Below are 68156 nucleotides of genomic sequence, written 5' to 3' on the forward strand. Positions count from 1 at the left end.
TAGTGGGTTCGATCCCCGGGACCACACATACGTAAAAATGTATGCACACATGATTGTAAGTCGCTTTGGATAAAAGCGTCTGCTAAATGACTTATTATTATTAAAATGTGTCAAAGGCAGTTGTGAAAAAAAAAATATATATATATAATGAAATTTGTGTGAATCTGCTTTCACCATTCATGGCAACTCAGAAGAAGTAGACCTCCAGGGTTGTGGGTTCGATTCCCACGGGGGGGCAGTATGAAAATTTATGCACTCACTAAAAAACTGTAAATCGCTCTGGATAAGAGCGTCTGCTAAATGACTAAAATGTAAATGTTTAGTCTAGACAAGAGGGCTATAAATTAAACCAGGCTGGGCACGCCCCTTTCCTCATCAACGGGGCTGCCATGGAGACGGTCAAAAACGTCAAATTCCTCAGACCTCCGAGGAGCTGAAATGGTCAAACCACACGGACACCGTGGTGAAGAAGTCAGGACAGGACCAACTTTGGGAAACCCTGCACTAAGGAACAGGGTGCCATTTGGGACCCTTATTTACTGATGAGTCAATGTGGGAAGTCACTTGTGCTCTGGATGGGCTTCACAGGGTTAATGCAGCGTTCAAAACAACTGGGGTCTCGGAAAAATACGACGTCAAATCATGAAGTCAGTGATCTTCAGGTTGGAAAGTCGAAGCTCTAGAAAGAGGCACGAGTTCCCGAGTTGGAATTCAAATCGATGTTTCGATTTCCCAGTCGGAGGTCGTTTTTTTTTCCGAGTTCCCAGTTGATGTGAACACGGCATACATCCTTGAGGAATTTCTGCTGCGGGTCTGTCATTCGCAATCTCACCCTTTGATCTCACCACGCCCGCGAGTTCTTTTCACTTCGCTCAGACTACCCTTTTAGCTCTACCATCTATCCGGTCACCGCGTGAAGCTCTCCCTGCAAATAGAGAGAGACACTGTTATGAGAAGAAAAACAGCAAAATAGTCACCTGTATTCTTTCCTATCAAGGTATGTAGCCTATGTATATATTCTGTACGTTTTGTTTATCCCATATGTAACTCTGTGTTGTTTTTATCGCATTGCTTTGCTTTATCTTGGCCAGGTCGCAGTTGTAAATGAGAACTTGTTCTCAACTGGCTTACCTGGTTAAATAAAGGTTAAATAAATAAAATAAAATAAATGCACAATAAGAAGTGTGTGTGATGGCCATGTTCACAGCTCAAAATGAAATGTTCCATTGCGGCTTTTAGTTTATTCAGCCTGTTTTCTTTACTACATTGACGATTGACACTCTTTGTATGATTTACTTCCCTTGCCTTGTTCAGTGATGTTTGTTTGGAATTTGCTTTGGAGAGTCTTGTTCTTTTTATTGTATTGTGATCCATGGCGTCTGGTCGCTTGCGTGCGAGCCTCCCTGTCTCGTGCAAGGAGAGGGGTGGGTTGTGAGTATGTGCATATTGTTTTGTGTCGGACTCGCTTTTCCTGTTAACACAGTGATCCGCACTATCGGCGTTAAAGGCGGTCAAGAACGTGATTTTTCTGTGTTTTATGTATATTTGAAGAGTTTAATTCCAAAACGCTATATATCCATGTTCAGAAATGTTGGTAAATTAGCTTTTTCACTATCTAATCATGGCATGGGGTTGTTCAATGACAGACATGTATTTGTTTAAAATCACTTGATGGTTTCATTTCAGAGACAAATATACAGTTGAAGTTGGAAGTTTACATACACTTAGGTCGGAATCATTAAAACTAGTTTTTCAACCACTCCACAAATTTCTTTTTTAACAAGCTATAGTTTTGGCAAGTCGGTTAGGACATCTACTTTGTGCATGACACAAGTAACTTTTCCAACAATTGTTTACAGACAGATTATTTCACTTATAATTCACTGTATCACAATTCCAGTGGGTCGGAAGTTTACATACAAAGTTGACTGTGCCTTTAAACAGCTTGGAAAATTCCAGAAAATGATGTCATGGCTTTAGAAGCTTCTGAGAGGCTAATTGACATCATTTGAGTCAATTGGAGGTGTACCTGTGGATGTATTTCAAGGCCTACATTCAAACTCAGTGCTTCTTTGTTTGACATCATGGGAAAATCAAAATAAATCAGCCAAGACCACAGACAAAAATGTGTAGACCTCCACAAGTCTGGTTCATCCTTGAGAGCAATTTCGAAATGCCTGAAGGTACCACGTTCATCTGTACAAACAATAGTACGCAAGTATAAACACAATGGGACCACGCAGCAGTCATACCGCTCAGGAAGGAGACACGTTCTGTCTCCTAGAGATGAACGTACTTTGGTGCTAAAAAGTGCAAATCAATCCAAGAACAACAGCAAAGGACCTTGTGAAAATGCTGGAGGAAAACGGGTACAAAAGTATCTATATCCACAGAAAAACGAGTCCTATATCGACATAACCTGAAAGGCCGCTCAGCAAGGAAGAAGCCACTGCTCCAAAACGGCCATAAAAAAGCCAGACTACGGTTTGCAACTGCACATGGGGACAAAGATCGTACTTTTTGGAGAAAGGTCCTCTGGTCTGATGAAACAAAAATAGAACTGTTTGGCCATAATGACCATCGTTATGTTTGGAGGAAGAAAGGGGTGGCTTGCAAGCCGAAGAACACCATCCCAACCACGGGGGTGGCAGCATCATGCTGTGGGGGTGCTTTGCTGCAGGAGGGACTGGTGCACTTCACAAAATAGATGGCATCATGAGGAAGGAAAATTATGTGGATATATTGAAGCAACATCTCAAGACATCAGTCAGGAAGTTAAAGCTTGGTCGCAAATGGGTCTTCCAAATGGACAATGACCCCAAGCATACTTCCAAAGTTGTGGCAAAATGGCTTAAGGACAACAAAGTAAATGTATTGGAGTGGCCATCACAAAGCCCTGACCTCAATCCTATAGAAAATGTGTGGGCAGAACTGAAAAAGCATGTGCGAGCAAGGAGGCCTTTGAACCTGACTCAGTTACTGTCAGGACCCGGTGCGAGAAACAGTCACTAATAATAGTCAGAACCCAGAAGATGAGGCAGACACAGCAGTACTAGAGATGGTGGTTTAATAAAGAACAAAAATCCTCAGGCAAAGAAACTAAATCCACAATGTCCAAAAATAAAGCCAAGAGGCACAAAGAGGAAAACCTCCAAAAAACAAAGAAACTCCACAAAGTGGTAAAAATCCCACCAGATAAATATCCATATAACACAAGGCTTGGGCTGGGGCTGGGTGCTAACTTACAAACACTGAGCAAGGAACTGAGGAACACACAGGGTTTAAATACTAACAGGGGAATGACCTACAGGTGCAAACAATAATTAGATCAAGAAAAAACAAAAGGTACAAAAAAGGTGCAATGGGGACATCTAGTGACCAAAACCCGAACAGTCATGGCCAAAACCTGACAGAATCCCCCTCCTAGGAACGGCTCCTGACGTTCCTACCAGCCTTCTCAGGGTGGAGGGCCCTGAACTGACGAATGAGGTCAGGGTCCAGTATGTCCTTGGCAGGAACCCAGGAGCGCTCCTCGGGACCGTAGCCTTCCCAGTCCACCAGATACTGCCAGGACCGCTGCACCCGGCGGGAATCCAGTATCCGGTGGACGGTATAAGCCGACTGGCCACCGATGACACGGGGCGGAGGGGGAGGTCTGCCTGCCGGAATAAGGGGAGAAAAAACAACAGGTTTTAATAAAGAAATGTGAAATGTTGGATTGATCTTAAGGGATCTGGGTAAGTGCAGGCGAAAAGTAACGGGATTGACTCTCCTGGCAATCTTAAAGGGACCGATGAACCTCTGGGACAGCTTGCGAGACTCCACCCGTAGCGGTAGGTTCTTAGTTGAGAGCCATACTCTCTGGCCGGGGTACAGGGTAGGACCGGGACGGCGACCTCTGTTGGCTTGTCGTTGGTACTGCTGAGAGGAACGCAGAAGATTAAGACGTGCCTTCTTCCACGTAAGCCGACAGCGTCTGATGAACCTCGAGGCTGAAGGCACTCTGACTTCTGCCTCCTGGTCCGGGAACAATAGAGGTGCATAGCCAAACTGACACTCATGCGGGGACATACCAGTGGAGGAGGAGCACAAGGTGTTGTGCGCGTACTCGGCCCAAACAATGAAGGATGACCAAGTGGACGGGTTGTTGGAAACCATGCATCTGAGGGTGGTTTCCAGCTCCTGATTCATCCTCTCAGTTTGGCCATTGGACTCCGGATGGTACCCGGAAGATAAACTGGCCGTGGCCCCTATGAGTTGGCAGAAGGCCTTCCAAAACCTTGAGGCGAACTGGGGACCTCTGTCGGAAACCATATCTTGCGGGATCCCAAAGACTCGGAACACATGGTTAATCACCAACTCAGCTGTTTCCTTGGCAGAAGGTAATTTGGTCAAAGGAACAAACCTGGCCGCCTTAGAAAACCTGTCGATGATGACTAGGATCGTAGTATTACCATGGGACGGAGGAAGGCCAGTGATAAAGTCCAATGAGATATGGGACCAGGGTCGGTGGGGAATAGATAGAGGGTGAAGGAGTCCTTGAGGGCGAAGGTGAGAAGATTTGCCCTGGCAGCACACGGAACAGGCCTTGATGAAAGTGGCAACGTCTTCCTTCATGGTGGGCCACCAGAACTTACGCTGGATGAACTCCAAGGTGCGGCCTATGCCCGGGTGACAGGTGAGGCGAGAGGAGTGCCCCCACCGAAGGACTTGGGACCTTGCTGCCTTGGGAACAAACAACCGATTAGCAGGACCTCCACCAGGGCCCGGTTCGATGGCTTGAGCTTGTTTCACGGTATCCTCCACTTGCCACGAGATCGGAGCCACGATCTTAGCGGCCGGAAGGACAGTCATGTCAGTATCTTCTCGAATGGCAGGAGAGTAGATTCGTGACAAGGCGTCCGGTTTGAGATTCTTCGACCCGGGTCTATAGGTGAGGATAAACTGAAATCGGCTGAAGAAAAGAGACCATCGAGCTTGTCTGGCGTTCAACCGCTTCGCCTGCTGGATATACTCCAGATTCTTGTGGTCCGTAAGCACTTGAAACGGTTGAGAAGCCCCCTCGAGCCAGTGTCTCCATTCCTTCAATGCCATCTTAACCGCTAGGAGTTCACGGTCCCCCACATCGTAATTCCTCTCGGCCGGGGTAAGCCGGTGAGAGAAGAAGGCGCAAGGATGAAGCTTCTTGTCTTCACCCCTCTGAGACAGGACAGCTCCAACCCCAACCTCTGATGCGTCTACCTCCACCACAAAAGGTTCCTCCGCCGTTGGTAGTGTCAGGATGGGAGCAGAGAGGATGCGCTGCTTGAGTCCTTGGAAGGCCGTCTCAGCTTCTCTTCCCCACAGAAACCTTGTGTTGCCACCCTTGGTTACCGCCGAGAGAGGGGCTGCCACCGAGCTGAAGTTCTTGATGAACTTGCGGTAAAAGTTGGTGAAGCCCAGGAAACGTTGAACTTCCTTAACGGACTTGGGGGTGGGCCAATCCGCTACCGCCTCTACCTTCTTGGGGTCCATCTGGACTCGTCCGGGTTCCACTATAAATCCCAGGAATTGTACTCGAGAGGAATGGAATTCACACTTCTCCGGCTTAACGTACAAATGGCTGTCTAGGAGGCGTTTGAGCACTTGTCTGACATGCTTAGTGTGTTCTTGAAGGGAGCTCGAAAAGATGAGGATGTCATCCAAGTACACAAACACGAAGATGTTAAGCATATCCCTAAGCACATCGTTTATGAGCGCTTGGAACACAGCCGGAGCGTTGGTCAGGCCGAAGGGCATCACCGAGTATTCGTAGTGACCAGTAGGCGTGTTGAAAGCGGTCTTCCACTCGTCCCCGGGTTTGATCCGCACAAGATGGTATGCGTTCCGCAGGTCAAGCTAGTGAAGACAACTGCTTCCTGGAGCAGCTCAAAGGCTGTGGCCATAAGAGGTAGCGGGTAGCGGTTACGGACGGTTATGGCATTGAGTCCCCGGTAGTCGATGCAAGGTCGTAATCCGCCGTCTTTCTTGGCCACAAAGAAAAACCCTGCTCCCGCCGGCGAGGTAGATGGACGCATGAGGCCTGCTGTCAGAGCGTCCTTGATGTAGGTATCCATAGCAGCTCGTTCGGGAGGAGAAAGGGAAAAGATCCGACCCCTGGGAGGGCAGGTCCCCGGCAACAGGTCGATGGTGCAATCGTAAGGTCTATGGGGTGGTAGTTTGGTGGCCCTCTGTTTGCTAAATACCAGTTTGAGGTCATGGTAACACTCGGGAACTCGGGACAAGTCGATGGATTCTAGAGACTCGGAAGGAGAACTCTGGGAACTCGGGAAGATACAAGTGGCTTGGCACGTGGGACCCCACTGCTTGATAGTGCCCACAGACCAGCCGATGTGAGGGTTATGGCTGTGAAGCCAGGGATAGCCAAGGACGAGAGGAAACTCGGAACAGGCGATCAGATGAAAGTTCATCACTTCCTTGTGTTGGGAAACTGAAAGTCGTAAGGGGGTAGTGGCACGAGTGACAAGTCCAGATCCCAAAGGACTTCCATCCAACGTAGCAACCCTTATGGGGTCACTTAGAGGTTCAGAAGGAACGCCATTCTCCTTCGCCCAGATCCCATCCATGAAGTTACCTGCGGCTCCAGAGTCTACCAAGGCTTGAAGAGAAACCTCGTGGTCGTCCCAGGAAAGGGTAACAGGAATGAGCAGGCGGGAGTTGGATAGATGGGAGGAGGTTATGTTTCCCGTTACAGTCCTCCCAGGCCTGCACGGGAGAGTGCGTTTCCCTGGAGCCCGGGACACGTGGAGCGGAAATGGCCCGGTTTGCCGCAATATAGACAGCATCGCTCCCTCATTCGGCGGTCTCTCTCAGCCTGGGAGATGCGTCCAACCTGCATGGGTTCTGGTGGAGCCAGCGAGGATAAAGGTGGAGACTCGGAGTTGGAACCGATAGGAACTAGGGTGAGCGGTCTATGGTTTTGTTCTCTCTCTCTCAGACGCTGGTCTATGCGTGAAGCCAACTTGATAAGGGACTCGAGGTTGTCCGGTGGTTCCCGAGTGGCCAGTTCATCTTGGATGGTGTCAGAAAGACCCTTCAAAAAACACACTGTGAGCGCCTCGTCGTTCCAGCCACTTGCTGCTGCCACAGTGCGGAACTGGATGGCATAGTCCGTCACGCTGCGCCGACCTTGGCGGAGAGTCAGGAGCTGTTTGGCTGAGTCAGGGCCGTTGGTAGGACCTTGAAACACTCGCTTGAATTCTTCAGCAAAGGTAGAGTAGCTGGCACAGCAGGGACTTTGGGCATCCCACACAGCAGTAGCCCAGGCTAGAGCCTTTTCCGACAGCAGGGTGATGATATATGCTATCTTGGACCGGTCGGTGGGAAACGACGATGGTTGCAGCTCAAAGGAGAGAGAACATTGGGTGAAAAACCCCTTACAAACACTTGGGTCCCCTGAGAACCGTTGAGGAGGCGGCAGACGAGGTTCCGCCAGGGGATTAACTGCCAGGAGCCCTTGAATCGGATGAACTGGAGCAGAAGCGGTTGCCGGGGAAAGTCGATCCGAAATCTGCTTTATGGAAGTCAGCATCTCTGACAGAAGTTGAGAATGTCTAGCCATTAAGGCCTCTTGCTGAACCAGAGCAGCTTCGTGGCGTTGGACAGTCCCCTCATGGTGGGACAGCATGGAAAAGAAATCCTGGGTACTGGCTGCCTCTGGGTTCATAATAATGGCTCAGTGTTTCTGTCAGGACCCGGTGCGAGAAACAGTCACTAATAATAGTCAGAACCCAGAAGATGAGGCAGACACAGCAGTACTAGAGATGGTGGTTTAATAAAGAACAAAAATCCTCAGGCAAAGAAACTAAATCCACAATGTCCAAAAATAAAGCCAAGAGGCACAAAGAGGAAAACCTCCAAAAAACAAAGAAACTCCACAAAGTGGTAAAAATCCCACCAGATAAATATCCATATAACACAAGGCTTGGGCTGGGGCTGGGTGCTAACTTACAAACACTGAGCAAGGAACTGAGGAACACACAGGGTTTAAATACTAACAGGGGAATGACCTACAGGTGCAAACAATAATTAGATCAAGAAAAAACAAAAGGTACAAAAAAGGTGCAATGGGGACATCTAGTGACCAAAACCCGAACAGTCATGGCCAAAACCTGACAGTTACACAAGCTCTGTCAGGAGGAATGGGCCAAAATTCACCCAACTTATTGTGGGAAGCTTGTGGAAGGCTACCCGAAACATTTGACCCAAGTTAAACAATTTAAAGGCAATGCTACAAAATACGAATTGAGTGTTTGTAAACTTCTGACCCACTGGGAATGTGATGAAAGAAATCAAAGCTGAAATAAATCATTCTCTCTACTATTATTCTGACATTTCACATTCTTAAAATAAAGTGGTGATCCTAACTGACCTAAGACAGGGAATTTTTACTAGGATTAAATGTCAGGAATTGTGAAACTGAGTTAAAATGTATTTGGCTAAGGTGTATGTAAACTTCCGACTTCAACTGTATTTTTTGTAATACTATAGGCTATATCCGCCTCACACTCAAATAAATAAGTAGTACTGCTAGGTTTTACACAGTCAAATGTAACAAATAACTACATTTTTTATAAATAACTGTACAAATGATACATTTGTGACATTGAATATTAAAAAATGTTTTACAAAAATAATTCAATACAGTAATATGAGATCTGTATGCAAACATTTACATTTGACATTTTAGTCATTTAGCAGATGCTCTTATCCAGAGCGACTTACAGTAAGTGCATTGATCTTAAGATAGCTAGGTGAGACAACCACATATCACAGTCAAATATACAGGATATGAACATTCCATTCCAGCTAAACAATGAATATATAGCGTTTTTTTATACACATCTATGAATTATTAATCTGAGAACAATAATATAATAAACACACATGAAGGTACCCATAATCGAGAATTTCTGATGAAAAAACATAAATATGAAAAATCGGTGGATCTAGTATTTTGGAAATAAACTCTTAATTTCCACACTAGGAGGTTGGAATATTACTGTGAAAATGATAATGCCCTTTTTAGTGTAAGAGCTATTTGAAAAAAGAGCCTGAAATTTTAGCCTGTTTTGGTGGGATGGAGTTTTGGCCTGCTTCGTGACATCACCACACAGCACATTAGTTTATAGACCAATGAGAGAGATCTATTAACTAATCTTTCCCTCCCTTCCCCGTCCTCTCCAAACCTCTCTGCCAATAACAGCTAGTTTTCAGTTTTCCCCTCCCCACTCAGACCACTCCCAGACAGTCCTAACAAAATTATTGCTTGAGAAATTGCTCTTTGCTAAGAAGCTATTTAATTTAAAAAATGTAACATTTAAATTGAAAACAATAACAGTAAGGTACCTAATTGTTACCCAGAAATGATTTGACATTGAGATAAAAACGTGAACCTTTAAAGAAAATATCAAATAGTCGATTTATTTCATTCCTATAAATCTGCTTGATGTGGTTCTGATTCATCCTTGTTTGTTCTTTTTAAAATTTGTTTGCTGAAATGCCATCGTCCCACTCCCAAAGGAAAAGCGTCACTCTTCGTAGATTATACAGCCCCATGTGAACTGCCAGTTCTCTGCCTGAGAGATGCCAATGAATAGGCTATATGGCTGGCAGATTTTTTTCTGAATAATAAATTATAATAAATCATTTATAAACATTTTTCATATTATAAATTGCATGCTATGGGCTACAGGCCTGTTGTGGAATGGTTGATGTAGCCTACGCATAGAAATGATCAGTGTCATCATAGCCTCTCTGTAATCATTTCAAGTGCCTATGATTAAATTGCTCACCTTCTGTGTGACAATTATTAAAATAAAGTTTCAGAGATTGTTTTAGATTAGGCTACACAAAGTTATAGAACTATTATAGCCTATCACATAGCCAGATTGCCAGAGGATCACGAAATGCAATGCATCGCATTCCACACTGTGGCTCCCACACTTCTGAAGCGCGTAAATTCCAGAGAATTTTTCCACGGTGACTGTGCTGTGTGGGAGAGGAACATAAAAATATACATTACCAGTCAAAAGGTTGGACACACCTACTCATTCCAGGGTTGTACATTGTAGAATAATAGTGAAGAGATCAAAGCTATGAAATAACACATATGGAATCATGTAGTAACCAAAAAAGTGTTAAACAAATCAAAATATATTTTATATTTGAGATTCTTCAAATAGCCACCCTTTACCAGCTTCGCACGCTGTTGAGATTGCATAGAATACATTTTTGTTGTAGTTGTACTGTTTAAATGATCAGTGTCAATGTAAATTGTTAATTTATGACATTTTTATTACATTTGTATTTATTTATTCAACATTTAGTTACTTTGTTGTTTATTATTTGGTGTGTGTCTGTCTTATACCCCCCAAGCTGTTCATAATGCCATTTATCATATTTTCTGTATGAGACTATGTCTATGCCAATACTGTCTATGCCAATACAGATGATGTGGAGTCTTTGGATCCTGCTGGGCACTGCTCTCAGTGTGGGTGAGTTGGAGCTTACTTTGTATTCCCTCTTTTTTTAAAGGACAGAAAAGACAGTTTAGAAATGACAAAAGGATACAGGGGTGGAGAGGGGAGAAAGCTGGAATGAATGACAATGATTTAACCCGGTCTCCAGCCGGGATTTGCATGTGTGTTGCGAGCAGGGAGTGTCACCACTACACCAAGGCTCTTCCACTGTATTAGCGCTTTACATTCCATTGAAAAGTCATCTAGAAACAAAAACGTGTGAAAACACATTTATGAACAAATGAAATCCTGGAGGAGGATTCAGTTGACATTTCAAGATGAATGGACGGCGTTGTTCAAAAGTAAACTGCTGTGTAGGTAGGGCATACTACTGCCAGTACTCCTTTACCATTATTGTACCTGTAACAGCTCATGCACCATATCTTCCTACACCTTCCAGCATTAGTCAACAGCAGAAACCTAGGGCCCATCCCTAATGGCACCCTATTCCCCATATAGGGCGTTACATTTGACCAGGGCCCATAGTGCACTTTATAGTGAAGATAAGATGCCATTTGGGACAGCAGATGTCAAGGATTTATAAAAGTTGTTAAAAGGGTTTCAATCTACATTATCCGTATGTACCACTGCTTCAGATAATGTGGAATGAAATGTGTTAATCCTCTCTCTCTCACTCACTCACTCACTCAGATGGCTACGTGGTGCCCGACCTGCACAAGCGTCTGTCCCACGGGCGACAGCTGAAGATCGACCTCCCAAAGAGTGCTGAGAAGCTGGAGTTCACCCCCGCTGCAGAGCCCCTGAAGACCTACCTGTACTGGGACCGTGGCGTCCGGACCACCAAGGGAAAGGTGTCTGGGACAGGAACCGACAGGAGCTGGTATCTGGACAAAGTGAGTGACTGTCTCTTTAATTGTCCAAGTCAAATTTCCCCTCAGGGATAATAAAGTATATCAAATCATATCACACCACCAGATGTCATCGAGGGGGGATTTGACAAAGAACACTACTTGGTTTTGACCGTTACTATTAATATTACTTAACACCCGTCCCGTCCCACCGATGCACCTACCATCCTCTCTTTCATTTAATTGTATTTTTTTTTTGTGTGAAGAGAGTTTAAAGCTTGATTTGATTTGATCGTCCCTGTTAAGTGTTTGAGCTTTGCTCCCTGAAGGTGACTTACGAGGACCAGGGGACCTATGTCCAGAGAGACTACTGGAACAAGGAGATCTCCTCGCTCAAAGTGGCCGTGACCAGTGAGTGCTTTCATGTTATTTAAAGGCATAGTTCGGGATTTTGGCAATAAAACCCTTTATCTACATCCCCAGAGTCAGATGAACTCGTGGATACCATTTTTATGTCTGCGTTCAGTTTGAAGGAAGTTGCTAACTAGTGCTAGAGCAATTGCTAACTAGTGTTAGCGCAATGACTGGAAGTCTATGGGAACAGCTAGCATGCGCTAGCGCTAGTTAGCATTGGTTCGCAAAACTAACTCTAACTTCCTTCATACTGGACGGAGAGACATCCATGGTATCCATGAGTTCATCTGACTCTGGGGCTACGGCTATCCCTTTAATTATTGTCCTTTGTTGTTGTTGGTTAGTGGACAGATCCTTTTGTCTTTTGGCCTTTTTGTCTCTCTCACTCTTGCTCGCTCCTTCCTTCTCTCTCTTTCCACCTATTCTCTCTCACCCACCCACCCCCCTCCCTCTCACCCCTTCAGGTACCCCCTCCCCCTCTCTTTCTCTCACTCTTTCCCTCTAATACAACATTTCACTCCCCCCCCAGCCAGGCGTGAGTACATGAAGTGTGTGGCGGGCGAGGATCTCCACATCTTATTGGAGGGCATCAACCAGGCCGATGCCACGCTCTCCTTCTCAGGCGCAGACGCCAACGTCACCCTGGTGCATGATGGGGCAGTGGTGGCCCAGGACCTCCCGGACTACTGGAACCGGGTCAAGACCTTTTCCACCAAGATCAGCATCCAGAACGTCAACACCTCGGACGTGGGCTACTACACGCTGAAGGACACGAGAGACAGGGTGGTCTCCATCGTCAGGATGGAACTCACAGGTGTGTGTGGGGGGTTGGGGGGTGAGTTGTGTCTGTGTGTAATTTAGTTTAACCGTTTAGCTTTGCCACCCTCACAGGTTTTGGTTTCGCTGTGTTTCCATACGTTGTTAGTTAGCTCTGAAGTGTCACTCACTTCTGCTGAATCCCGGATTGAAAAACAGGGATTAGTTCAAATTAAATCAAAGTTACGCAAATGTCTCACATCACATCGCCCACGTGTCAGGATACCACTTTGTTCAAAAGCGTGTGCACTGCACAGATGCTACTGGCTATCCGAGGGTTTGATGCTTTCCCCTTTAACGATTTTCACCCATTACTTGTGGGGTCTGCTTTGCTGTGCTCAAGTTTAGTTTTCACTAGAATGTTCAGCTGTGGTTGTCTACTGCTAGGTTTTTAGTCTAAACTGTCATACTCACTTCTGCTGAATCACTCATTCTCATGTGTGTGTTGAGAGGGATACCACTTCACTCCAAACCTTGGTCTGCACAGATGCTGTCTGCATCCCAAATCATAATAACAAAATGGAATATTATTTGTCACATGCTTCGCAAGCAACAGGTGTAGACTAGTGAAATGCTTAATTACGGGCCCTTCCCAACAACGCAGAGGGAAAAATAGAAAAAAAGTAATTAATAATAACACAAGGAATAAATACACAATGAGTACCGATAACTTGGCTATATACACGGGTACCAGTACCCAGTCGATGTGCAGGAGTACGAGGTCATTGAGGTGGATATGTACATATACAGTTGAAGTCGGAAGTTTACATACACAGTTTTTTAACCACTCCACAAATATATTGTTAACAAACTATAGTTTTGGCAAGTCAGTTAGGACATCTACTTTGTGAATGACAAGTAATTCTTCCAACAATTGTTTACAGACAGATTATTTCACTTATAATTCCCGTGTAGCTCAGTTGGTGGAGCATGGCGCTTGCAACGCCAGGGTTGTGGGTTTGATTCCCACGGGGGGCCAGTATGAAAAATGTATGCACTCACTAACTGTAAGTCGCTCTGGATAAGAGCGTCTGCTAAATGACTAAAATGTAAATGTAATTCACTGTATCACAATTCCAGTGGGTCAGAAGTTTACATACACTAAGTTGACTGTGCCTTTAAACAGCTTGGAAAATTCCAGAAAATTGTCATGGCTTTAGAAGCTTCTGATTGACTCAAATTATGTGAAAGTAGCCTATTGGAGGTGTACCTGTGGATGTATTTCAAGGCATACCTTCAAACTCAGTGCCTCTTTGCTTGACATCATGGGAAAATCTAAAGAAATCAGCCAAGACCTCAGAAAAAACATTGTAGACCTCCACAAGTCTGGTTCATCCTTGGGAGCAATTTCCATACGCCTGAAAGTTCCACGTTCATCTGTACAAACAATAGTATGCAAGTATAAACACAATGGGACCACGCAGCCGTCATACCGCTCAGGAAGGAGACGCGTTCTGTCTCCTAGAGATGAACGTACTTTGGTGCGAAAAGTGCAAATCAATCCCAGAACAGCAGCAAAGGACCTTGTGAGGATGCTGGAGGAAACAGGTACAAAGTATCTATATCCACAGAAAAACAAGTCATATATCGAAATAACCTGAAAGGCCGCTCAGCAAGGAAGAAGCCACTGCTCCAAAACCGGCATAAAAAAGCCAGACTACGGTTTGCAACTGCACATGGGGACAAAGATCGTACTTTTTGGAGAAATGTCCTCTGGTCTGATGAAACAAAAATAGAACTGTTTGGCCATAATGACCATTGTTATGTTTGGAGGAGAAAGGGGGTGCTTGCAAGCCGAAGAACACCATCCCAACCGTGAAGCATGGGGGTGGCATCATTATGCTGTGGGGTGCTTTGCTGCAGGAGGGACTGGTGCACTTCACAAAATAGATGGCATCATGAGGAAGGAAAATGATGTGGATATATTGAAGCAACATCTCAAGACATCAGTCAGGAAGTTAAAGCTTCGTCACAAATGGGTCTTCCAAATGGACAATGACCCCAAGCATACTTCCAAAGTTGTGGCAAAATGGCTTAAGGACAACAAAGTAAATGTATTGGAGTGGCCATCACAAAGCCCTGACCTCAATCCTATAGAAAATGTGTGGGCAGAACTGAAAAAGCGTAACTGAAAAAGCGTGTGCGAGCAAGGAGGCCTACAAACCTGACTCAGTTACACCAGCTCTGTCAGGAGGAATGGGCCAAAATTCACCCAACTTATTGTGTGAAGCTTGTGGAAGGCTACCTGAAACGTTTGACCCAAGTTAAACAAATTAAAGGCAATGCTACCAAATACTAATTGAGTGTATGTAAACTTCTGACCCACTGGGAATGTGATGAAAGAAATAAAAGCTTAAATAAATTATTCTCTCTACTATTATTCTGACATTTCACATTCTTACAATAAAGTGGGGATCCTAACTGACCTAAGACAGGGAATATTTACTAGGATTAAATGTCAGGAATTGTGAAAAACTGAGTTTGGCTAAGGTGGCTAAGGTGTATGTAAACTTCCGACTTCAACTGTAGGTAGGGATAAAGTGACTAGGCAACAGGATAGATCATTAACAGTAGCCGCAGCGTATGTGATAAGCACCCTATGGCACCCTATTTAGTACACTGGGCTCTGGTCAAAACTAGTCCACAAATACGCAAGTATGCTTAGTACATAGTAGTAACACATTGTAAGTAGTAACACAAGTCAGAGAGATACAAATTGGTGCTGCATAGAGACAAGTGGTGTTGGCTGCATAAAGACAAGTGGTGTTGGCTGCATAGAGACAAGTGGTGTTGGCTGCATAGAGACAAGTGGTGTTGGCTGCATAGAGACAAGTGGTGTTGGCTGCATAGAGACAAGTGGAGTTGGCTGCATAGAGACAAGTGGAGTTGGCTGCATAGAGACAAGTGGAGTTGGCTGCATAGAGACAAGTGGAGTTGGCTGCATAGAGACAAGTGGAGTTGGCTGTATTCTATGACTTCTGTTAGGTCATGTTGAAGTGTAAGTACGTACCGGAAATAGGCACTGCATCAGGATCCCTTCCCAACGGTCTGGTTTACTGGCATTTTGTCCCAAATGGCACTCTATTCTCTATATAGTGCACTACTTTTGACCAGGGCCTATAAGGGAATAGGGTGCTATTTGGGACACACATTGTTTGGCTCGCGGCTCATATGTCTCAGTCTGTTACTAATTAGTTGGTTATTTGTAGGACTACAGGGCTGCTCAGTAAGCTGTGGGGTAGTGGGGAGGAGGGGGTGGGGTGAGAGGGATATAAATACAACCTGCATAGAGTGAAACACATGTCATCTGTCAATCACTCCCTCCTGTTCCCCTGGCTTTGCAATGTCTCCCAAATTAACTCCCTCGTCTCTCTCCTTCTTCCTCGCCCCCCCCCCTCCCTCCTTCTCCCCCCTCCTCCTCCCCCTTACCTCCCTCTCTGTCTCCTCCCCCCTCCTCCCCCTATCCCCCTCCAGACAAACATGAGTATGAAGCAGGCAACCCCCTTATGGCCCTCCTCCTCCTGCTTGGTATCCCTGCCAGTATCTGCTGCTGTTACCGGAAGAAGATCTTCAAGAAGAAAGCCCCCCCCACCACCGCCATCCAAGTGGACAACCCCGAGACTCTGCACCCCCCTCCCGGCTACAACATGCCCGGAGGTGGACCTGGTGTCCCGGTGAGGGATAGATAGATGGTGGCTTGGCAACGACCTAAATGGCACCCTGTTCTCCCTATTTAGCGCACTGCTTCTCACAATAGGTCTCTGGTCAAAACTAGTGGACTAGGGAATATGGTGCCCTTTGGGACAAATCCCTTGTAGAAGTGGCCCTTAGGTTCCTCCCTCTTATCCTATGCTGTACTACTATCATAATGACATTGTTGCAGTGATAGTTTATAGTTGAACGGTAATAACATGACGTGTGGGTTTTTTCCTGTGATTATTGCAGACGTTCTATCATGGCCTAGATCCTAACATGGTATATGATCCATGTATTCTTATTAATTTAGCTACATACTGTGGTGGGTTGGTTTGTGCATGCCTGTGTTTTGTATGTCATTGGAGTTGGTAGTGATTCTATATAAGTGTGTGTGTGTGTGTGTGTGTGTGTGTGTGTGTTATTATAGGCAGTGTGTGTCATTTTCTTATCTTGGTCTTGTCATGTACCATAATGTGTTTGAGTAGACAGAGGTCCTTCTGTCTATCTTAGTATATTTAAGTCGGTCTGTCTAATTACGGGAACTGTGGTGCTCCTCCATGTACAGGGAGGTTACCCTCAGGTTCACCCTCCCCCCAACCCTGGGATGCCAGGCCAGCCTCAATGGACCGGACCCCCACCTCAACCAGTGAGTCTGTCCGTCCGTCCATCTCTCTCTCTCGCTCATCTGTTCAATATCAATGGTTGGTATGGTTATTGTTAGGAAACCCTCGTAGTCCCCCTGTCGGGTCTGAAACTCCTCAGAAGAAGAAACAAGGAAGATAAAGTGTGTGACAGAGTTGTTTTGTTGTGGTTTGTTTCAGGCCTTCAACCCAGGCTACCCCCCTCAGGACCCTATGTACCCCCCCCAGGACCCTATGTACCCCCCTGCCCAGCCCCCACAGTCGAATGGCCCGCCGCCCAACCAGCCACAGTACAATCCTGGTGCTCCTCCGATGGTAGGCATTTATACTCTTCTCTACTTTCCTCTACTCTACACTCTTAAAAAGCCCAACCAGTACCCTGTGGCTCCTCTGACCACTAACAGTAGAGTGGGCAGCCCAACCGGTACCCTGTGGCTCCTCTGACCACTAACAGTAGAGTGGGCAGCCCAACCGGTACCCTGTGGCTCCTCTGACCACTAACAGTAGAGTGGGCAGCCCAACCGGTACCCTGTGGCTCCTCTGACCACTAACAGTAGAGTGGGCAGCCCAACCGGTACCCTGTGGTTCCTCTGACCACTAACAGTAGAGTGGGCAGCCCAACCAGTACCCTGTGGCTCCTCTGACCACTAACAGTAGAGTGGGCAGCCCAACCAGTACCCTGTGGTTCCTCTGACCACTAACAGTAGAGTGGGCAGCCCAACCAGTACCCTGTGGCTCCTCTGACCACTAACAGTAGAGTGGGCAGCCCAACCAGTACCCTGTGGCTCCTCTGACCACTAACAGTAGAGTGGGCAGCCCAACCAGTACCCTGTGGCTCCTCTGACCACTAACAGTAGAGTGGGCCGCCCAACCAGTACCCTGTGGTTCCTCTGACCACTAACAGTAGAGTGGGCAGCCCAACCAGTACCCTGTGGTTCCTCTGACCACTAACAGTAGAGTGGGCAGCCCAACCAGTACCCTGTGGCTCCTCTGACCACTAACAGTAGAGTGGGCAGCCCAACCAGTACCCTGTGACTCCTCTGACCACTAACAGTAGCGTGGGCAGCCCAACCAGTACCCTGTGGCTCCTCTGACCACTAACAGTAGAGTGGGCAGCCCAACCAGTACCCTGTGGTTCCTCTGACCACTAACAGTAGAGTGGGCTGCCCAACCAGTACCCTGTGGTTCCTCTGACCACTAACAGTAGAGTGGGCAGCCCAACCAGTACCCTGTGACTCTGATGGTATACCTCTACTCTACTTAACTGTTGCATAGTATCTCTTCTCACTCCACCACTTCACTCTTTTCCTCTGGTTTTGAACCTTCTCATCTCAGAATGTAGTTAGTGTGTGTGTGTGTTTGGGCAAGCTTGCGTAACTGTGTGTGTGTTTCAGGGGTATGCTCCGGTGATGTACAGCGCCCCCTCAGGGAAGGTGGAGATAAAGATGGAGAACATGTCTCCTGCTGATCCCCTCCTTGCCCATCCACCACCCCAGGTCAGTCCTCAATCACACTCTGACACACACAACCTCTCACATACACATACACCCTCTCTGACATTGTCGTCCTCAACCCCCTCCCCCTCCCCAGGCCTCGTCGCCCTTCGCGCCTGCCTACCAGTTCAACATCGACACAGGAAAGAACGCCACCACCAACTTCCTGTAGAACGCCTCCCAACGGTCCAATCAGGAGCGGCCTTAGTAATGTTGCCACGGCTCCGTCCCAATACAGCTCAATGGCTTCCTTTTCTCATCTCCTTGACTGTGACCACTTACAGTGGCTTGCGAAAGTATTCACCCCCTCGACATTTTTCCTATTTTGTTGCCTTACAACCTGGAAATAAAATGGATTTTTTTTGGGGGGGGGTTGTATCATTTGATTTACACAACATGCCTACCACTTTGAAGATGCAAAATATTTTTTGGGGTGAAACAAACAAGAAATAAGACAAAACTGAAAACTTGAGAGGGCATAACTATTCACCCCCCCAAAATCAATACTTTGTAGAGCCACCTTTCGCAGCAATTACAGCTGCAAGTCTCTTTGGGTATGTCTCTATAAGCTTGGCAAATCTAGCCACTGGGATTTTTGCCCATTCTTCAAGGCAAAACTGCTCCAGCTCCTTCAAATTGGATGGGTTCCACTGGTGTACAGCAATCTTTAAGTCATACCACAGATTCTCAATTGGATTGAGGTCTGGCCTTTGACTAGGCCATTCCAAGACATTTAAATGTGTCCCCTTAAAACCACTCGAGTGTTGCTTTAGCAGTATGCTTAGGGTCATTGTCCTGCTGGAAGGTGAACCTCCGTCCCAGTCTCAAATCTCTGAAAGACCGAAACAGGTTTCCCTCAAGAATTTCCCTGTATTTAGCGCCATCATCATTCCTTCAATTCTGACCAGTTTCCCAGTCCCTGCCGATGGAAAAACATCCCCACAGCATGATGCTGCCACCACTATGCTTCACTGTTGGGATGGTGTTCTCGGGGTGATGAGAGGTGTTGGATTTGCGCCAGACATAGCGTTTTCCTTGATGGCCAAAAAGCTCAATTTTAGTCTCATCTGACCAGAGTTCCTTCTTCCATATGTTTGGGGAGTCTCCCACATGCCTTTTGGCAAACACCAAATGTGTTTGCTTATTTTTTTCTTTAAGCAATGGCTTTTTTCTGGCCACTCTTCCGTAAAGCCCAGCTCTGTGGAGTGTATGGCTTAAAGTGGTCCTATGGACAGAAACTCCAATCTCCGCTGTGGAGCTTTGCAGCTCCTTCAGGGTTATCTTTGGTCTCTTTGTTGCCTTTCTGATTAATGCCCTCCTTGCCTGGTCCGTGAGTTGGTGGGCAGCCCTCTCTTGGCAGGTTTGTTGGGGTGCCATATTCTTTCAATTTTTTAATAATGGATTTAATGTTGCTCCGTGGGATGTTGAACATTTCGGATATTTATTTTTAACCCAACCCTGATCTGTACTTCTCCGCAACTTTGTCCCTGACCTGTTTGGAGAGCTCCTTGGTCTTCATGGTGCCGCTTGCTTGGTGGTGCCCCTTACTTAGTGGTGTTGTAGACTCTGGGGCCTTTCAGATCAGATGTGACAGTTTTTTTTTTAACCTTTTTCCTCCAAACATAACAATGGTCATTATGGCCAAACAGTTCAATTTTTGTTTAATCAGACCAGAGGACATTTCTCCAAAAAGTATGATATTTGTCCATGTGCAGTTGCAAACCGTAGTCTGGATTTTTTATGGCGGTTTTGGAGCAGTGGCTTCTTCCTTGCTGGCTGAGCGGCCTTTCAGGTTATGTCGATATAGGACTCGTTTTACTGTGGATATAGATACTTTTGTACCTGTTTCCTCCAGCATCTTCACAAGGTCCTTTGCTGTTGTTCTGGGATTGATTTGCATTTTTCGCACCAAAGTACGTTCATCTCTAGGAGACAGATTGCGTCTCCTTCCTGAGCGGTATGACGGCTGTGTGGTCCCATGGTGTTTATACTTGCGTACTATTGTTTGTACAGATGAACGTGGTACCTTCAGGCGTTTGGAAATTGCTCCCAAGGATGAACCAGACTTGTGGAGGTGTACACATTTTTTTCTGAGGTCTTGGCTGATTTCTTTTGATTTTCCCATGATGTCAAGCAAAGAGGCACTGAGTTTGAAGGTAGGCCTTGAAATACATCCACAGGTACACCTCCAATTGACTCAAATTATGTAAATTAATCTATCAGAAGCTTCTAAAGCCATGCCAACATTTTCTGGAATTTTCCAAGCTGTTTAAAGGCACAGTCAACTTAGTATATGTAAACTTCTGACCCACTGGAATTGTGATACAATGAATTATATGTGAAATAATCTGTCTGTAAACAATTGTTGGAAAAATTACTTGTGTCATGCACAAAGTAGATGTCCTAACCGACTAACCAAAAATGTGTGGAGTGGTTGAAAAACGAGTTTTAATGACTCCAACCTAAGTGTATGTAAACTTCCGACTTCAACTGTATATATATTGTCTGCATCCCCCTAAAATAAGGCACATTTTGGTATTTAAATATCAAATCCTATTTATCGTATTTAATGCATTTTTTTTTTGTCTTTTAAACAATGAAGATCTCCTGAAGGTTTTACAGACAGTGGACACGTTAGAGTGGATCACTTTTGTCAAGTCGGTGACCATCGTTGATCACCCCCTTTCAAAGTCTGTTGCATTATCTGGATAAAAATTGTCCGACTTGTGCCTACATGTCGACTGCATGAACTTTACAAAAATTATGTGATCAAAGATCATGAAGTTTTCACTGCAGTCGACTGCAAGTTACTGCAGTTGCTCTTCACCATCTTCATCCTGCAGCCATCACCTGCATTGTGGGAGGCTCTATTGTCAACCAATCATCAGGGTGTTTTTGTTTGACCCACGCGAACGTGACCAAAGACATGACTGAAACAGGAACCAACTTTGCCTCGATTTATGTATACAGTGGATATATACTAAATGAATGTGATACTCACGTGATTTCAATTTATGAGTGTGTGATATGAGAGTTGGACACTAGATTATTTTAACATGATCAAGAAATACCTTCATAACAATGGCAACACTGCTATGTTCATCTGAGCCTTGTTGTAAAACCATGTGTCCAACTTTTGGCTGTCGCAGTTTCACCTCCCCGACTTCACTCCTCAACTTTCTACAGTCGTTTGCTTAAGCCTTACCACTCAAACGCACCCAGTGCCTTCATCTCCTCTACCAAGGGGAGATTTTCCTGGGGTGTATTCATAAGTGCACAATGAAGAAAACCGTAGCAAAACATTTTACAATGGAAATAAGCATTTATTTTTGGGACAAATGTAGTTAGTCCCTACCCGTTTCGACCTGGTTGCTTCAGTTAGGTTCCCTGGTAAGGTCAGGGGGTGAGGAAAATGAATTCTACATTATATTCAGGCATGGGGCATTTCCAGACCATGTAACCAGAACAGGAAAAACTCCTGGCCCTAGTTGGACAAGGGGAGTATCTCAATAGGAGAAGGTCAGATGCCGCTTGATCCAGCTCGACCTTTTGGAGTCACTTAAAACGTTCTTACAGAACTGCTTTTCTCACTAACTGTCTCATTCCCCCCTACAAACACGCTTTAAAGGAATGTAACAATCTCAAATGTAGGTAATAGGACGTATGTATCAGTTTGTTGTATTTGATAACTTCTTTGCATTGAATGCCGCCATAACTGGAGAGGAGTGAGAATGAAAGATCACTGTAGACATGACAAATATGATTTCCAATGCCATATCATTAGACCTTATGGAATGTTTCATTTGTTTTTATTCTATGAATATCAATAGCATTTATAGTACTATAGTTTGTAGGACATGCACATATCCACCTCAATAAACAGAAAACACCATACTATGTCTGTCTATTTCCTTTAAAACAAGCTAATCACATCTGCTGTCAATTCTGTTTTCATTTCTTTCATTTTAGTCATTTCGCAGACGCTCTTATCCAGAGCGACTTACAGGAGCATTACGTTTAAGTGCCTTGCTCAAGGGCACATTGACAGATTTTTCACCTAGTCGGGGATTCGAACCAACAACCTTTCGGTTCCTGGACCAACCTCTTAACCGCTAGGCTACCTACACAAAATAACTGAGATCTTTATGAAAAAGGCAAATTTATTATGCAAAACGATACGAAAACATTTTCAAACAAAAGAATGCTTTATGTACAAAGTCATTATTACAATCCTAGACCTAGATTATATACAAAACAAGGCCTTTCAGTTCCCATCCATCCACCTTCTCCATCCCTCACTCACTCCTCTTTCCTCCTCTCCATTTCTCTCACTCGTCTCTCTAGCTCCCTTACTTGATCCTCCAGGTCGGTCTTGTCACCCCCGGTGTCAGAATGCCCGATACCCAATAGGACGCAGACGCTCACCAGGCCGGCCAAACGCAGCGCAGTAGTCTCTGTTCCAGCGCTGCGGTCACTTAGGATCAGGCCGAACAGTCCTAAAACCACACCCAGCTTCAGTAGCCACAGGACCCTCCTCAGAGTGGACGCCACCAATCGGAAGGCCAGAGACAGCAGCCAGTAGCCAATGAGAGCCAGCAGAAGCCATTGACCGATATAGACCACAGCATCTGGGGTGATACTGTTAACAGGCATTTCAACTGGAGGAGAGAAAGAGAGAGATACATGATATTAGTGCATTTTCTCCTAGCATTCTTAAAATGCTCCCTTTACTTGTCTCCATTCCAAGACGTGGCACAAACGTAGTCTTTGTAGTATGTTGCTATGTAATTATTGTACCGGTAGTTATAGTCAAAGCCTAGTAGGTTACTGTTGGCAATGTGGAGAAAATGGTTTTCCCATCTGGCCCACACACACCTAATATAGGGCATGTCTGTCAGTGGGTAAAGTGCTCCCTTGGCAGGTCAGACTTTCATCCAGTTTTGTGTTGTGTGTGTGTCTACAGAGAACAATTACAGTAAATTACAACATGAGTGTACCATTGTACTGTACATGGGTTGTGTGTTGATGTTGCACGATATGAGATCAATCAATAGATGACACAATAGACAACTGTCTGTTCCATTATTGAATAGTGCACTGGTACTAGCCCTGGTCCTGGGGAGCTACAGGTTGTGCAGGTTTTTGCTCCAGCCCAGCTCTAACACACCTGATCCAACTAGTCAACTGCTCATCAAGACATTGATTAGGTGTGTTAGTGCTGGGCTGAGACAAAAGCCTGCACAAGACATGCTTTAGCTCTCTGGGAACAGTATTGGTGACTGACTGGAGTATTGCAATAGCTTTCCGGGCCTGTATTCATAAAGTGGGAATAGGAGTGCTGATCTAGGATCGGTTTTGTCTTTTAGATTGTCATGAATGATCCTAGAGCAGCTCTTTACCATCGATTCCTGCTGCCCCCAGGAACTGGGTGAGGTACTTCATAACCACATTCGCTCCAATGGCCGCTGCCTCAGCCAGATACCTGACCACCTGAAAGAAACACTGAAAGGAGGGGAGAGAACAGAGAATTGATAGAGGGTCACTAAAGGGTTCCCGTATAGGCCGACCTGTTGTTACATGCACCTACCTAATTCGACAAAATAACTGCCATCATTAGCCTAAGAATTTATGATTCGAACTACTGTTAAGTTGAACTTAGAGCAGGCTATTCTTTGTTCCTCACCTTCTGTGCAGTTTCAACGGACCGCGCCCCGACAAGGTGGACCAGGTAACCGTGCGCCTCCTCGGACAAATCCGTGAGTGTCTCCCGGAGGACTTGCACCATTCCCGGGGAATAGTTGAATGACTTCTCGAAACGACTATTTTCTCCCAAACAAGAAACTACCATGCTGCTCAGCACACACACGACGAAACACACTTTCATTTTTTTTCACTCGCTTTATGTAAAGTCAAACAATTAAAAAACATCTCACGTCTTTAAATTTAGTTGAATATGGTATGACTGCATAAACATATGCTGCAACAATCTAAACTAGACACTCTACGGACAGAAACATCGTGGATACAATGTAGCCTATGTCTTAACAATATGGTAAGAAAAAAAAACCATAGTCATAGTTTCCAGGCTATAGAAAGTAGGCAGGCCACTTCAAAATGTGCTACAGTAGCTCGCCCTTCTTTTTAAAGTTTTATTAGCGAATCGCAACCAACTGACAAGTGCATACACCTCCACCTAGTGTATTGGAGTGTGACGACCTCTCTAAACCACTATATTATCTTAACTAACCCTGGATTTCTAATCAAATGCAATACCTCCATACAAACCTCACTACTCCCATCACCCCCACCCAAAATACCACCCACTCCCGTCCAACTTCTCTGCCCCTGTCAAACAACCTCTCCCTTTCTACATGCATTTCACAAAATAGTAATACACGTTCAACCGTTTCCTCTACCATACAGCCATTACACAATCCAGTACCATGTTTACCTATCAATATCAAAAATGAATTCAATCCCGTATGCCCAAATCTCATCCTACACAACATAATCTCCTCCCTTCTGTTCCCATTATATGACACTATCTCCCGTACAGATTTCCTTGTAATATAAAAATGTATGCCCTTCCTACTTTCATCCCATTGCCTCTGCCAGCAATCTAACCCATTTTTCCGAATCAATGTTTTAATTTCTCCTCTACCCAACTGCACCTGTATATCCACAATATTATTTTTCACTGCTCTTTTTGCTATTATATCTACTATTTCACTTTCATAAACACCTGTATGAGCCAGAATCCAACAGAACTGAATTTCAATACTATTTCTTTGTAACCCCAACAACTGCATCATTATTTCTAACCATTAATCCTCACGTTCTTTCCCGATCTTAAACTACACAACACTGATGCAGAGTCCGAACATATTATACTCTTCTTGGTTGCATCTCCTCTATCCATTACAATCCAACTATTATCGCAACGTTTTCTGTTGAATATACAGACAAATCATTTGTTAGACTCTTGCATACATTAACATCGATTTTAGAAATTAATACACATGCTCATGTCTTCCCATTCATCGGATCCTCTGAACCATATGTATACACTGCAAGACAAGAATAAAACTGATTACTAATATATTGATCCACAATTATTCCTACATTATCTTCTTCACACCACTGTTTATTTTCTTCCATCAGGCTAAAATCAAGTTACCTTGCCCTAGCCTTCTATTTGCAATTTAAATGAGGGTTTGCTTAGACTGGATGGATTCCTGAAACGTAGACGCCGTAAAACCTGCCCACGGGGTAGAAAAAGGGAAGTAGAGTACGCGCGCCACCTATTGTCAAGAAGTCGACATGAAATAGCTTATCCTGGGGCACGTTCAGCAGGACGCAACGTTTTGGAACGTTCAGATAGAAATAGGCCACGTAGAACAAACATGCCCCTGACATGCAGAATAAGGATTCACATCAGCTCTATTCATGGCATTTATATCTGCAACGTTCGACAACATTTGGCAGTTGACGGCCCCAAATGTATTTTATTTTATACCAACCTTTATTTTCATACCCTCATCCTCTGTTGTTGTCTATTTGTTCGACCACTTCAAAATATGTATTAGTAGTAGGCTATTGCAGGACTATATATGACACACAAAATAACTAAAATAACTGTATGAACAAAATAAGTCAAATCAAAGTTTATTTATTCAAGCGTTATCATGGGCCCTGGTCAAAAGTAGTTTATTTTATTCCCTATGGCCCTGGTCAAAAGTAGTGCACTATGTAGGGAATAGGGTGCCATTTGGAACACAAATCAGGGGCTTCTTCCTTTACTTGTTCCTCTGGGCTTGGGCCTTGCAGGTCAGGTAGGCCAGCTTGGTGGTGAGCTGCTCGGTGAAGAGGGGGTGGAACGCCAGCATGATCCTCAACATGTTGCCTTTACGGGCCTCGTCCACCGGAGTCTGGCCCCAGATATCTATCTCCTGGGTGGGAGGGGAGGGGAGGAGAGGAAAGAGAGGAGAAGAGAGAGAAGGACACGAGAAGAGAGGTGAGGTAAGGTGGAGGAGTGGATCGAGCTGGTAGGTGAATTTGGAAAAAAGGACATTCATTTCAATTGTCAGATTTAGTGGTGGTATGTTGAGGATGCTGCTGAAACCCTAAATGTAGAGTAAAAACATGTAGGATGCATAACAGTCCAGTTGCTACAGTGCTTTGGTGAAGATTCAATTACTACCTCTTCTACCTCTCCTACCCCACCCTGAGATGAGCAGGGTCGCACTGTAGCAAAATGTTTCAAAACATTGTGCAATGGAAAACGTAAACAAGTGTTTCTTATTGGACAAGTTCAGATAGTACCTCCCCGTTTTGGCCTGTTTGCTTCCGTTTAGTGCCTGGTTCTTACCAGAGGGTGGCCCCATACTGCCCCCCAGGGCTTCTTATACCTCACACCACTCCTTCTGTCTACCCCATTTGAATACATCAGGGCTGTATTCACTAGGCCCAAAATGGAAGCAAACGGGACGAAACTTTGAGGAACTGGGAGGGACTACATGAACTTGTCCAATAAGAAATGTTTGTTTTCGTTTTCAGTTGCTCAGTTTTGCTATGTTTTTCACAAACTAATATGACCCTGGTTCTTACCAGCGGGGTTGCCCCATACTGCAGCAGCCTTTGGACCATGACTGTGTCCCTCATCTTGACAGCCAGGTGCATGGCCGTGCGTCCGTTGTAGTCCTTAGAGTCCATGTCCACTCCAGACAGAGCCCAGGCATGTAGCAGCTGGTAATCCTTCTTTGCCACCACCCTGAGACAGAGGGAGGGGGTGGGGGAGAGAGGAGGCAGGGGGTGGGAGAGGGAGAGGGAGAGGGAGAGGGAGGGCGGGGTGGGAGAGAGAGGGAGGGAGATGGTGGGAAAGGGAGGAGGGGAGGGAGAGAGAGAGACATGGATCAATATTTCTATAACAAGAGTGGCATTTTATTTTTTTATAATGAAAGCAGGACTCAAAATGATTCATGTTAATGAATAAGGAGGAGTTACTCACTGCAGCAGCTCCACTCCGATCCTCACTGCAGGCATAGCCAGCGACGCCTCTCTCATCCTCAGGAACTTTATTACCTCATAATGCCTGAGATGCAAATGTCAGCCACCATTATTTGGCTTTAATGTGTGTGCTTTCAATGTTGTTATATTAGTCCACTTCTAGACTTATTCCAGGCAGGCTACTTACAATGACGCTTTCACAAAGTAGAGTAGGGTTAGTGGGCTACCTGTTGATGATGGCCAGGCGCAGGGGTGTGTTTCCGAAGCGGTCTTTCAAATGCTGGGAGGCTCCTTTGGCCAGCAGGTACTTGACCATGTCCAGGTTACCGATCTCACAGGCCTTCAGCAGGGGCTTGGTGCCGTCATAGTCCCCACAGTTCACATCCATCTGAGAAGGAGGGAGAGAAGGAGATGGAGTGTATGCAAGACAAGTGTGTGTGAGAGAAGAAAATGTACCGAAATAAAAACACACACACACTACTGCCCACATTTTCTAGGATCTCCTGGAGCGAGAGGAAGTCGTTGCTCTCGACAGCTCCATTAGCGAAGGAGGGCAGCAACTCTCCCAACAGTCCCTTTCGCTCCTGAAGGAAACACAAAGAGTTGAACCAGGTGTTTATCATCATGGAATAGGTGTTCAAGTCAGGTGTAACATCAATGAGACATGGGCAAATGGGTCTATCCAAATGATAGGTAAACTCATGTTTGGGCAGTTAGCTAGCTAGCTAAAATCTATGGCCTTTCCTCTATGTCCTTGTTACGCAGCCAGCTGAGCTCTAGGACCTTGCCCAGCCATTGCAAAAACTTCTTGTCCCGGATCACAGGGCCTGCGATCACGATGGGTTTTAGGCTGAGATCCGTAGCTGGGGTTCTTTCCATAGCTGTGACAAAGAGCGGGTGGTGTGTATTATGATAGATAAACACGCAGAATGGGTAAAATATAAAAGCTACCGGGCTATCTAGCTACTCTGCTAACGTTAGCTAGCTAGCTACAGTAGCACATCAAGTTCAGGTAGCTAGATAATTGCAGCACTTAGCTACGTTCCCTCTGCATATTGAAGTGGTGAACAAACTAAATTAGCTAGCCACCTTTCTATAGTATCAGCAGATATGTATTGTATGGACTTAATTCGTTGTAATTACTCTTTAAACAATGAACAGTTCTATGTAGCTAACTAGGTTGCTCATCCAAGTTATTAGAGCTTGTCAAACCAACCAATACAACCGTTGGACGGCGCGCGAGACAGACAGATTTTTTTGTTGCTTTTGTCTTATAACTGATCATGACCACTAGGTGGTAGCAAAGCCTTATATTTATCTAATACAAGCCTCTTTTGGGGGCGCAAAATGACAAATGTGCATACACCAGATACAGTAGATTCAATTCACTATTTGTAAAGACCTTGGGTTGTTTAGGCAGGAAAACAAAAGCTCACCCTGTTGCTGTAAATTGTCAGTGAAAGCAATGGGATGTTGACGACCATGATGATGGTATATTTGTGGCCGTTAGGCAGAAGTCTTCCGTAGACTGAAAATTCCTTGGCAGAAAGAACAGATAGATATGTAGCTAGGCTACTCAAATTACACATAAAGACGTCTGCCCTTCTGACACCGGGGAGATGTTCAGAGAGAGGATAGAGGAGAGGGAGGGAGAGAAAACAATTATGTGTATTTATTTATAAAGAGCTTTTAATATTTGTCCATCAAAAATCAAAACAAATGCAGGAATGTAGTGAATAAGTAAGTACGTCAATGTAGAGAGCGTGAAAGAAGGATAGGGGGAAAAAAGGAGGATAGGGAGGGTGGATGGAAAAAGAGAGAGAGGTGGATTGTGTGTGGGTGTCTGTGTGGGAGGAAGAGTGTGAGATGGAATGGAAGAGGGGGTCAGGGAGGAACAAAACAATGAGTTCCTTTTTTGGATCATCTGGAGTCAGACTCCATCAAAGCAGTGAACGCTGCCGTTCATGCTCAGCCACTCCACTACCCTGAAACCCTGTCTCCCTCCCAAATGGCACCCTATTCCCTATATAGTGCATTACTTTTGACCAGTAGTGCACTATATAGGGAATAGGGTGCCATTTGGGCCACATCCCATGTGTCTGAAAGGAGAGACTGTGAGGGAACAGAACAGGAAGAGATGAGGGAGGTCAGAAGGTCGGCAGCTGGACGGCCCAGTCACAGTGTGTGTGTGTGTGTGTGTGTGTGTGTTTCGAATGGATGGAGATGAGAGAGTGGAACCTCTCTGGCCTAGTGCCTAGAATGGGAGAAAAGGCTTAGATTCGAAAGATACCAGAAAGTGTCCTGTACATGGGAGCCAACGAAAATGAAGCCAAACTGTTCCAAATGGTTTCATTCAGTTCCATCCATTCACTTGAGGTTCCATCTAGCTCCCAGAGCTGATACATAACCTGGTTACAGAAACACTTCCTGGAGAATCTTAAGATAACCTTTTGATGACATTGCTGTCTAAACCTTCTTCATGTTGTTCTATCATTCTAGGTATTCTAGCCTCCTGTCCAGGGGGTGTACTTGTACATCAAGCTGCCTCACGCTGCAGAAACAGGAGAAAGGCTCCTGCCCCTATGGGCCGTTCTGGCTCGGACAAGGCTTATTTGTGTTCTAGAGAGAGAGAACACTTTGTCCTGAAAATCCGGAGAGGAGATGAGCGGGACTCACTATCAGAACAAGTTATGTTACAAATGCATTTTGAAGAACAGTATTTTTGATATAAATGATTTTATTTAGGTAAAAATATACAAAACAAATGAGGAATTTAGGGAAAATTAAACCATTATTTAGCACTGCATTGTAGTAAAACACTGCATACTATGGAATTGCATCCATATCAATTCCACAATTTCATGTTACACATTCAAAGACATAACATCAAGCCACAATGGTAGAAACTTAAACAAACCATCTGTGGCGGACAAATCATCATTATCATAACAGGGGAATTGGTGGAAATCTGTCTGCAGCTGTAATTGGTCAGTTGAAGTCGGGGGCAGTGACCATTATGGGAGTCGAGGCAACATCTTGATTGAGAGACTGGAAGAGAGAGAAAGAGAGAGAAAGAGGAGAAAGAGGAAGGGAGAGGAGAAAATAGATAGATTAACTACTCAATTGCCTGACTTGTGGCATTCTCTGTGCATTTACACTATCTTGTAAATATTTTATTTGTATGGAAACAATCTCTCCAAAAATATGGGTGTTGTTTTAATCCCCTTTTCATTTAGTTTTGATTCTATCGTACAGTGAAATGCTTACAAGCCATTAACTAACAATGCAGTTTTAAGAAAAATAAGTGTTAAGTAAAAAATAGATAGCTAAAAAATAAAAATAATTAAAGAGCAGCAGTAAAATGACAGTACCGAGGCTATATACAGTACCAGTACATAGTCAATGGGCAGGGGCACAGGTTAGTCGAGGTAATTGAGGTAATATGTACATGTAGGTAGAGTTAAAGTGACTATGCATAGATAATAAACAGAGAGTAGCAGCAGCGTAAAAAAGGGGGTAGCCATTTGATTAGCTGTTCAGGAGTCTTATGGCTTGGGTTCAGAAGCTGTGAAGAAGCCTTTTGGACCTAGACTTGGCGCTCTGGTACCGCTTGCCGTGCGGTAGCAGAGAGAACAGTCTATGACTAGGGTGGCTGGAGTCTTTGACAAATTTTAGGGCCTTCCTCTGACACCGCCTGGTATAGAGGTCCTGGATGGCAGGAAGCTTGGCCCCAGTGAAGTACTGGGCCGTATGCACTACCCTTTGTAGTGCCTTGCGGTCGGAGGCCAAGCATTTGCCATACCAGGCAGTGATGCAACCAGTCAGGATGCTCTCGATGGTGCAGCTGTATAACTTCTTGAGGATCTGAGGACCCATGCCAAATCTTTTCAGTCTCCTGAGGGGGAATAGGCTTTGTCGTGCCCTCTTCACGACTGTCTTGGTGTGTTTGGACCATGATAGTTTGTTGGTGATGTGGACACCAAGGAACTTAAAGCTCTCAAACTGCTCCACTACAGCCCCGTCGATGAGAATGGGGGCGTGCTTGGTCCTCCTTTTCCTGTAGTCCACAATCCTCTCCTTTGTCTTGATCACGTTGAGGGAGAGGTTGTTGTCCTGGCACCACACGACCAGGTCTCTGACCTCCTCCCTATAGGCTGTCTCATCGTTGTTGGTGATCAGGCCTCCCACTGTTGTGTCGTCGGCAAACTTAATGATGGTGTTGGAGTCGTGCCTGGCCATGCAGTCATGGGTGAACAGGGAGTACAGGAGGGGACTGAGCACGCACCCCTGAGGGGCTCCCGTGTGGAGGATCAGCGTGGCAGATGTGTTGTTACCTACCCTTACCACCTGGGTGCGGCCCGTCAGGAAGTCCAGGATCCAGTTGCAGAGGGAGGTGCTTTGAGGGCACTTTGGTGACCGTACATACATACCCCAACCAGAAGCCATGGATAACAGGAAACATCCGCACTGAGCTGCCACTTTCAAGGAGAGGGACTCTAACCCGGACGCTTATAAGAAATCCCGCTATGCCCTCCGACGAACCATCAAACAGGCAAAGAGTCAATACAGGACTAAGATTGAATCGTACTACACCGGCTCTGACGCTCGTCGGATGTGGCAGGGCTTGAAAACTATTACAGACAAAAAAGGGAAGCACAGCCGCGAGCTGCCCAGTGACACAAGACTTCCAGACGAGCTAAACCACTTCTATGCTCGCTTCGAGGCAAGCAACACTGAAGCATGCATGAGAGCACCAGCTGTTCCGGATGACTATGTGATCCCGCTCTCCGTAGCCGATGTGAGTAAGACTTTTAAGCAGGTCAACATTCACAAGGCCGCAGGGCCAGACGGATTACCAGGACGTGTACCAACTGGCAAGTGTCTTCACTGACATTTTCATTTTCTGACTGAGTCTGTAATACCAACATGTTTCAAGCAGACCACCATAGTCCCTGTGCCCAAGGACTCTAAGATAACCTGCCTAAATGACTACCGACCCGTAGCACTGACGTCTGTAGCCATGAAGTGCTTTGAAAGGCTGGTCATGGCTCACATCAACACCATTATCCCAGAAACCCTAGACCCACTCCAACTTGCATACCGCCCCAACAGATTCACAGATGATGCAATCTCTATTGCACTCCACACTGCCCTTTCCCACCTGGACAAGAGGAACACCTATGTGAGAATGCTATTCATTGACTACAGCTCAGCATTCAACACCATAGTGCCCTCAAAGCTCATCACTAAGCTAAGGATCCTGGGAATAAACACCTCCCTCTGCAACTGGATCCTGGACTTCCTGACGGGCCGCCCCCAGGTGGTAAGGGTAGGTAACAACACATCTGCCACACTGATCCTCAACACGGGGGCCCCTCAGGGGTGCGTGCTTAGTCCCCTCCTGTACTCCCTGTTCACCCATGACTGCATGGCCAGGCACGACTCCAACACCATCATTAAGTTTGCCGACGACACAACAGTGGGAGGCCTGATCACCGACAACGATGAGACAGCCTATAGGGAGGAGGTCAGAGACCTGGCCAACAACCTCTCCCTCAACGTGACCAAGACAAAGGAGATGATTGTGGACTACAGGAAAAAAAAGAGGACTGAGCACGCCCCCATTCTCATCGACGGGGCTGTAGTGGAACAGGTTGAGAGCTTCAAGTTCCTTGGTGTCCACATCACCAACGAACTATCATGGTCCAAACACACCAAGACAGTCGTGAAAAGGGCACGACAAAGCCTATTCCCCCTCAGGAGACTGAAAAGATTTGGCATGGGTCCTCAGATCCTAAAGAAATTCTACAGCTGCACCATCGAGAGCATCCTGACTGATTGCATCACCGCCTGGTATGGCAACTGCTTGGCCTTGGACCGCAAGGCACTACAGAGGGTAGTGCGTACGGCCCAGTACATCACTGGGGCCAAGCTTCCTGCCATCCAGGACCTCTATATCAGGCGGTGTCAGAGGAAGGCCCTCAAAATTGTCAAAGACTCCAGCCACCCTAGTCATAGACTGTTCTCTCTGCTACCGCACGGCAAGCGGTACCGGAGTGCCAAGTCTAGGTCCAAAAGACTTCTCAACAGCTTCTACCCCCAAGCCATAAGACTCCTGAACAGCTAATCATGGCTACCCAGACTATTTGCACTGCCCCCCCACCCCATCTTTTTACGCTGCTGCTACTCTGTTAATTATTTATGCATAGTCACTTTAACTCTACCCACATGTACATATTACTTCAACTACCTCAACTAGCCGGTGCCCCCGCACATTAACTCTGCACCGGTACCCCCCCTGTATATATAGCCTCCCTACTGTTATTTTATTTTACTTCTGCTCTTTTTTTTCTCAAAACTTTTTTGTTATTGTTTTATTTTACTTTTTTATAAAAAATAAATGCACTGTTGGTTAAGGGCTGTAAGTAAGCATTTCACTGTAATGTCTGCACCTGTTGTATTCGGCGCATGTGGCCAATACAATTTGATTTGATTTGATTTGAATGCTGATCTGTAGTCAATGAATAGCATTCTCACATAGGTGTTCCTTTTGTCCAAGTGGGAAAGGGCAGTGTGGAGTGCAATAGAGATTGCATCATCTGTGGATCTGTTGGGATCTCGTCTGGTAGGCTCGTGTCAGTTGGAAGCTCGCGGCTGTGCTTCCCTTTGTATTCTGTAATAGTTTGCAAGCCCTTAGACATCTGACAAGCGTCAGAGCCGGTGTAGTACGATTCAATCTTAGTCCTGTATTGACGCTTTGCCTGTTTGATTGTTCGTCGGAGGGCATAGCGGGATTTCTTATAAGCGTCCGGGTTAGAGTCCCGCTCCTTGAAAGCGGCAGCTCTACCCTTTAGCTCAGTGCAGATGTTGCCTGTAATCCATGGCTTTTGGTTGGGATATGTACGTACGGTCACTGTGGGGACGACGTCATCGATGCACTTATTGATGAAGCCAGTGACTGATGTGGTGTACTCTTCAATGCCATCGGAAGAATCCCAGAACATATTCCAGTCTGTGCTAGCAAAACAGTCATGTGGCTTAGCATCTGCGTCATCTGACCACTTCTTTATTGACCGAGTCACTGGTGCTTCCTGCTTTAGTTTTCGCTTGTAAGCAGGAATCCGGAGGATCGGGTTATGGTCAGATTGGCCAAATGGAGAGCGAGGGAGAGCTTTGTACGCGTCTCTGTGTGTGGAGTAAAGGTGGTCTAGAGTTTTTTCCCTCTGGTTACACATTTAACATGCTGGTAGAAATGAGGTAAAACGGATTTAAGTTTCCCTGCATTAAAGTCCCCGGCCATTAGGAGCGCCGCTTCTGGATGAGCGTTTTCCTGTTTGCTTATGGCCTTATACAGCTCATTGAGTGCGGTCTTAGTGCCAGCATCGGGTTGTGGTGGTAAATAGACAGCTACGAAAAATATAGATGAAAACTCTCTTGGTAAATAGTGTGGTCTACAGCTTACATGAGATACTCTACCTCAGGCGAGCAAAACCTAGAGACTTCCTTAATATTAGATTTCGTGCACCAGCTGTTGTTTACAAATATATACAGACCGCCACCCCCTGTCTGTTTTATCTTGCCGATGCAGCGTATATCCCGCCAGCTGTATGTTATCCATGTTGTCGTTCAGCCACGACTCAGTGAAACATAAGATATTACAGTTTTTAATGTCCCGTTGGTATGATATCCGTGATCGTAGTTCATCTATTTTGTTTTCCAATGATTGTACGTTGGCTAATAGGACTGATGGTGGAGGCAGATTACCCACTTGACGTTGGATCCTTACAAGGCACCACGACCTACATCCTCGATATCTCTGTCTCTTTCTCATGCGAATGACGGGGATTTGGGCCTTGTCGGGTGTCTGAAGAAAATCCTTTGCGTCCGACTCGTTAAAGAAAAAATCTTTGTCCAGTACGAGGTGAGTAATCGCTGTTCTGATATCCAGAAGCTCTTTTCGGTCAAAAGAGACGTTACAAATAGCGCGAAAAAACACACACAATAGCACAATTGGTTAGGAGCCCATAAAACTGCAGCCATCTCCTCCGGCACCATTCTAATACCCCAGATAATAATGAATGTTACAGTGATAAACAAAATATGAAAAGGGAAATATTTTACAACTTGATGTTAGATGGTTCCTAACCCGGAAAGTAGTCTATGGGCCAGGAGACACTGTAATCTGTAATCTACATGTACTTTACACACATAAACACACATTGTGGATTTATATAGTAAATTTGTAATGTATTTTAAGATGTATTGTTTATGCTGTTGTGTTTTACTGTGATGTCATTACTTGCTCTCAGTTTAACTTCGCTCCCTCTGTCGCTGCCCCCCTCTCTCTGTTTGGACCCCAGGAAGAGTAGCTGCTGAATGGGGATCCTAATAAATACTAAATATAATGTTCATGGTAATCTAGTAATCTAAATCTGTAAATTGAGTAAAATACTGACGTTCCCCTTTAATGTATTTTCCTGTCTGTCTTACTGAGTATGGTCCGTAACTCCTCCTCTCCTTGTACAGGATGTAAGAGAGCGTTGAGGAGATGGTGATCTGGATGATGGTGAAGAGAAGGAGGCATGACTTTACTCCGTAACTGAACATCTGAGGTAAAGAAAGGAGCAAGAGAGAGAGGGGGGGGGGGGAGCGACAGAGAGAGTGAAAGTTAAACTGAGAGCAAGTAATTACATCACAGTAAAACACAACAGCATAAACAATACATCATAAAATACATTATTACTCTATTATTACAAATTTACAATATAAAATACACAATACCACAACATTACAATGTGTTTGGAAGAACATTTTTCACACATAAATTGTAATATTGCATTGTGATGAAACAGATAATTTGAATATGAGGGACATATCATTTCAGAATGAATATAATTTCTCCATGAGTCATACACATGATGCATTACAAACATGATGGGGTGACAGTACACAGTGGCGACACACACACATAGACCAATGATGAAAGAGATACTGACAGTGGCGTAGTGCTGGTGGTCACATTCCAACTCCATGTAGTACGTTGGCTGGTCCGTGGGGTGGTTACACTGTGTCTCAGGGTTGTTGTGGAGATCGATGAAGTAGAAGATGAGGGCCAGGAGAGAAACCAAACTGACCACCAGTGTCACCACCATACACACACTCAGCTGGAGGGGCGGAGGGAGAGAGAAAGAGAGAGAGGGGGAGGGAGGAGAAAGAGATAGGGGTGGGAGTCAGGGGCCAGACCTCATTGATCATCATGCACATTTTTGTAATATATTGTGTGTTGTGTGTGTGACTATATGTGATAAAGTGAAAATCTGAGGCAGGATTCTGCTTATAATTTTGGTAGGCTATTTGTGAGTCAACTTGAAATAAACCCTTGTTCACCAGAATCAGTTTGACCGGTAGTAAGGAAATAAAAAAGCTGTGAAATGACCCAACATGTTGCTGATAAGATTTCAGTTCGGCTTGGATGCATATTTTATGTGGTTGAAATACTATCAGCTTGTATGACACTGATAAAGATTGCACCTCTACAGACTAACTGCGCATTCGCATTCTCTCAAGATGCTGAAAGAAATAAATCATATTTCTCCACTCTTGTTTCCAAGTCAAAATGTACATTTGGTGTATCAAAATAAACTGGCCTCCTTGAGACTAGTTGAGTATCTGGAGCATCAGCAATTGTGGGTTTGATTACAGGCTCAAAATGGCCAGCTGTTCTGTGAAGGGAGTAGTACACAGCATTGTACGAGATCTTCAGTTTCTTGGCAATTTCTCGCATGGAATAGCTTTCATTTCTCAGAACAAGAATAGACTGACGAGTTTCAGAAGAAAGTTACTTGTTTCTGGCCATTTTGAGCCTGTAATCGAACCCACAATTGTTGATGCTCCAGATACTCAACTAGTCTCAAGAAGGCCAGTTTTATTGCTTCTTTAATCAGCACAACAGTTTTCAGCTGTGCTAACATAATTGCAAAAGGGTTTTCTAGTGATCAATTAGACTTTTAAAATGATAAACTTGGATTAGCAAACACAACGTGCCATTAGAACACAGGACTGATGGTTGCTGATAATGGGCCTCTGTACGCCTATGTAGATATTCCATTAAAACCCAGCCGTTTCCAGCTACAATAGCCATTTACAACATTAACAATGTCTACACTGTATTTCTGATCAATTTGATGTTATTTATCGGACAAAAAAATTGCTTTTCTTTCAAAAACAAGGACATTTCTAAGTGACCCCAAACTTTTGAACGGTAGGTGTAAGTATATTTAAAACCAAATAGTATTTTACTGGGTGACATTCACTTTTACTTGAGTCATTTTCTATTAAGGTATCTTTACTTTTACTCAAGTATGACAATTGAGTACTTTTTCCACCACTGCATAGGCCTATTTGAAGTCCCCACCTTGTGACTAAATCAAATCAAATCAAATCAAATTTTATTTGCCACATGTGCCGAATACAACAGGTGTAGACATTACCGTGAAATGCTTACTTACAGCCCTTAACCAACAAAGCATTATTTTTTAAATAAAAAAGTAATATAAAACAACAACAAAAAAGTGTTGAGAAAAAAAGAGCAGAAGTAAAATAAAATAATAATAGGGAGGCTATATATACATGGGGGTACCGGTGCAGAGTCAATGTGCGGGGGCACCGGCTAGTTGAGGTAGATGAGGTAATATGTACATGTGGGTAGAGTTAAAGTGACTATGCATAAATAATTAACAGAGTAGCAGCAGCTACCCTCTGTAGTGCCTTGCGGTCGGAGGCCGAGCAGTTGCCATACCAGGCGGTGATGCAACCACTCAGGATGCTCTCGATGGTGCAGCTGTATAACTTTTTGAGGATCTGAGGACCCATGACAAATCTTTTCAGTCTCCAGAGGGGGAATAGGCTTTGTCGTGCCCTCTTCACGACTGTCTTGATGTGTTTGGACCATGATAGTTCGTTGGTGATGTGGACACCAAGGAACTTGAAGCTCTCAACCTGTTCCACTACAGCCCCGTCGTATAGCGCCTCACAATCATCACACATAACATAGTCACTGTTATCATCCACTTTTACCACTTCACCAAATCTTTCCCAAACATTACTTTTCTGGCCTCCCTTCTCTGTATTTTGAACTCTCCATTTCACAGCTTTTCTCTTATTGAATTAAACTCCGGCATTGTCCTTTTTGCCTCCATGGATCGATGTTAACTTTTTCTGCCTGTTCCCAAAAGCGTTTGGCGATTGGCTTGTAGACTATTTGGCACGCGTAAAGTTAGGCCCTAAAGTTTAGGCTTACGCACTAATGCCAAAAACATGAAAGGAAAACCTCAATGTAGCCTATAGGCCTAGATATAAATTGTACAACAATTATACATGTATAGATTTTTAAAATGTATTATTTTCTCTTTATTCAACCCGACTGCCACCTACAGTGGGGAAAAAAAGTATTTAGTCAGCCACCAATTGTGCAAGTTCTCCCACTTAAAAATATGAGAGAGGCCTGTAATTTTCATCATAGGTACACGTCAACTATGACAGACAAAATGAGAAAAAAAAATCCAGAAAATCACATTGTAGGATTTTTTATGAATTTATTTGCAAATTATGGTGGAAAATAAGTATTTGGTCAATAACAAAAGTTTCTCAATACTTTGTTATATACCCTTTGTTGGCAATGACACAGGTCAAACGTTTTCTGTAAGTCTTCACAACGTTTCACACATTGTTGCTGGTATTTTGGCCCATTCCTCCATGCAGATCTCCTCTAGAGCAGTGATGTTTTGGGGCTGTCGCTGGGCAACACAGACTTTCAACTCCCTCCAAAGATTTTCTATGGGGTTGAGATCTGGAGACTGGCTAGGCCACTCCAGGACCTTGAAATGCTTCTTACGAAGCCACTCCTTCGTTGCCCGGGCGGTGTGTTTGGGATCATTGTCATGCTGAAAAACCCAGCCACGTTTCATCTTCAATGCCCTTCCTGATGGAAGGAGGTTTTCACTCAAAATCTCACGATACATGGCCCCATTCATTCTTTCCTTTACACGGATCAGTCGTCCTGGTCCCTTTGCAGAAAAACAGCCCCAAAGCATGATGTTTCCACCCCCATGCTTCACAGTAGGCATGGTGTTCTTTGGATGCAACTCAGCATTCTTTGTTCTCCAAACACGACGAGTTGAGTTTTTACCAAAAAGTTATATTTTGGTTTCATCTGACCATATGACATTCTCCCAATCCTCTTCTGGATCATCCAAATGCACTCTAGCAAACTTCAGACGGGCCTGGACATGTACTGGCTTAAGCAGGGGGACACGTCTGGCACTGCAGGATTTGAGTCCCTGGCGGCGTAGTGTGTTACTGATGGTAGGCTTTGTTACTTTGGTCCCAGCTCTCTGCAGGTCATTCACTAGGTCCCCCCGTGTGGTTCTGGGATTTTTGCTCACCATTCTTGTGATCATTTTGACCCCACGGGGTGAGATCTTGCGTGGAGCCCCAGATCGAGGGAGATTATCAGTGGTCTTGTATGTCTTCCATTTCCTAATAATTACTCCCACAGTTGATTTCTTCAAACCAAGCTGCTTACCTATTGCAGATTCAGTCTTCCCAGCCTGGTGCAGGTCTACAATTTTGTTTCTGGTGTCCTTTGACAGCTCTTTGGTCTTGGCCATTGTGGAGTTTGGAGTGTGACTGTTTGAGGTTGTGGACAGGTGTCTTTTATACTGATAACAAGTTCAAACAGGTGCCATTAATACAGGTAATGAGTGGAGGACAGAGGAGCCTCTTAAAGAAGAAGTTACAGGTCTGTGAGAGCCAGAAATCTTGCTTGTTTGTAGGTGACCAAATACTTATTTTCCACCATAATTTGCAAATAAATTCATTAAAAATCCTACAATGTGATTTTCTGGAAAAAAATGTCTCAATTTGTCTGTCATAGTTGACGTGTACCTATGATAAAAATTACAGGCCTCTCTCATCTTTTTAAGTGGGAGAACTTGCACAATTGGTGGCTGACTAAATACTTTTTTTCCCTACTGTACCTGCCCTTCACTGCATAATATTTCATAACACTAAACCAATGATTTATATATAAACACTAGATGATTAGGGTGCTGTTTTGAAGCCACCGTGCCTCCATCTTGGCACTCCCCCACTGTTGTAAAAAAATATTTTGGAAGCTGTAAAAATGCATTTATAATTGTCTACTTTAGTTTTTGCCACGTTTATTCTATTACAGACACCTTAATGCATACTTTTAAATGATATTATGTGAGCTAAACATACAAATAGAAAAAAATATTAAAATATTTTCCTTAAAGTATAATTATTTGAAAGTATTAATGTTAATGTCCCAACTAAAACAACTAAAATACTTAAATACATGCAATTTTGTCCTTGAAACATTTAAATGAAATAATGTAGAATTGCATCAATTCCTATAGAACTCGCCAGCTTGTAGTCCTAAAACCCGGAAATGATTCAGCCATCCCTATGCGAAAAATGAGTGGGGAAAGAATAGGGTTTTGGAATAAACACCGAAAATAAGGTTTGAGGTTAACACATGCTTAGGAGATCTTGTATGTTTTGTTCTATGAGATAATAGCAGTCAGTTAACATGACCTTTATGAATTATGAAGCCTTTATATACTTTTTGTGCTTTTTAAATTACATAAATTCTTCAAAATTCACAAAAGGTGACGTTAGCTGATGAAGATTATCTCATAGAACAAAACGTATAAGATCTCCTAAGCCTGTGTTTACCACAGACCTTTTTTTCGACATTTATCCAAAAACCCTCCAAAAACTGCATTCATTTTCCCCATAGGCTTTGTCGAATGAACCATGCCGGAGTTAGTGCCTACAAAAAGACGCCATTACTATTTCTCTCCATAGATGACTGCTTTTCTGAGGAGTGCCAATATGGCCGACTGGTGGCTTCAAAGCATCTCATTGACCAATACATAGCATCAGCAATCCAGAATGTATATACATCATTGCCCTAAACCTGCGGAGACTGCGGGTTATGAGTCACCCCACGCATCACTAGTGTTAGTGTGTGTACGCGAGCATGCCGTGTGGTGGTATTCATACTCACCGATTTCATACTGCTTTGTTTCTCCATCACTATGGCAACGACTCCTGCTGCTATGAACTAGGCACAGCAGATATAAACAAAAACTCCCAATTGTCAATAAAATATCATAACCAATGGTTATATAAAAGAATGAGTGCATTATCGGATAAAATAATAATGAAATTGGATGGCAACACTTTTAAAAAACCTGGTAATTACAATAACCACCCCAAAACGTAATTCACTATCATCCAAAAATCATTCAGTACAGAGATTGAGTATGAGTGAAGGTTAGGTTACTAGGTTACCGATAGGCCACTCCACCAAGGCACCCCAAAGGTCACGACCTCTGTGAACTCAGTGGAGAGGAGGGGGATGGAGTAGGACATCACCATTACCCCAATCATTACCTGGGACACCTGACACACACACACACACACACACACACACACACACACACACACACACACATAGATAGATAGACGAACACACACAATTACACACACAGACAGAAGCAAGCACACACACACACACACAGGCTGGTTTACTGTAAAGGCACTTTGTAGGAACTGATGATGTAAAAAGGGCTTTATAATATGATTGACTTATTGACACAAACACATTAGGTTCCAGGCGTTCACCACAAACCAATGTCTGACAGTCTGACATCTTTATAGAGACAGTAAAGATAATGAGTCATGTACAAATACATATTTGACTCTTAAATGCGTCAGTCAAACATAATGTGACTGAAAAAAAAAAACAGGACACTAAATGCTCAGGGCTGAACACAGCATGCTATAATAACCTTCCCCTATTGTAGCATCTCTATCTAAAAAAATTAAATAGTCTTTGACATTTGATGTTCACCCCCAATGCCTTCGCCTCGCCTTTCTGGATGCTCTCGCGCAGGGCCTGCCGTCTGTCGGTCAGTTTAGCCGCGTTGACATCCGTCGTCACGCTTACTGACAGGTCCCTCGAGACCGACACAGCCATCCTCGCGCTCTGGAGTCCTTTGGCAATGGGGATAAAGGAAAAGGACGATACGCAATGTGTGTTTAATTGTTAGACTATTAAAGATATTGACTTTACCAATATTTGTCATTAATGAAAATAATAACTCCCCAAAAAATCATGATTTTAGTTTCTGTTTAAAACAAATCTGTTTGGCTATACAAGTGGTCATTGAAGTTGCTATTCCATGATAAAATTCCATGGGATAGTTAGAAAGTGGGCTAAATAACCTGCCTTTATTTAAATTATTATTAATTAGACAACAATAGCGAAATCTCCAGGGTGGACCGTTATACAATCAAAAAGCCTATTAGGATAATCGACATATCTTACCTTTTCCTTTCAGATATAAAATCACGTTAGTATGCCTAATTCCACAAACACAACTTCTTGTTCCCTAATCCACAAATGAGAAAAATAGATTTCGCAACATAGCCAGTCCGAGTCCGTTCCTTAAACTTTTTTTGTCTCCGCCTGTTCTTGGCACGAACGAAAAATGAGTAGAGTAGTTAACTTTCACTGGTGCGAGCCTCCACCCCTAGCCCTACCCGGACGCAGACCCCTCGTCTTGGGAGACAGTGATACAATAGTCAATATAAACATTGGTAGCAACCGTTTTTGTGACAGTCTGGACCTCCACGGTCATTTTGCAACAAAAAAAGGACATTGTGCAAACATCAGGTGCTGTTTTCATCAAGGTAAGTTCGTTTTTTAAATAGCTGATGAACTTACATAAATGGTGGATGAAGTTGCGTTGTCCTTCAGGGGGAATCGAGAGAATATGGCAGTTTAGCCCTATCGATGTGTAGGCAACGTAACAAGATTATTGAGAATTAAGAATGGTAAATAGGTCGTATACATTTGTTCTTAACTGACTTGTCTCATTAAATAAATGTTTAATCAAATGTAGGCTAATTAAATAAATAAAAGAAGACTATCTTTCTATTATGGCGGATATCTGGGCATGGTGCCCTGCCCAAACCCCCCTCACATTCACTTGTCCGTGAATGTCATGTTGCGTCAATACAGTACAGACCAGTCGGCTGGACCGTAGTTCATTGCTCTTTCCCCTGTTTTGTTTTTTCTTCCCTCTCTCCCCTCCTCTTCTTTCGTTTGCTTGGCCTAAACAAGCAAACCTTTCCCCACTTCGAATCCAGTAGAGCGCAGAGTGCATGCAGTGAGATCTGTGTTTGAAGAGCGTTCTATGCTCTGGAATAATGTTTGGTGTCTCTGGTCTGGAAATGAAATGTTCCCATGCCCCCATATCTTGATTTAATCGTAATAAACTCTCCCTCCCCGCCCCTTCCCTCTTCAAGTGCACTGTGCACATCTGCTTTTCATCCAGCAGCAACATTCCACTATATCCAATGGGGACTAGGCCTACTCTGACATGTGGTTTTCGTTCTCTCTCTCTCTGACTCTCTCTCCCCTCCCTCCCTCCCTCCTTCCTTCCTTCCTTCCTTCCTTCCTTCCTTCCTTCCTTCCTTCCTTCCTTCCTTCCTTCCTTCCTTCCTTACTTCCATCCATCCCTGCCTCTCCTTTTCTCTCTCATTCTCTGTCTCTCTCTGACTCTCTCTCCCCTTCCCTCCCTGCGTCTTCCTTCCTTCCTTCCTTCCTTCCTTCCTTCCTTCCTTCCTTCCTTCCTTCCTTCCTTCCTTCCTTCCTTCCTTCCTTCCTTCCTTCCTTCCTTCCTTCCTTCCTTCCTTCCTTCCTCCCTCCCTCCCTCCTTCCCTCCCTCCCTCCCTCCCTCCCTCCCTCCCTCTCCTTTTCATTCTCTCTTGCTCTCCTTCTCGCTCTCCCCCTCTCTCAATCTCTCTCTCTCACTCGCTCTCTGGCTCTCTCTCTCTCTCTCTTCCAGTCATTCACACCACTCATCACCACAATCCAAATCCTTGTTAGGTAAAATTCACCTCTCCCCTCTTGCAGTTTCAGCTCAACATAAACATGCACATGCTTAAAGGGATACTTTGGGATTTTGGCAATGACTCTGGTGAAGGTACTCATTGCCAAAATCCTAAAGTATCCCTTTAATAAGCAGAGTTCAAATACCATGCTGGAAAGTATAGAACTCTTTGTGAATCGTCAGTCAAACCTTTTAACCCAAAATTGCAAACATACATTCTACTGTTTGTCTGCGTTCCAGTGCCTGTGATTACATTTTGTGTTTGCATTGGTTACGTTTTGTGGTTGATTCTGATAAGCATGTCTCCTCTCCTCTCTCCTTTCTCCTCTCTCCTCTCTTTTCTCTTTCCTCTCCTCTCTCCTCTCTCCTCTCTTTTCTCTCTCCTCTCCTCTCTCCTCTCTTTCCTCTCCTCTCCTCTCTCCTCTCTTTTCTCTTTCCTCTCCTCTCTCCTCTCCTCTCCTTTCTCTTTCCTCTCCTCTCTCCTGGACCAAAGACTTTCATTCAGGACGATGTCGTCCGCTGAGTCAGGAACAGGTGTTCCTAAACTACATCGCCTCTTCATCAAGTTTGACCCAGAGGTTGTAGCGGTAAGAGAATTGAATGAGTAATGGACATGAATTGAATGATTACTAAACATTCATACATATAGATAGTCAATACATCTACCAGACTGCTTTCTCCCTCCCGGTTGTACCATTCTGTTGTCTTAATAGTGGAATTCATATATCTGTCTAGTCACCATGCATCAGACACTTGCTCCACGGAGTACACACTTACTCACTCCCCCTCATGGACTTAAAAGCTTTGGACTGGTGAAAGCAAGGGCTAGAAGGACCGATTGTCCTCATCATACTTTTTGCACTTGTAATTTCTCATGAGCAAGACTGAATGGAACTGGGAGAAGGATAGAATCGGACCACAGAGCTTAGTTTTGTAATAATCATCACAGTTCCTTTAGATGCAGTTCTCTCTTTTTTCCACCAGGTGGTGTCGATACTCCTGGGTCTGTTCCAGGTGCTGTTGGCTGTGCCTGTGTACTACATGGACGTTGGCTTACCCAAACTACAACTCATGCTCCCTTTATTTATTGGCTTCCTGGTAAGATCCTAATTTGATAAAGCCATAAATATATTTGTTTCTGTCACAGGAGGCTGCTGAGGGGAGGACAGTTCATAATAATGTCTGAAACAGCGCAAATGGAATGGCATCAAACACATGGAAACCATGTTTTTTTTTTCTATATACTTTTTCCCCCTGACCATACCATCCCTACCCTAATTGAGGTAAACTAATGGACAACAATACTTCTACTCCTACTTACAGCTATTTCGCTCACATCTACCGTACCTGTAGTTAAATAATTCTACATTCCTAATTTCTTCTTTCTTCAAGTGCTGGATTTCCACCCACAGCGGCCAATCCACCATTCATTCTGATCTTAACTCCAACCCTCCGATATGCACAGATCCACATCTTTCCCAGTATAATGCATTTAGCTATTTCCTTTTGTAATACATCCCTCCATTTTACTATGATGTCTTACGAGGGTCCTGAACCTAACTATTTGTAACATTTCTACCGATATTGCCCTAAAAATAAATACTTTACTCAAAGTATAATGATATTTCCCATTGACTGATTGTGTTTTTTCAGATCCCCTAACAATACAGTTTGTAGGTCCATCTGAACCCTGATATTATGACATAACAACCATTCCTGGACCTGATTCCAAAAGCGAGCCACCGATGGACAGTACCAGAAAATATGTTCTATTGATTCTGTTTCCTCGTGGCAGTCTGCACAAGGCTGACTGTTCAATGCCCCATATACTGATATGAGCATTCTTTTTGTAGCATGTATTTATATAATAGCTTAAATTGAAACGAAGGGATTGATGTATCAATTGTTGTTTTATACATTGAGCTCCAAAAGTTTTGGGACGGTGACGCATTTTCTGTTGTTTTGTCTCTGTACTCCAGTGCTTTGGATGAGATGTGACACAATGTCTATGAGGTTAAAGTGCAGACTGTCAGCTTTAATTTGAGGGTGTTTTCATCCATTTCGGGTGAACCGTTTAGACATTACAGCAGCTTTTGTACATAGTCCCCCCATTTTAGGGGGACAAAAGTTTTGGGACAAACACACTTACAGTGCATTCGGAAAGTATTCAGATCCCTTTACTTTTTTCACATTTTGTTACGTAACAGCCTTGTTCTGAAATGGATAAAAAAAAAAAAAAAATCTCATCAATCTACACACAATACCCCATAAAGACAAAGTGAAAACGGGTATTTAGAAATTATAGGTACAAAAATTAAAATACAAATACCTTATTTACATAAGTATTCAGACCCTTTGCTATGAGACTCGAAATTGAGCTCAGGTGAATCCTGTTTCCATTGATCATCCTTGAGATGTTTCTACAACTTGATTGGAGTCCACCTGTGGTAAATTCAATTGATTGGACATGATTTGGAAAGGCACACACCTGTCTATATAAGGTCCCACAGTTGACAGTGCATGTCAGAGCAAAAGCCGTGAGGCCGAAGGAATTGTCCGTAGAGCGCCGAGACAGGATTGTGTCGAGGCACAGATCTGGGGAAGTGTACCAAAAAATGTCTGCAGCATTGAAGGTCCCCAAGAACGCAGTGGCCTCCATCATTCCTAAATGGAAAAGGTTTGGAACCACCAAGACTCTTCCTCGAGCTGGCCACCCGGCCAAACTGAGCAATCGGCGGAGAAGGGCCTTGGTCAGGGAGGTGACCAAGAGCCCGATGGTCACTCTGACAGAGCTCCAGAGTTCCTCTGTGGAGATGGGAGAACCTTCCAGAAGGACAACCATCTCTGCAGCACTCCACCAATCAGGCCTTTATGGTAGAGTGGGCAAACGGAAGCCACTCCTCAGTAAAAGGCACATCACAGCCCACTTAGAGTTTGCCAAAAGGCACCTAAAGGACTCTCAGACCATGAGAAACAAGATTCTCTGGTTTTATGAAACAAAGATTGAACTCTTTAGGCTGAATGCCAAGTGTCATGTCTGGAGGAAATCTGGCACCATCCCTACGGTGAAGCATGGTGGTGGCAGCATCATGCTGTGGGGATGTTTTTCAGCGGCAGGGAGACTAGTCAGGATCGAGGGAAAGATGAACGGAGCAAAGTACAGAGAGATCCTTGATGAAAACCTACTCCAGAGCGCTCAGGACCTCAGACTGGGGTGAAGGTTCACCATCCAACAGGACAATGATCCTAAGCACACAGCCAAGACAACGCAGGAGTGGCTTCGGGACAAGCCTCTGAATGTCCGTGAGTGGCCCAGCCAGAGCCCAGACTTGAACCAGATCGAACATCTCTGGAGAGACCTGAAAATAGCTGTGCAGTGACGCTCCCCATCCAACCTGACAGAGCTTGAGAGGATCTGCAGTGAAGAACGGGAGAAACTCCCCAAATACAGGCGTGCCAAGCTTGTAGCGTCATACCCAAGAAAACTCAAGGCTGTAAGCGCTGCCAAAGGCACTTCAACAAAGTACTGAGTAAAGGGTTTGAATACTTATGTAAATGTGATATTTCATGTATTTTTTTTTATGTAAAAAAAACTTGTTTTCACTTTGTCATTATGGGGTATTGTGTGTAGATTGATCAGGGGGGGAAAGTTTTGGTCCAATTATTCATAGCATGCAATGACTACATCAAGCTTGTGACTCTACAAATTTGTTGGATGCATTTGCTGTTTGTTTTGGTTGTGTTTCAGATTATTTTGTGTCTAATAGAAATGAATGGTAAATAATGTATTGTGTCATTCTGGAGTCACTTTTATTGTAAATAAGAATAGAATATGTTTCTAAACACTTCAACATTAATGTGGATGCTACCATGATTACGGATAATCCTGAATTAATCGTGAATAATGATGAGTGAGAAAGTTACAGACGCACAAATATCATACCCCATGCTAACCTCTCACCATTACAAGAACAGGGGAGGTTGGCACTTTTGGGGGGGTATTATATTTGTGCTTCTGTAACTTTCTCACTCATCATTATTCACGATTCATTCAGGATTATCCGTAATCATGGTAGCATCCACATTCATGTAGAAGTGTTTAGAAACATATTATATTCTTATTTACAATAAAGGTGACTCCAAAATGACACAATACATTATTTACCATTCAATGGGCATAATAAATAGGTATGGTGACCATTATAAATAGGTATGGTGACAGAGGGCAACCTTGTTTTACGCCTCTTGACAATTCAAAGTTCTCAGAGCAGTAACTGTTATTTATTATTTTACATAAAGGATTGTTGTACATGACTTTTACCCATCTTATGAGAGAGTTGAAAAAATCCAGGGACTTATAAACAGATTATAGGCGTACTGTTTCAAATGCTTTCTCAAAATCTGCTATAAAGATTATACCTGGTTTCCCTAATTCTCATAGTTTTCCATTATTTCTAGTAGTTGTTTAATGTTGTCTCCAATAGACCTTCCTTTTAACCGTCTGATTGTGATGAATAATGTCAGGTAGTACCTCTTTTATTCTATCAGCAATACATTTTGCCAATATTTTAATTTTTTTTATTTGATACCATTACAACCATTCCGCTCCAGCCATTACCACGAGCCCGCACTCCCCAATTAAGGTGCCAAGCTTCCTGAGGTTTCTGTGTATTTTATGCATAGGCTATATGTTATATAGGGGACATCATTGGAGTGCTTGGTTTTCTTTTTTCACATCTGTAGCAATTGAAACAACATATTGTTTATACTTTCTTTTAAAGTTTGTGACGGCAGGATCGTTCGCCATCGCCTGTGAGAAGTCTCCCAGCAGAAAGCTGGTAAGAAATTACAACAGTCACGTGTTACATTGGAATGAACTGGTGTGATCATAATAATCTATTCCATTATTGAAAAGTCCACCTCGGTCCACCTGTACAGTAGACCACTTGTTGGGCTGAACATGTTGCCCATAGGCTACTGTGCAATGTATGTACCCTATTACGTGCATAAAAAGAAGATACATCCATTTATATAGCAACATTTTGGTCCAACACCATTTTTTCTTAGGAACAATAAAGTTGATCGTATTTCATTTTTGGGGCCAGGATATTTTCCAGTCTCTATTTACTCTATCATCTGTGTTGTGTCCTCCTCCCCAGCTGATGGGCTGTGCCTACACTAACGTGGCCAGCCTGGTGGCAGGCTTACTGGCTTTGTGTATGTATAGCGTCTCCCTACACTCCGTCCAGGGCTTTGCTGAACCCTGCACTCTGCCAAACATAGACCTGTACACAGGGGCTGCACACAAGTGCCCAGGAGAGTACCTGGAGGTAAGGAATGATTTGTGGGTATGTGGCCAGTTTGTCTTGTTTGCCCCTATGCTATTTCAGTGCCCTGTATTGTGTGGCACTGTGTTTTTGGGGTTGTTGTTGATCCTTCCTTGTGTTTTTCTCTGTCCCAGGGGTTCTTCAGAAGTGTCACAGTCCTGCTCATCGTTTATGACCTGGGGGCTCTTATCCTCCACTCTCTCCTCTCCTTCTCCGCACTCAAGGGACTCAGAGTGGGACTGTGCCGAATGATCAATTAATCAATTACTCAAACTGATTAACTAATGGATTCTAGTTGAAAAACCTATTTTAGAAAAATATTGTTTAATATCAGTGACCAAGTTTGTTCATTTCAGGGGTTTGTTTGTTCCTTTCGAGCTTTACAATTGTTTGAGAAACATTTACATTTTAGTCATTTAGCAGATGCTCTTATCCAGAGTGACTTACAGTTAGTGAGTGTATACATTCTTTTTTTATACTGGCCCCCCGTGGGAATCGAACCCACAACCCTGGCGTTGCAAACGCCATGCTCTACCAACTGAGCTACATCCCTGTCGGCCATTCCCTTCCCTACCGTGGACCAATTGTGCGCCGCCCCATGGGTCTCCCGGCTACGACAGAGCCTGGATTCGAACCAGGATCTCTAATGGCACAGCTAGCACTGCGATGCAGTGCCTTAGACCACTGCGCCACTCGGGAGTTATTAATAAAATAATTTGTAAAAACTCTGTGGACTTCTGATGCTTATTTAGATTCAGGATTGTGTGTTTAGTGTAAGGTCACTGCTGGCTTTTTATAATAACCTAGAAATATCAGGAACAACATATTCTTTCCATACTGTTAGAATGTTTCACTTGTGGTTAGTCATTACTGGCAAAATGTTTTATTAGTAAGCATTTATAGTGAGAGTCATGATGACAGGTATTGGGCATTGACATAATGTTCCACTTTTTCCAACCAGACTTCGTTTACTTTACTGGTTAACACAATACTGGCATTCATGGAATAATCCTGTCACGTAGGGGTGGGTTTCCCTTCAAATCAGCTGCGCGCTGGATGAAACCATTGCCCCAAGAAATGGATAAACTGTAAAAGAAAACTGTTCAAACTATCTAAAGATTTGCTTTCAGGTTCAAGAAATCAACATTTCTGTGGTAAAATCAGCAACATGATCACAATATATTTTCATTTTCTTTAGTTAGAAAGGTCATTACTGACACTGCATTTAATCACCCCGCACGGAAGCAGAATATGGGTCATTCCAAAAATGGCGGCGGGTTCTGTTAGTGTGAAGTGAAACTTTCCAAATATTGCTGATAAAACATAGCTATTCTTTAATCCATTTGAATGATTATCGTCGAGCAGATATTGAAGCAATTATGATTGGATTACTGCTGTACCTGACGTCAAGCAACACGATCGAATGACATCGTTGTTTTGAGGATTTTGAGATCGCGAACGGTGGGCTTTCCTCAAAGTTGACGGTAGCAAGAGTGCCTTTCATTGAATGTGATCATAACGATTGTTGTTGTCATCCCTACACGGAACTCGGACAACCCGTTAAGGCTAGCTAGCTAGCCCGTTAAATTACGTTGGATTCTTCTTTTACCGGCTATTTTTTCTCAACCAGATTGCCTTGTTTGTAAATCGGGGTCAGGGCTCCGGTGCCCGTTTTACGTCATCCGTCAACCATAGGTTGATGCTCGTCAATGTTGTGTGCCCTGTTGCAACGAATTTCTTGATTTGCTAGCAGCATAACGTAAGTAATTTTGCCCGCTAACTTGCCTATAATGTGATAGTCTGTATGCTTGCTGTGGCTAACTATAGCTGGTTGACAACAGTATTAGTATTGGTCAGCTGATGGCAAGCCATCAATCAAGATAGCTAGGGTGCGTTCAGCAGGGCACAATGTTGTGGAACGTTACAAACATGCCTCTCTGACATGTAGAATAAGGAACCACGACACTCAGCCCAGTCAAAGCGATTCTCTGTCCTGGCACCCCACTGGTGGAACAAGCTTCCCCCTAATGTCAGGACAGGGGAGTCTCTGCCCATCTTCTGCAAATGTATCTGTAACCCTACCTCATCAAAATAGTATCTTAAATAAGAAAACAATTCCCTACACTTGTCTTTTCCTGCTAGTACTGACTTCTCTGATAACGACTTTATTGAGGGAAAATGTACTTTCTACCACTGTGGTATGTTGTCTCACTTAACTATCTTAGGATGAATGCACTAATTGTATGTCTCTCTGGATAAGAGCGTCTGCAAAATAAAAAATAAAACAATAAAAATAGATATATTAATGTTATTTCTAACTGCAACGTTCCACAACATTTGCCTACTGAATGTGGCCCATGTTTAATGACTTGGCAAAGATGTAGGTCAAATAGCAAGCAGATGAAGTAACTTAGGCCTGACCAGGATTTAGCCTGAGTCTGGTTTATCAAAGCATAAGATGTATGTAGTAGAGCTGGGACGATAAACTGAAAATCATAGACATATGAAATTTTAACACCGATCATACCAATCACTTATCGCAGCCATTTTGCTGATACCGTTCATTACGATAAGTAGCCTATACTAGAGAAATGTGAAGTTTGCTAATATGGGTAATTTAAAGGATCATTCAAAAAAACTGTGGTGCAAATTAATGTTATAAACGTATCGTTCTATTTATCATTATCACATCAATTCAGGCAATTTATTGCGATAGTCTAGAAAATGATGATTTCCCATTTCATATTTGATCAGCCTGCCTGTTCAATTATCATTTTGTGTGGATCCATTTTGTATCCTGTCAGTTAGTTTCAAGTTTAATTTCTCAAATTATCTATGTTCAGTAAACTGATGACATTTGACATTGACAGCTCACTTTCTCCTCCCATCTGATTGACAGCTGTCCTGGCAAATCAATGGACAAGCTTCAGGACCTTAGCCAATCCGAGTTGGAGGATTTGCTGAACAACACAGAGCGGGTGGAGTCCATGGCATTGGAATCTGATGAGGTAAGCAATCACGTCTTTGCTTTGTCTTATTGTCTGTCTATTGTGTCTTAAATAGATTTAGATGTAGCCTGGTCCCAGATCTGTTTGTGCTCTAACCAACACCTATGGTCATCATGTTTGGCGTGACAATGACCACAGGAGTTTGCAAGACGGCACAAAACGGATCTGGGACCAGGCTAGTCGAGATGCGCCTCTCTTACTGAAATACCTCCAGTGTTTTGTATCTGAGTAAGGGATAATGAATAGCCAAGCTTGTCTATAGGCCTATCTCTGAGCTGAGGCCTTGTTTTTTCTGTCAGGTCACACGGCTTGTCTATTACTCAGAGTAGGCCCTAGATGAATGATTAATCTGAGGATGGTCATCTAGGTCTCGTCTCACTCTGACTAGTAGCGATGTCCAGCCTCATCCTGCCATCAACAGTTTCTTTTTTACAAGGACATATTGACTTACTTCTCTTCCATCTTTGTCCATAGATCCAAAACAGTAACCTTTGAGTTTGCATTGAGGTTAATTTGTTTGTCTTCGCTCTTATAATAATAATAATATGCCATTTAGCAGACGCTTTTATCCAAAGCGACTTACAGTCATGTGTGCATACATTTTTACGAATGGGTGGTCCCGGGGATCGAACCCACTACCCTGGTGTTACAAGCGCCATGCTCTACCAATTGAGCTACAGAGGACCCCTCTTCACGTGGGGAGTTATATGTTCGCTAGATGCAAATGACCTGTCCCTGGCCCAACTCGTCTTGTTAGTTAAGCCATGTTTAGTTGCTGCTGTCGTGGCTAGCCAGGTCTGCCTAAAAAGCAGGGACTTCCTTGTTTAAATCAAGTTGAGATAAGAACATTGATAGCGATAAACACGTCACCAGGCAAACCTGTCCTTATCATAGTGTAAACAGTGTCAGTGTGCTAGCTTAGCATATAGCGCTGCCTCCCTGAACTACCCTCTGACTGGGCTTGAACCAGGGTCCTCTACCTCACCAACACGCGTGACCGCCAGCTTGACAACATATGAACCAGTCGAGCTATAGAAAAGGATCCAATTCGATAGCACCATTGGGACACTGGTCTCAGAAGGGAGGACCTGGCAGCTTCTGTCAAACAGACTAATACTGTATGGCAAGGTCATCATTCAACGTACTGCCATGATATCCCAATCATAGTCACGTACAGGGGGAGAGAGTAGTGCCTTGAGCAGAACTAGAACCCAGGTCCCCTGACCCCAAGACAAACGTACTATCCACAATCCCAATAACGTTATCCCAAATGGGAGCGATCATAACATGCTTATCAAGGCTAGGGTCATTACGATCGTTATGAGAATTAGCTAGCTATGTAAGTTAGTGTACAATGTCTGTTGTACATGGTCACTGTCAAATAATCACATAAAAAAATACAGTTGAGTATTATTGACTCCTCTTCCTCCTCCTCGTCTATAGATTCAGAACATCCAGCTGGAGAGGGAGATGGCGCTGGCCTCCAACCGTAGCCTGGCAGAGCAGAACCTGGACATTAAGCCTCGCCTGGAGAGACAGAGAGAACATCTAGTGGAGAGATACTCTGAACTGGAGGGAGTCAGAGATACCTACAGACAGCACTGTGACCAGAAAGGTAAGGGAGAGAAGGATGAGAGAACACCTAATGGAGAGATCCTCCAGTTCAGAGTATGTCAGAGAGACCTACAGACAGCGCTGTGACCAGACCGGTAAGGGAGGGAGGAATGGACTGAGGAATGGACTGAGGAATGGACTGAGGAATGGACTGAGGAATGGACTGAGGAAGGAAGGAAGGAAGGAAGGAAGGAAGGAAGGAAGGAAGGAAGGAAGGAGTCAGTCAGAGAGTCCTTCAGACAACACTGTGACCAGACAGGTGAGGGAGGGATGGATGGAATGGGGAGGGAGCGAAGGATGGAGGGAGGGAGTCGGAGAGACCTACAGACAACACTGTGCCCAGGGAGGGAGGGAGGGAGGGAAGGAAGGAAGGAAGGAAGGAAGGAAGGAAGGAAGGAAGGAAGGAAGGAAGGAAGGAAGGAAGGAAGGAAGGAAGGAGGGAGGGAGGGATGAGATGAAGAAAAGCAACATAATAGAAAGAGGAAGAGAGAGGATATGGATATGGGAATAGCATGATGGAGAGATGACAGCGACATGAGAATGAGGGAGACAGACAGATGGCAGGAACAGACTTGAGAGAGAGTGTAGTGTAGTGTAGGGATATATCTTGTCTGGTCTGTTCAGATCCTGGACAGTCAGTTGAGTTCTACTAGTCAAACACAGTGTCTGCATCCCAAATAGCACTCTCTCGCCTATATAGGAAATAGGGTGCCATTTGGGACTCAGCCTTGGTCTCTACTGGTCAAAGACAGACAGACAGACAGACAGACAGACAGAGCCCCCCAGGCTTCCAGATCTGTCATGTGTGTCTGTCTGTCTGCCAGGGTCTCCCTGGATACCACCGCATCAGCTCCCATTCCACTGCCGTCAGCACTTTATCAGGAAGCAGAGCAGGCCTGTGATCTGTGTACATGCACACATACGCTCCTGCAGCCTTGTTTTGTAAGCTTTTCATGAGAAGCTGTGTTTGTGGTGGTGTCCGTTCGCAGGGTTGGAATTGGGTACGGAGCATTTTTACATGGTGACTTTCCCATTTCCACCCCTGTCTGTTTCCATGTGCACGCCTGTTGTAATGATGTATCTGCTATTATAGTTATGTCATATGTTTTTCCTAAAGGTGATTAGGTCATGTGGAATGCATTGTAATTTCACCCCTAAACCAGTCCTCCTAGTGATTCATTTTGACTGGGTGTTAACCTTTACTCTACCAGCATTATGGTGCGAGCTTGCCCTCAATGAGAAGTATACAAGAGGTATTTGAAGATGCATGAAGGTAGATTGTCCTGTTACGTTTATATCCACGTTTATCGAACAGTGAGCTTCATGGCTGAGCTTCATGAGATTCGTTCGTTCTCATTTTTAAATGTGTTTAATACACAGGAGGCTGCTGAGGAGAGAACGGCTCATAATTATGGCCGGAACGGAGCAAATGGAATGGCATCAAACACATGAAAATCATGTGTTTGACGTATTTGATACCATTCCACTCCAGCCATTACCATGAGCCCGTTCTCCCCGATTAAGATGCCACCAACTTCCTGTGGTTTAATAGGCTTTACAAGAGAAAGTGAAAGAGGGAAATTGTGCAAATGAACAAAGTTGTGGTGCATGCCTTTTCTGAAGGAAGAGCAGCATGTTTACATTGAGCAGATGGGAGAAGAATGGAGGAGAAAAAAAACGCTAGTAGGAAGCACTGGGAAAAAATATTGCAAACATTTAGTAGTGAATTGTAACTTCATCACCTCTTGTGCGCCGCACAACAGAGACTCGCCGATAGATATAGAACGCTATGGACTCACCAGCTCGCTTTCTCCCGTTGTGCTATTTACAAACAAACACGTGACTGGTTCAACTGTTCTGGGGAACTACGGTAAGCTTCGTAATGTAAAATAATGTGACCGGTGAGATGAAGAACGCGATCTGCTTTATCTCCTAACGTATTGCACAAGGTGACTGCAGGTATTTACTTAAAGTAGCTACAAATATTCACATTTATTTAAAAACTTCAAATAAATAGTTTTGAGGGTACTGAAAAACTATCCCGTGGCTTTTTTCAAGTACCCCGGTACAGACAGTATACATTTTTACATTTAGCAGACGCTCTTATCCAGAGCGACTTACAGTTAGTGAGTGCATACATTATTATTATTATTTCATACTGGCCCCCCGTGGGAATCGAACCCACAACCCTTGCGTTGCAAACGCCATGCTCTACCAACTGAGCTACATCCCTGCCGGCCATTCCCTCCCCTACCCTGGACGAATTGTGCGCCGCCCCATGGGTCTCCCGGTCGCGGCCGGCTACGACAGAGCCTGGATTCGAACCAGGATCTCTAGTGGCACAGCTAGCACTAGCGACGCAGTGCCTTAGACCACTGCGCCACACGGGAGACGTATACCGCCCATAACTAGTGTTTAACAACAGGCCTGAAGAGTTGTGCTGTCAGTGTTGTGTGTCCCTACTGGCACTGACAAGCTTGGCGTTGACATTGAAGTGTGGGAGGTGTTTATTTGTCCTCTCTCTAACACTCCCTCCCTCTACATTGGTCTCCATTTCTTTCACTCTCTCTCCCCATTTCTGCCCGTCTCTTTTTTATTCTCTTGCTCTCCCTCTCTTTCCATTCTCTGCCTCTCTCTCTCTCCCAGATGGCATCATGGGGCAGGCGTCACCAGAGGGGTTGTTCTCCAGACTCCAGACAGAGGGCGCCAGCACAGAGACGGAGTCAGAGGTGAGAGGCCACAATGACGGACTACTCAGGCGGAAAATGAAACACAGATTATATTGTTGATGAGTATGGGGGAATATCTCTCCTAAAACACAGGGCCAATGACGACAAAATGATCTACATATCTCTTACTCTATTCAACTCCGTACAGAGGACCAGCAGTTGGAATAAGACATAATAATAATAATAATAATAATAATAATAATAATAATAATAATAATATAATAAATCATAATAACTTTGTTAGTTGCATTTTCAGACATTGTGAATAAAGTGAGGGTAGAAAGTAAGAGGCTGAGATTATCATTGAATACGGAATTTTGCTTGTCCATATTTACCATCTTCCCTATCTCCCTTTATTTAATTCTGGCTCTCTCTTTTTCCCCCTCTCTCCTTCAGTCTCTGGCAGATGAGTTTCTGGACGGCCAGCTGTCTCTGGACTTGTTCCTTGACCGTTTCCTCTCCCTCCGCTCCCTCGCTCACAAAAGACGAGTGCGGATAGAGAAACTGCAGGAGATCCTGCGCCAGAAGAAGGAGACCGCCGCGGGCGACGCCTCCGCCGGCTCCATGGCATCACAAATGAGCGCCAATCAAGACCCAGCGACAACACAGTCATCGCCATGGAATCCTCATCAACAAACCCCTCAGCAACAACAACCGCAGCAGGATTCCAATCCCAACAACCACGCTAGTTTCCAAAACGGCCCCGGCTCCGCCCTACCTTACACCCTTTACCCCGTCTCCCCTCTTAACCCGACAGCCACCGCCGCAGCATCAGGCCCAGGCCCATCCATTCCCCCAGGTCAATTTCCTCCCTACCCCAGCCCCGGCTCACCTTTCACCCCAGTGGCGGGCTACTCAGCCCGTCCTGCTTTTGGGCCTCCGGCCAATTCCTGCCCGTACCCCACCCAGCCCACGTTCCCTGGCGTCCCCGGCTCAGGGTCTGCGTTCGGGCAGTACAGCGCCCCCAACAGCGCCCCCTACCCCTCTGCGTACCCTTACAGCGGGGTTGGGGGGTATAGCTACCCAACAGGCCCCACTCTGCCCAACTCTCAGTCCCCCACAGGCAGGCCGCTGTACAGGCCCGGGTTTGGAGTGCCACAGCCCTACTCCTGAACCACCCTCTGCTCTCACCCGCTCCCTCGACACATTCTCCAGTCTCGCTCTCATTTCTCTCTCTCGCTCTTTTTTTCTCACTCTTTACATCTGTCTAACGCACACTACATATCTCACTTTCCTCCCTCTCTTGAGCTGCCTCCTCTCCTCCCCCCTCCCCTCCTGTCATTCTCAAGTGCATAACTGTCTCAGGACCTCCCCTTGTGTTCCAATGTGTTGTCAGAAACACTCTCCCATTGGCTGTCGGCCCCTTCACTCACCCCTCTCTCTCCTCCTATTGGCTGTTGGCCCTTTCACTCTTCTCCCTCCCTTTGTGGAATACTGAGCCAATCAACAAGACCTTGGCCACGTACGTTTCAGATAGAAATGGAGCTGACGTGACTCCTTATTCTACATGTCAGAGAGCCATGTTCTACATAAAATATGTCTACACATCATGTATTCCTTATCACTGGTTTCACCCTGTAGCACACGTTCCTTGTGGCACTGTGTTCGGTATATGCATTGGAATACATTTGACTCGTTCTAACACCCATATCATTCTACACCGGTGTCAGATTACATGTGTTGATCATATTAGTTCGTACACGATGTTAACTTAATACCCACCCGAACCAAAACGTTTTACAGGTGCAGTTCTGTTCAGGAATTATGTTGTTCTGTAAACTGTCTTTGTTGCTCTTCGTACTGGTTAGGAAGTACTTAAGAAGAAAAATCATATGAAATCATAGCAACTCTCGGATATGTCCATGTAATCATATTCATTATGATCTAAAAGGCTAAACTGATCCTATATCAGTACTCCTACTTTGAGAGGCTTTATGAATGCGGGCCCTGATCAATGGTCGTTTTGGAGACTTCAATAACCCTATCTTCTTTCTTATTCACCTGGCTTTGCATGTATGATGTTTGTATCTTAGCCAAATCTGGACATCTTTACAGGTGTAGGACCTTAATTTGACCTGTTTCTCTCAACAGGAAAATAATCCTGCATCAACAGGAAATTTGAATTATTGTGTGGGTTATAATTAATGGTGGTTTTTGTAGGGGTTGCTAAAGAAAATTGTCAGGGCAAATCAAGTCTGAAATTAAAATTTTTAGAAGCCTTTTTTCAACCTCGACTACACTAGTGGTCCTTTGTAGCTCAATTGGTAGAGCATGGCGCTTGTAACGCCAGGGTAGTGGGTTCGATCCCCGGGACCACCCATACGTAAAAATGTATGCACACATGATTGTAAGTCGCTTTGGATAAAAGTGTCTGCTAAATGGCATATTACATTTATATTATATTATACTACAAGTTTGCATTTCCTGTCCTGCAACAGCAGGGTGATCAAATTAAGATCCTACATCTGTATGTCCTACAAGTTTAGCTTCCAAGTCCTTTCTTGACAGGATGTTTTGGTTGGTTGTTTAGGCATTGTGATGCCTATTGACAGTGATGTCATTGTTTACAGAATAATATCTGTATTGTCTGTTGAGGATCATGCCTGTTTCTCTTCTTTTTGGTCTCTCTGTTTTCTCTCGCTCCCACACTATCGCTTCACACTCCGTTTCATCCCCCCCCCCCCCCCCCCCGAGGCTCCCTTGGCGTTCAACTCATCTCTCATCATTCTCTCCTTCCTTCCTTCTCACCTCACTCTCTCCTCTCCATAATCTGCCTGTTGACATGAACTGATGCTTGACAATGATTACAATGAGGAAATAGTTTATTTCTATAAGTTCACTTTCAATGAGAATATGTGATTTGTATAAATTATTAAAGAGATGTTATTGATAACGGGTGACATGACATTAAAACAAGGGACTAATAGACTGCACAACAAATGGAACCCTATTCGCTTAGGGCTCTGGTCCAAAGTAGTGCACTATATGGGGAAGTGGGTGCCATTTGGGACCCATCTGCCTGCTTTAGCTCAGAAAGCACAGGATGAGAGACTCAACCCTAATTAGTGGTTTTAAACAGAGCATTACTACATTGGTTGTCATTGTGCCCTATGAAGGCTTATGAAGGCATTATGAAGGTGTTATGAAGCTTCTATGTAGTTATGTAGCGCCTATGTAGGGCCTCTTCATCAGGTTAACTGGTTGTACTGACTGGTGTCTTACTGGTATTATCACACTAAAAGTATGTATGTCCCAAATAGCACCCTACCCTCTACAGAATGCACTACTTTTGACCAGAGCCCTATGGGCAGGGAATAGGGTTCCGTTTGGGACTAACACTTCCGTATTAAAGGAAGAAAAGAGAAATCAGAAATGGTGTTTTAGAAGCACAAAGGAGATACGCAGCATTAATAAAGGGGAAATCAAAATACAAGCTTGGAGCTTGTTTTAAGTTTCTTATTATTTTTTGTGTGAATATTATTAAACACTGCACTTGATCTAAGAAAATCTATTTTCTTTTTTATGTTATCTTTTTTTATTTTCTCTCGTGGGGAGAAAATAAAATACCACGGAAACTGCCTGATGCGGAGTGAACGTTAGTTTTGACTGTTCTTACTCCAATTGCTTCAAGAACAATTCAAGTCGGATATAACTTGATTGACTTGAATTGATTTGTTCTAAACGGCGTGGGCTTTGCTTGTGTTGTCTACTTGTGTTGTGTTCTTCTCTTCTCTCAAACAGAGCTTACGATCAGGCCTTCCTTCCCACTTTCTGATTGTGATTATCTTTTTCTGATGTGGGCCGAGAAGACCGAACCAGGGAGATGACACAGAGACGAGAGAGAGAGCGACGGACCTCTGGGGGAAAGGAGGGCACTGAAATATTAGCTGACTTCAGTGGAGGAAAAACTCCCACCTAACCTATCAAATATTCATAAAAAGTGATTATTTTGATCAAGCACAATAAATTGTTGTTGAACGATTTCTGTAGCCTAAAATGTATGTGAAGTCAATTAAAGTGTAGTAGTCACTAATCTACCATAATGTACAGTAGGTGTATGCAAGCTTAATTGTACATTTACTGATAGACAAACGGACCACACACATAATTTCAAAACCATACTGTTACAGTACGATTTAGAAATTCGATTTTTTTTATTTATTATAATTGTCAAACAACTAGGAGGAGGTGGTGGGGACGGCGGGATGGTCCGAGGTTGTTTTGAATATTCAGTCAAAGTATGGCGAGAAGTGTCTCATAGAGAGAGAAAGGAGGAGGAAGATAGTTTTTACGGGGCTTTCTACACATCTACGGCTCGGTAAACCAGAGACTAAAGATGAGAGAAAACGAGAGCGATGGAGGGAGGGAGTGGAGGGGTGTGAACGAGCAGAAAAGATGAGTAATGGTTGAATTAAGAGAAGAAAATAAAACATTAAGTACAGTGCCTTCAGAAAGTATTCACAACCCATGACTTTTTCCACATTCTGTTGCGTTACAGCCTGCATTTGAAATTGATTACATTTAGATTTTTTTGTCACTGGCCTACACACAATACCCCATAATGTCACAATATAATTGTTTTTCTTTCTTTTTTTTTTTACAAATTAATAAAAAATGAAAAGCTGAAATTGTTGAGTCAAAGTAGTCAACCCCTTTGTTATGACAAGCCTAAAGTTCAGGGGTTAAAATGTGCTTATCAAGCCACATAAGTTGCATTGACTCACTCTGTGTGCAATAATAGTGTTTAACATGATTTTTGAATGACTACTTAATATCTGTACCCCACACATTCAATTATCGGTAAGGTCCCTCAGTCAAGCAGTGAATTTCAAACACAGATTCAACTACAAAGACCAGATAGGTTTTCCAATGCCTCACAAAGAAGGGCACCTATTGGTAGATGGGTTAAAATAAAAAGCAGACATTGAATATCCCATTGAGCATGGTGAAGTTATTAATTACACTTTGGATGGTGTATCAATACACAGAGTCACTACAAAGATACAGGCGTCCTTCCTAACTCAATTGCCAGAGAGGAAGGAAACCACCCAGGGATTTCACCATGAGGCCAATGGTGACTTTAAAACAGTTACAGAGTTTAATGGCTGTGAAAGGAGAAAACAGAAGATGGATAAGCATTGTAGTTGCTCCACATTACTAACTTAATTGACAGAGTGAAAAGAAGGAAGCCTGTACAGAATACAAATATTTCAAAACATGCATCCTATTTGCAACAAGGCACTAAAGTAATACTGAAAAAAACAATGGCAAAGCAATTAACTTTTTGTCCTGAATACAAAGTGTTATGTTTGGGGCAAATTCAATACAACACATTACTGAGTATGACTCTTCATATTTTCAAGCATAGTGGTGGCTGCATCATGTTATGGGTATGCTTGTAATTGTTAAGGACTGGGGAACTTTTCAGGATAAAAAATAAACGGAATGGAGCTAAGCACAGGCAAAATCCTAGAGGGAAACCCTGGTTCAGTCTGCTTTCCACCAGACACTGGGAGATTAATTCTCCTTTCAGCAGGACAATAACCTAAAACACAAGACCAAATCTACACTGGAGTTGCTTACCAAGAAGACAGATAATGTTCCTGTATGACCGAGTTACAGTTTTGACTTAATTCTACTTGAAAATCTATGGCAAGACCTGAAAATGGTTGTCTAGCAATTTTTTAAATAATGGGCAAATGTCGCACAATCAAGGTGTGGAAAGCTCTTAGAGACTTACCCAGAAAGACTCTCCGCTGTAATTGCTGCCAAAGGTGCTTTTACAAAGTATTGACTCCGGGGTTTGAATACTTATGTAAATTGTTTATTTCTGTATTTCATTTCCAATAAATTAGCAACAATTTCTAAAAACATTTTTTCACTTTGTCATTATCGGGTATTGTGTGTAGATGGCTGAGATAAATTAAAACATTTTTTAAAAATCAATTTTGAATTTATGCTGTAACACAACAAGATGTGGGGTATGAATACTTTCTGAAGGCACTGTAGGATAACGAACAATATAATAATAATATGGTTATTAAATAGGATATTAAGTAATATAATATGGTCATTTAGCAAACGCTTTAATCCACAGCTACTGTATTAAGTTACAGTTAAAGGGATGGCTGTACACAACAATATACACAAACTAACAACTGATTTATAATATCCCCCTTACATTTTCTAAATTCCCAAGCAATATATGATTCATACATAGTGTACAGGTAACTGCCAAAGTAAAGGAAACACTTCAGTAAATGAGGGATACAAAGTATATTGAAAGCAGGTGCTTCCACACAGGATGGTTCCTGAGTTATTCTTTGTCACTTTAATAATGTTTACATATCTTGCATTACTCATCTCATATGTATATACTGTATTCTATACTATTCTACTGTATCTTAGTCCAAGCCGCTCTGACATCGCTCGACATCGCTCATTCATATATTTATATATTCTTAATTAATTCCTTACTTAGATTTGTGTGTATTGGGTATATGTTGTGAAATTGTTAGAGATTACTTGTTAGATATTACTGCACTGTTGGAGCTAGAAGCACAAGTATTTCGCTACACCCGCAATAACATCTGCTAAACACGCGTGACCAATAACATGTGATTTGATTTGCTGCAAACAACTGGTGTGCCTGGCATTGGTGTGTACCATGACCTATTGGAGAACACATACACACAAGCGTGCAAACACACACACACACACCCGGGAGTGAAAACACACACACAGTCTAAATGTGAAAAATAATCATTTTCCTTTCTGCCTCCCTCCCACTTATCCTCCACTCTTCTCACTTCACTTCTTTCTTTTTTCTTTTCTTTTTGTACCTGTCTTTGAAGTGAGGAAGTGTGCAGACACTTTTGCAGAAAGAAAGCAGCAAATGCTTAAGATGAAGAGATGGATGGATAGAAAAAGAGAGGGTGGGGAGAAAGGAGACTTTACACTTCTGCACCGTTTCCTCTCGCTTCAGTCTTTGTGTCGTTTTGGCATGCATTGTCTCTCTTCTCTTCTTCTCTCCCCTGTTATTCTCAACCTGTTCATCTCCAGAATGGATAAAAGGCTTGTACTAACCATCCTGGCCCTGTGTGTAATGAATGTTGGTAAGTCTTTATTTAAATACAGTCTCGTGTTTTCTGTGAGTCCATTATGATACACAACGTTCTCATGTTCTGATATTCTATACTGACACTGGCAGTTGAACTTGAAGCAGCAGAATTGTAGTCATTGGCTGCATCCAAAATTACTCCCTATACCCTATCAGAGATGGGCAGTATTTCTGTTACATGCATTTGAAATATGTATTTGAATTACTTCTGAGTATTTTAAAATGTGTATTACACTGGGCTAAACTCCAATGTATTTTGTAACAAGATACTTTCGAGCGCTGTAATTTGCATTTTCAAAATACTTTTCTATACAATTTTTTTTATAGCGGTTCACAATTTTGTGCCCCCCTTTCTCCCTGCATTGGTATCAGAAGTTTGATGGCACTATGGTGTAATAAGAGCATCTGCTAAATTAATTAAATATAAATGTACATGTAAAATTGTACAATTGCAAAGGATGCTGAGTATTATTCTAATGAAGCCCGCCCCGAAACAAGGCCATTAATAATACTCAGCGTGCTTTGCAGTTCATTTTGGTATGTTCATTTTCACATATGCATTTACATTTTGTTCATTTAGCAGACACTCTTATACAGAGTAACTTACAGTCAGTGCATTCAACTAAAGTAGATAAACAACAACATATCCAAGAAAATAAAATTGTATTTGTCACATGCTTCGTAAACAAAAGGTGTGGACTAACAGTGAGATGCTTACTTACGGGTCCTTTTCCAACAATGCAGAGTTAAAGATTTAAGAAATATAAAAATATATATATAAAGAGTGACACGAGGGATAAATACACAGTGAATAACAATAATGAGTAACAATAACAAGGCTATATACAGGGAGTACCATTACCGAGTCCATGTGCAGGGGTACGAGATAATTGAGATACAGTGCATTCGGAAAGTATTCAGACCTCTTGACTTTTTCCAAATGTTGTTGCGTTACAGCCTTATTCTGAAATTGATTAAATCGATTTTTTTCCCTCATTAATCTACACACAAATAGCACATTTACATAAGTATTCAGACCCTTTATGCAGTACTTTGTTGAAGCACCTTTGGTAGAGATTAAAGCCTCGAGTCTTCTTGGGTATGACGCTACAAGCTTGGCACACCTGTATTTGGGGAGTTTCTCCCATTCTTCTCTGCAGATCCTCTCAAGCTCTGTCAGGTTGGATGGGGAGCGTCGCTGCACAGCTATTTTCAGGTCTCTCCAGAGATGTTAGATCGGGTTTAAGTCCGGGCTCTGGCTGGGCCACTCAAGGACATTCAGAGACTTGTCCCGAAGCCACTCCTGCATTGTCCCGGTGGTGTGGTTAGGGTCGTTGTCCTGTTCGAAGGTGAACCTTCTCCCCAGTCTGAGGTCCTGAGCTATCTGGAGCAGGTTTTCATCAAGGATCTCTCTGTTCTTTGCTCCGTTCATCTTTCCCTCGATCCTGACTAGTCTCCCAGTCCCTGCCCCTTAAAATCATCCCCACAGCATGATGCTGCCACCATGCTTCACCGTACGGATAGTGCCAGGTTTCCTCCAGACGTGATGCTTGGCATTCAGGCCAAAGAGTTCAAACTTGGTTTCATCAGACCAGAGAATATTGTTTCTCATGGTCTGAGAGTCCTTTAGGTGCCTTTTGGCAAACTCCAAGCGGGCTGTCATGTGCCTTTTACTGAGGAATGGATTCCGTCTGGCCACTCTACCATAAAGGCCTGATTGGTGGAGTGCTGCAGAGATAGTTGTCCTTCTGGAAGGTTCTCCCATCTCCACAGAGGAACTCTGGAGCTCTGTCAAAGTCACCATTGGGTTCTTGGTCACCTCCCTGACCAAGGCCTTCTCCCCCGATTGCTCAGTTTGGCCGGGCGGCCAGCTCTAGGAAGAGTCTTGGTGGTGTAAACTTCTTCCATTTAAGAATGATGGAGTCCACTGTGTTCTTGGGGAACTTCAATGCTGCAGAAAGATTTTGGTAACCTTCCCCAGATCTGTGCCTCGACACAATTCTGTCTCGGTGATCTACGGACAATTCCTTCGACATCATGGCTTAGTTTTAGCTCTATCATGCACTGTCAGCTGTGGGACCTTATATAGACAGGTGTGTGCCTTTCTAAATCATGTCCAATCAATTGAATTTACCACAGGTGGACTCCAATCAAGTTGTAGAAACATCTCAAGGATGATCAATGGAAACAGGATTTACCTGAGCTCAATTTCGAGTCTCATAGCAAATACTTTCTAAAAAACCTGTTTTCGCTTTGTCATTATGGAGTATTGTGTGTAGATTGATGAGGATTTCTATTTATTTCATCCATTTTAGAATAAGGCTGTAACGTAACAAAATGTGGAAAAAGAGAAATGGTCTGAATACTTTCTGAATGCACTGTAGTTATGTACATGTAGGTAGAGTGACTAGGCAACAGGATCACGGTAATAGCACGTAAAACATTTCTTTAACTGTTACTGAGAATATTGTTGCTGTTCAGGCTGGCTACTTGCAAATGTAACGGGCCCAGATCTAAACACTTAACATATGAACGCACATTTAGGATGAGAATAAAGTACTTAAATTACTGCAAATAAGTACTTAAAGAAAAAAGTCCACAGTACTTAAGCCAATCCAATAGCATTTCATCAAATAATGTGTCACAAGGTCATTGCTGAAAAGAAAAGGATATTGATACCAGGGTCGGTATTGTGGCATGTGGCATTTATTTTATTCATATTTTGTCAGTTATGGATCAAGTGTGTGATTTTGTCACAACTGTGTCATTGGCGTTGTGTGTTGGTAATATAACATTCTAACATGACCTCTAATCAACATGTGTGATTAGTGGCTACCGCGTGTAATATTGATATTTTAAAACATCTAATCAAAATAATTTGTGTAAATATAGATTCCAAGATACCAATTTACTTTCTATGCTGTTGTTTCCATGGTATGAAGCATTTCTCTCTCTCTCTCTCTCTCTCTCTCTCTCTCTCTCTCTCTCTCTCTCTCTCTCTCTCTCTCTCTCTCTCTCTCTCTCTCTCTCTCTCTCTCTCTCTCTCTCTCTCTCATGTAGTAAGCGAGACATCCACCTCCCAACATCCCACACCATCCAACTCCACTCCTGCTAGCTCCAGTACTCCCGCTCCCACCCCCTCATGTGTGTGTAATATCCCCACTGCCTGTGCCTCTCCAACCCAGCCCGAGTCTCCGCCACCTGCGCTGGGTGTTTTCGAGGTCAAATGGAAGAAGTCCTGTCAGGGGGACATACGCCTGTCCCTCTTCTCGCCCCGTTCCTTACCACTCTGCTTTAACAGTAGGGCCCATCATAACCTTATACTGGGAGAGTTGTGTGAGAGGAAGGGCTGCAAGGGCTCCCCAATGTGGACTGAGATCCCTGCTAGCTCTATGGGTTACCAGCTCAGTGGGGATGGAAGGGTTACCAAAAACTCCTGTACAACACTGAGGATCCAGTGCGAAGGTGAGTACTGTATGTTTGTGCGTCCTATTTGCATATATTTCTCTAAGCGACTGACAGTGGGTTTAAATACCACACGCATACAAGTTCATGAATATCTTTGTAAGTACACTTTTTATATATTTTTGTAAATTTTTTATAAGGTGCTGTTAAACAATAGCCTGATCTCATATCTGTTTAGGCTGTCTTGCCAAATGACCATATGAGTTGGTAAGACAGCACAAACAGATCTGGGACCAGCCTAGTAATATCATGGTTAAATTTGAATCTCATCTCCTCTCGACTCCAGTCGTCCCAGATCAGTTAGTGGGCTATAAGGTGGTGACTGGTCTCCTGTGTGTTCTGGTGCTGGTGGTGCTGATGGTGCGTTTCGGGCAGCCCTCCCTCAAGGCCCTCCGTAAGAGACGTGAGTCCCAGAGACCTGGGCCTGTATCTACAAAGTGTCTCAGAGTAGAAGTGCTGATCTAGGATCTT

At 43.8% G+C, this 68156-nt stretch overlaps 6 protein-coding genes and 2 long non-coding RNA genes across 10 annotated transcripts; 4 read left to right on the top strand and 4 right to left on the bottom strand.

The window, feature by feature from the left end:
• Nucleotides 1-21735: 21735 nt before the first annotated feature.
• LOC311122633 (voltage-gated monoatomic cation channel TMEM109-like) lies at nucleotides 21736-24574 on the bottom strand. Its single transcript, XM_084196974.1, has 3 exons — nucleotides 24112-24574; nucleotides 23828-23930; nucleotides 21736-23086 (listed from the first exon to the last, which is right to left on the bottom strand). The coding sequence occupies exons 1-3, from the start codon at nucleotides 24310-24312 to the stop codon at nucleotides 22728-22730; spliced, it is 663 nt and encodes a 220-aa protein (XP_084053100.1). The 5' UTR covers nucleotides 24313-24574; the 3' UTR covers nucleotides 21736-22727.
• A 1507-nt stretch (nucleotides 24575-26081) lies between these two features.
• On the bottom strand, nucleotides 26082-27156 carry LOC311122636 (L-asparaginase-like). Its single transcript, XM_084196977.1, has 2 exons — nucleotides 27036-27156; nucleotides 26082-26377 (listed from the first exon to the last, which is right to left on the bottom strand). The coding sequence occupies exons 1-2, from the start codon at nucleotides 27138-27140 to the stop codon at nucleotides 26225-26227; spliced, it is 258 nt and encodes an 85-aa protein (XP_084053103.1). The 5' UTR covers nucleotides 27141-27156; the 3' UTR covers nucleotides 26082-26224.
• A 275-nt stretch (nucleotides 27157-27431) lies between these two features.
• On the bottom strand, nucleotides 27432-28952 carry LOC311122632 (putative ankyrin repeat protein RC0860; the record flags this gene model as incomplete). The annotated part of the gene is made up of 4 exons (XM_084196973.1): nucleotides 28871-28952; nucleotides 27923-28018; nucleotides 27662-27822; nucleotides 27432-27519 (listed from the first exon to the last, which is right to left on the bottom strand). The coding sequence occupies exons 1-4, from the start codon at nucleotides 28916-28918 to the stop codon at nucleotides 27432-27434; spliced, it is 393 nt and encodes a 130-aa protein (XP_084053099.1). The 5' UTR covers nucleotides 28919-28952.
• Nucleotides 28953-30159: 1207 nt separating this feature from the next.
• On the bottom strand, nucleotides 30160-43515 carry LOC311122638 (membrane-spanning 4-domains subfamily A member 12-like). Of its 2 annotated transcripts, none has more exons than XM_084196980.1 (7): nucleotides 43252-43515; nucleotides 42376-42518; nucleotides 41814-41924; nucleotides 41527-41583; nucleotides 36431-36598; nucleotides 35925-36041; nucleotides 30160-30482 (listed from the first exon to the last, which is right to left on the bottom strand). In XM_084196980.1, exons 2-7 carry the CDS (start codon nucleotides 42499-42501, stop codon nucleotides 30423-30425), a joined length of 639 nt encoding a protein of 212 aa, XP_084053106.1. In that variant the 5' UTR covers nucleotides 42502-42518; nucleotides 43252-43515; the 3' UTR covers nucleotides 30160-30422. The 2 variants fall into 2 exon arrangements, with proteins under 2 accessions (XP_084053106.1, XP_084053105.1); XM_084196979.1 differs by lacking the exon at nucleotides 43252-43515 and adding an exon at nucleotides 42853-42968.
• LOC311122639 (uncharacterized protein) lies at nucleotides 43049-50477 on the top strand. The gene is made up of 6 exons (XM_084196981.1): nucleotides 43049-43217; nucleotides 44916-45009; nucleotides 45407-45520; nucleotides 49204-49260; nucleotides 49582-49752; nucleotides 49884-50477. The coding sequence occupies exons 2-6, from the start codon at nucleotides 44932-44934 to the stop codon at nucleotides 50007-50009; spliced, it is 546 nt and encodes a 181-aa protein (XP_084053107.1). The 5' UTR covers nucleotides 43049-43217; nucleotides 44916-44931; the 3' UTR covers nucleotides 50010-50477.
• LOC311122641 lies at nucleotides 45527-46046 on the top strand. Its single transcript, XR_014612477.1, has 2 exons — nucleotides 45527-45705; nucleotides 45815-46046. It is a non-coding gene; the product is annotated as an uncharacterized lncRNA (long non-coding RNA).
• Nucleotides 50478-50785: 308 nt separating the features above from the next.
• On the top strand, nucleotides 50786-60537 carry LOC311122635 (uncharacterized protein). Of its 2 annotated transcripts, none has more exons than XM_084196975.1 (5): nucleotides 50786-51508; nucleotides 52649-52757; nucleotides 54201-54372; nucleotides 57018-57100; nucleotides 57497-60537. In XM_084196975.1, the coding sequence occupies exons 2-5, from the start codon at nucleotides 52665-52667 to the stop codon at nucleotides 58211-58213; spliced, it is 1065 nt and encodes a 354-aa protein (XP_084053101.1). In that variant the 5' UTR covers nucleotides 50786-51508; nucleotides 52649-52664; the 3' UTR covers nucleotides 58214-60537. The 2 variants fall into 2 exon arrangements, with proteins under 2 accessions (XP_084053101.1, XP_084053102.1); XM_084196976.1 differs by having other exon boundaries at nucleotides 50786-51233.
• A 3301-nt stretch (nucleotides 60538-63838) lies between these two features.
• On the top strand, nucleotides 63839-68088 carry LOC311122634. Its single transcript, XR_014612476.1, has 3 exons — nucleotides 63839-64215; nucleotides 67281-67685; nucleotides 67972-68088. It is a non-coding gene; the product is annotated as an uncharacterized lncRNA (long non-coding RNA).
• The last annotated feature ends 68 nt before the right edge of the window (nucleotides 68089-68156 follow it).

The sequence above is a fragment of the Coregonus lavaretus genome, assembly GCF_964263955.1.
Source record: "Coregonus lavaretus genome assembly, contig: HAP1_SCAFFOLD_2149, whole genome shotgun sequence".
Lineage (NCBI taxonomy): Eukaryota > Metazoa > Chordata > Actinopteri > Salmoniformes > Salmonidae > Coregonus > Coregonus lavaretus.

Bases quoted from the DNA above. Each gene is read 5' to 3' on its own strand.
- LOC311122633 (XM_084196974.1), bottom strand. From the start codon at position 24,312: ATGAAAGTGTGTTTCGTCGTGTGTGTGCTGAGCAGCATGGTAGTTTCT. The intron at 23,931-24,111 runs GTGAGGAACAAA...CCCTCCTTTCAG, and splicing joins CCGTTGAAACTGCACAGAAG to TGTTTCTTTCAGGTGGTCAG. The intron at 23,087-23,827 runs GTAAAGAGCTGC...TCTCTCCTCCAG, and splicing joins GGGGGCAGCAGGAATCGATG to TTGAAATGCCTGTTAACAGT.
- LOC311122636 (XM_084196977.1), bottom strand. From the start codon at position 27,140: ATGGACTCTAAGGACTACAACGGACGCACGGCCATGCACCTGGCTGTC. The intron at 26,378-27,035 runs GTAAGAACCAGG...CCTCCCACCCAG, and splicing joins AGTATGGGGCAACCCCGCTG to GAGATAGATATCTGGGGCCA.
- LOC311122639 (XM_084196981.1), top strand. From the start codon at position 44,932: ATGTCGTCCGCTGAGTCAGGAACAGGTGTTCCTAAACTACATCGCCTC. The intron at 49,261-49,581 runs GTAAGAAATTAC...CCTCCTCCCCAG, and splicing joins AGTCTCCCAGCAGAAAGCTG to CTGATGGGCTGTGCCTACAC. The intron at 49,753-49,883 runs GTAAGGAATGAT...TCTCTGTCCCAG, and splicing joins GCCCAGGAGAGTACCTGGAG to GGGTTCTTCAGAAGTGTCAC.
- LOC311122635 (XM_084196975.1), top strand. From the start codon at position 52,665: ATGGACAAGCTTCAGGACCTTAGCCAATCCGAGTTGGAGGATTTGCTG. The intron at 52,758-54,200 runs GTAAGCAATCAC...CCTCGTCTATAG, and splicing joins TGGCATTGGAATCTGATGAG to ATTCAGAACATCCAGCTGGA. The intron at 54,373-57,017 runs GTAAGGGAGAGA...TCTCTCTCCCAG, and splicing joins ACAGCACTGTGACCAGAAAG to ATGGCATCATGGGGCAGGCG.
- LOC311122638 (XM_084196980.1), bottom strand. From the start codon at position 42,501: ATGGCTGTGTCGGTCTCGAGGGACCTGTCAGTAAGCGTGACGACGGAT. The intron at 41,925-42,375 runs GTGAACATCAAA...TGTGTGTGTCAG, and splicing joins GCGAGGCGAAGGCATTGGGG to GTGTCCCAGGTAATGATTGG. The intron at 36,599-41,526 runs GTGAGTATGAAT...CCGCCCCTCCAG, and splicing joins AACAAAGCAGTATGAAATCG to CTGAGTGTGTGTATGGTGGT.